Below are 71,716 nucleotides of genomic sequence, written 5' to 3'. Positions count from 1 at the left end.
GCTTCCGTGTAGAGAAGAGGGGCACAGGGAAGGAAAGAGGGGAGCCAGGAAGGGGTGGGGGCACCCATTTGCATGCATTGAGGGCTTTTAACACCCAACGTACCCCCTTCCTAATCATTTCGGGATGAACAGGTGATGAGCCCAAAAGATCCGGAAGAGGCTAACCTTTGGTAATCCCAACACGGGGATTCATGTAGGGTGGGCCGGGTAGGCAACGCATAGTTTGGGCCACCACGGGGGTATAAGAACAACTCCGTTCCATATTAAGCCCATTGATGAGCTGCGAAAAGACATCAATTCATATTGTTTTCAAAGGGCAGGACGGAGCGTCGGGATTTCCTGGCTGCCCGGTGTCACGCGAGCCGACTGCAAGGAAGTTCCGCATATTTCAGGGAATTAAAAAAAAAGACAAATATATTTTTTCGATAACAATAGTTCTGCGGACCGCTTTATCCTAAGAAACAATTGGAATGTTTTTGGTTTTTTTTTGGAATTGGCAATCCAGAGAACCACTTGGCACATAATGTATTGTCACAAACCAGTGGGAATATCCTAAATATATTATTCTGGAACAATGCAGGGAGAGAATTGCGCTGTGAGGCTGTTCCTCCTACGTTTAGAGGCCTTTATTCTATATAAAGAACCCAAAAAGCATGAAGGAAGGAATCCATTATTTTAATACAGTAAAAGGTGTCATTTTTGTAAAATTTAAGAATAACAGTGATATTATATACCGGACCGGACCGGCCATACTGGGGCAAATTCCCATTCGCCGACCGAATGCTACGTGAGCATAGAAAACCCTAATGGGTGCCCAGTCATAACCAGTCGTCGGCTTCACTTACATCATTAGGCAGCCGCCGGCCTTAAAGTGCCGGGGTCCCATCGTTATCCCCAGTCCGCCCCTGATTACATACCGTCGAGGGAAATAGGAAGATTGGGAGATTGATGGGAAACCATAGAATTGGTGTTATTTAGTGGGAAGAAAATGTCTTAAATGTGGCGTTTTATGGATGTATGTTGGTTACGTGATATTCTTGGAAGACCTCGCTGGTACAGCCTAATTTCATTGCATTTCTTGTTTTCTGGTTCTTTGTAAATGTCTGTTTATGAATGCTGGCGTGCGAATAAATTGTGATTTATGACTGCTGGAGTAATATACCTCTATAGCATTATTGGTCCGCGACTTCTCTTTATTGCTCAAACACGGATAACGTATACGTAACTTCATACTAATAGAAAATGTTTGAGGTTGGTTGTATACCAAATACTCTTGACCTGGCAAGCCAAAAACCCCCAACCTTCTTACCCCAAGCAAATTTGTGGGTAAGGCCTGCATTAACCATAAACAAGCCAGAAGGATTGTTTTTCCCTCAGAAATCTCATGGTGCTGCCACAACCACAAGGGATTCTGGGTAGACGCATGCAAATAAGGTCAACAATTTTTGTGGCAGCGCCATGAGATTTCTGAGGGAAAAAAAAGCCTTCTGGCTTGTCTGGTGTCTGTAGATGAGTGTTTAATAATTCTTCTACTACCCCTTAATTTTTAGTGGAAGAGTTTCCATCACTTTTACCCGCCATAACTTATGTAATGGTATTTCTTGGCTACCCCAAGCCTCAAGTATCAGGCTAGTGTTATGATCTCATGCTGATGAGGCCTGTTAAGGATGAAGTTCAGAGTGGCTGTGCTGCAGGTTTGTGGCTGCAGGTTTGTGGCTGCTTCTTGCTACCAGCAGGGCTCTGTAAGGGATTGCTGCGTTTGGCTCCTCATCCATGGCTTCTGGCTGGGCACCTGTTGTAAAGCTGGGCCTAGTAACTCTTCGGGCGGCCTGCATTTTCCTGGCTGGGATGATGAATGGCTAGCAGGGCTTGGAGGAACCCATTGCATACAGCTTTCTGACTTGGATGATTGGTAAAGAAAGCCGGGGTCCTGAGCCTTCTTGGTGTAAAACAAGAAGCGTAAAAAGAGATTGTAAAAAATGGCTGTCCATGAGCACTGGTCTGACTACTGCACCTCTTCCCAAGTTTTGTCCATAAAGTATAAATGTATAAAGTGGATATAGAGGCAAAGGTGATAATTGTTGACCTTATTTGCATGCGCCTACCCAGAATCCTTTGTGGTTGTGGCAGCACCATGAGATTTCTGAGGGATTTCTGGTGTCTGTAGATGAGTGTTTAATAATACAGAAATCCATGAAGATCAATGAAACCTCTTAGAAGACCCAGAAGACCTTCCTGTTGCTCGGTTTAATTTCTTTTGGAGCTCAAAATAATTTACTAACTAACTGTGCATTTCCGAAAAGTTCCATATGCTTCTTAACTTTAATAATCCGAGTTTCAACAAAAAATATTATTTTATCTTGAATTCTTTTCTTATTGTGACTCCTTTTGATTATTCCGGATGTAATTACCTTTGTTATTATTTAAGGAATTTTCCTATAACGCAGGAATGTTCTTCCCTCCGGACTCTCGGATCCCCTTCAGCCTTGGTTTAAGTCTGTTACGTATGGTTTCCTTTACAGGGTATTGCCCCCGTCACGGGCATATTTGTTACCTTTTATGTATCTGTAGGAATTTCAGGGTTGTGTTGGCTTTTGTATCGTTGGCTAGAGAAATCTCCATTCTCTTTACGGATAGAAAGAAATAAGGAAAAAATAAACACGCGACTCCCGTTGATTAAGAAGGTTATAAAACTAGAGGGTGAGAGGCTTCGATGTAATGTAAGGAAGGCTTACTTTACCAAGAGGGTTGTAGATAAATGGAACAGCCTCCCAGCAGAAGTGGTAGAGGGTAATACATGCATGGGATAGGCATCTGGCTCCTGAATATGCTTTTACCGCATAGTCGCATAACTTTTCTTATTTACCCATTTATCATGAAAACATGTTCCAGAAAAGGGTTGCCTCCACATATTATTTCAATTTACTTCCCATTATAAAAAACTTTTTTTATTGGGAACATTTTTCCTTATGGTTAGGAGTGTTCGGAAACACGCGCTTCTACAAATGCTCCAAACCGTTACGTGTCTAATCTTTGCCAAACTTACCCCTAAAGTGTAAAATAAGCATTTTTTTTCTTTCTCTTAAGAAAGAACATTTCCAAACGCATGATTTAGCATTCTCACCGGGAAAGCACATTTATGGGACATAATCAATGATTCTTTTGTTGGAATGTTTATTATTTTGAGACAATCCAGCAATCATATGAACGTTAATACATATGATGCTCTGAGACCCCTTTATATTTTTATGGTGTTCCCCAAAGCCATAGATGAATTCTGAGGAATCCCCCCCCATATGCATTTGCCCCTTTCCCCATCCCCTACATGTTTTTTGTGCAGGAGATGTTTGGCTCGAGCGCTTTGAATGCTGCAGGCGAGGGTCTGCAAGCAGCCAACCAGTGGAAAGAATCTTCAGCCCATGGAACTGCAGCTTCTACCCCTGCTTTTTAAGGAACGCCTGTTAAAGTACTCACAGATGGTGTGCATTCTTATTGTCCTGATTATCAGTTGTTCGGGTCATTTTACCCCCCTACGTCGGAGATCATGTTGGTAAAAGTTGAGTTGTAGAGATTATCAACAGCGATCATCCAAATGCTCATACCTGGGAACTCTCCGGGTTTTCCCGCAACGGAGGAAGCGCCGCTTCTCCAGTTCTCTGGGTCAACACTCCCGAATCCTCGAGGTCACAGGGTCTTGACACGCCTCACTCCCCGCCCATTTCCCCTTTAAATGGGGGTGTTTCCCGCAATGTGCAAGAACACCCCCTGACATCAGCAGGACCGCCCACCGATGTCAGTGGGCAGTCCTGGTCCACAAGGGGAGGCTCCAGGTAGCCCACAAGTTCCCAGGTATGCGAATGCCTTGTGCAAATTTTAAGGAAACTGCCCTCACTTTCTAATCTAAAATTAATAATAATAATAATAATAACAATCTAACAATTATATAAATATATATGAATACTAAGCATATTAAAATTAATATTATTATTAATGATAATACTAAGAATAATAAACTTTAATTCCCGGCATGAAGTGGGATGAGGGGATGAGTGTCTGTTTCTTCCCTCGTGCGTATGAGAATCTCACTCCTTCTCCCCATAACCTGTTGACATCCAGCTCTCTGAAATTCCAAAATTGTAAATAAAACTGCGAAGGAAGATTATCTGCCCTCGGAATCCATTAACCGTCGCTTCACATCTCTGCAACACCTAGCGTTATCTACGAGCGCAAGTACACATTCTTTAAATAAATGAAAAGGCAGACATTTTCGTGATGTATGCAGCGTGGATGGAAGTAACTGATGCACGAACCCTTGTTATTTCCCGAGAACGCAGTGATAAGAGGCGTCAGGAACTTCTTGATAAGGCTATGAGGTCATCTGGTATCGCCCATTTTAAATTAGATTTCACATTTTTACAACAGCAGGTCCAACTGGGAATTAGATCACTTGGGGCCGTATTTCCCGAGGGGAGAGGACGTCACTGGAAGAGCCACCATTTTGGCTGAAGTTTGCGTAGAGATGTGGAGGAAGATAGAAAATAAAAGATGAAAGAGAAAAGATGAAGAACCAGAAGATGCGGAAGTGGTCAGTAGAGAAGGAAGTGATAGAGAGAGTGCATGAGAATGAGAGTGTGAATGAGAACGAGAGTGTGAATGAGAGTGAATGTGTGTACCGGGCAGCGAATTTTGTTCCTGAATTAAACGTTTTCCCAATTTTCGTCCGAACCGAACGTAATTCATCGCCCGAGAACCAATGGGCCAAAAACGAACTGAAAAATTTGGCCGAATGTCTTGCACATATCTGATATATATATTCTATATATCAAACTCTATAAATATGTACAAATAGAGCCAATATTTCATTTATTTGTGATTTTCATTAAAAAAATGACAAATGACCTTTATTAATTTCCATTGTGCGTAAGCTTCTTCCTCTTACTTGGAAAGATATTTGTTGCCACTGGTAATAACATTGGTGAATCTAGACGCCTCGGAGTGCGAATGAGTCATGTGATTAGCGGTTTGCGTCGGGGCGGTGCAGACAAACAGTTAGAAGTTCCCTCGTGTGTATTTTACTAAGAAATCTCTGCCTTTCTCAAGAACCCCAGAAGGATTTAACCGCGAGCAGACAAAAGAGTGCTGAGGTAAGTGAGACGCAGGAGGAAAGACCCTCTGGGATAAGGAGAGACCCGTTTCCTCTCTCAGACTTGTGATCTTGTCAAGGAATAGGAAATGTCACCAATCAACCGTTTAATGGAACCGTAAAACCAGACTAAATATAGGATTAATGGCTTCTGTTGTCAACACTGCTGGAAATGCCATCCGTACCTGCCCTGCGACACAACATACAGCGTACAAACGCGCTCTAGAAAACACAAAAAAATACTCCTTTTGGTTATTGTTTTATATGTAACGCATCTATCTATTTATTTATTTATTTAGAGTTTTACCGGGAAGAATACGTTGGGATTTCTCTCGTTTCCAGGCGGGGAGCCGAGTCCAGAAAGGGTTTTACATGCAGAAAATACAGATTCAATAAAAGTAAACAATATAAAAAAACCAAAAACAATAATAGACATGAACAGAATAAATAGAAATTAGTAATCTAATAACAGGTGCGTTCTGTTTTTAGATGTTGGGAGACACTGTTACAGCGATCATAAATACGCGCAAACATACATAAACGTTCAAAAGTTTGGGGTCACTCTTTTGCAACTATGTTACAGCCAGAAATGTCCTTGTTTTCCATGAAAACAGCCGAGTGACCCCAAACTTTTGAACGGAGTAATATATTTATGGAGTGTGTAATTGTATCTGTGTATGGAAGTCCCAAGTGTCCCTGTTAAGGTTAAGAAGGCACAGTCTCTCTTTAGGACCAAAATATTGGCGTCCTTCTTATGTATCCTTTATGTATCCTAATCGGCCAAGAGTGCACAGCGCCTTTTATTGCACCTGGTCGCCGACCATGGAGGGGGGGAAGCGGCTGGGGGTGCTGCCCCAAAGGTAAATACATCACTGGCTGGGGGGGGGGATTGGGATGACAAATTAAATGATTCTGCTGCTTTTTCCATTGAACCGATAACTGTATAAAAAAAATTGTTACCCCCAAACAGTAATCGCAGCCCAGTCTCTTCATTGTTTATAATTAGCTACCAACAGTTCGGAATTTATCACAGCAGTCCTGACAACAAGATGTCGCAATTAATGACTTGGTCCCAAGCCATCCATCGCATGTAGAAAAAAAAAAAGGAGCGGAACATGGTGAAAACCCAGAACACGTGACATCACAACCCTGCCAGGATAAGGTGGGCAGGAAGATGTATGACATCACATGAGATAAAGCAAACGGAGGATACATTATTCAAAATCTGATCAGACCCATTCAGCCCGTGTTACTTAATCAGTCGCTGGTCTCGTCTTAGATTCAGGAGCCGTATGTCTATCCCATGCATGTTTAATCCCTTCACTGTATTACCCTCTACCACTTCTGCTGGGAGGCTGTTCCACATATCTGCCACACTCTAATCCTCTGACCGTCTTGTTTTGGATTATGACCTTTAGTTCTAACTTTTCATTTCAGGGGCATTAACATTAATGCAGACGTGGAGAACAAATTTAGAGGAAAAAAACGGTAATGTGAAAAAATATATATTATTGTGGCGCGCCGTTTCCGTCCCACCTTAAATGAATGGAAACCGAACGTAAAGAGTCAGACGATGGGCTCCGGGATTTGGGTGAGGACGCTTAATGCAGTAATGATTCCCCCATGTCATCTTGGCCGGCGACCAGATCGAAGCCTTCCTTCGCTCCGAGCTTTTCTTGTTTTCAGTTGCTTAGCATTAGTCACATTTCTTCTTTTTTTTTTTATTAATGACTCGATTGTTTTCGTTCCAGAATCCGAGTTGCGCTCTGTGAACGCCGGGCGGACAAATCTGCCTCATTTGCACCCGAAGTCTGTCCCACCATAAAAAAATCTCTAATAGCATTAAAAAGCGTTCTGCATCAGGACCTGTGTTTTTTTTTGTGTGTTTTTAGTTTCATTTATTTTTTGTTTTGTTTTTTATTTATTTTGTATTTATTTTAGTTTTTTTGTCTTTTCTTATCTGTGCATCCAGACGATTCCATTTATTTCATTGTCTCGATATATTACTTATTGAAAAGCTAATTTTAAATAAACATGTGTTTCCCTGATTTCAAAAGACATCCTTCAACGGAATGACTCGAACGTCTCGTAAAAACTATCTCGAAAATAGGAACATTTCAGACATCCTACTTTTTTTTTTACATAAACAGGAAAATAATAAAAAAAAACAACCAGATATTTACAACAACCAGATAAGGACCAGACAATCTCCCGGAGTCCCAGTTCCGTTGTAATATAGTCTTAAGAATTTTTTTTTTTTTATTGTTATATATTGTATCCAGTAAAAAAAAAATCTGTAAAAAAATTTAACTATATTAAATTATCACAACTTTTTTGTATATACAGTTCTATTACCTTTTTTTAAAAAAATGATTTATTAATTTATTATTAATTGATTGATATAGCGCCATCATATTCTGCAGTGCTGTACAATGGTTAAAGAAGAAGCAGTGAATCATCTAATTTGGATTTATATAAAAAAAGGGGATTGATATAGTTGAAATACCTACATTTAAAAATATGAATTTAAATATTAGTTAATATAATTAATCATCATATAATATGATTTCCTCTACTTCAGTTATATTGGAAATAAAATTATACATTTTAGTGTCAAATTATACCAATATGGACATAATGTTAGGAAATTATAAAATGCGCCACGGACCAATTGAAGTGTTCCAAAATAATGTATAGAAAGTATTTTAAATTGTTTAAATATCATTGGAATTTTTTTTTAAATATCATCAGAATCCCCCCCCCCCACACACACCTGTTTCGCTTGTGCTTTGGGATCTAAATTATACTTAGTAACCTGTCGGTGTCCTTTCCAGCTGAGAACAAATGACATCATACATAAGTATGACATTATAGTTCCTCCTAGCAACAGAATTTCTAGTCACTTTTCTTGGAAGAAATAATGGATTTTTTCCAGTTTTTCCCTTACGTTTGCCCATGAGCCCGAATAAGTAGGAGTAAGTCCTTCGGAAAACAAAGAAGGTCACATGTATGTGAGGGCGTGGCCAGGGCCGGCCCAAGACAAAATGCCGCCTGGGGCGAAGTTTATAATGCTGGCCCCCCCCCCCTTCCTCTCTCTGCCACCCCCCCCCCCATTATCTACCCTTCCTCTTCCCCCCCGTACCTACCTTTCAGCAGTCTTGCGGTGAGTCTCGCTGCCGGCTTGTAATGTTGAGCGACAGAAATGACGTCATATTCCGGTGCTCAATATTACAAGCCGGCACCGAGACCGAGCTAGAGGGCTCGCAGAGGAGAGAGAGAGGGCGCCGAGCGGGTACTGACAACTTGGTAAGATAAAACCACTCGGCGCCCTCTCTCTCTTCTCCGCTTTAAAAAAGCAGAGTGCCACCCCTTCAAAAGTGCCGCCTGGAGCGGTTGCCCCACTAGGCTCCATTGTCGGGCCGGCCCTGGGCGTGGCTTGAGCTGTGGCTAGAAGGCGGGGCTTAACCAGCACAAAATGGTGACCTGTTTAGATGATCAACAAAGTATTTTATAGCAGAAATATTTTTTTTTATGTTTTTTGAACACCCATGATGAGTTTTATCACGATGAAGTTATGAGATTTTCAGCAGTGTCGGCATCTGTGATGTTTCAGTTCATTCTGCATAAAAAATAATCTGTAGTTCTGTAGGAAACGGAGGAACTTCCTTCACTCTCCTGGTTTCCTGCCCTGGCGTTGGCATGGAGTCAAGATACTGAGTTGTGTCTTGGCCGGTGTTCACCTTGGCACCTTCCAGTCGTCAACAACTTCAACTGCAAATCATAGCATCTTCCATGTCGTTGCCTCCTGGCCTCTGGATAAGAGTATAACATTTGGGATCCTCGAGGGTCCCCTGCAGTGAAGATTCTTAGGAGGCGCAGGTGGGATAGACACTGAAGATTCCATTCCAAAAACGTACAGATGGGTTTCAACACTTTATCGATACATACAATAAAACATGTACGATGTAACAGCTTCCCAAACTAATACACAGAATAATATGCTTTTCCATATATCTGTCACGAGGAGATACGGAGCTGGACGAAGACCGGAACATCAATTGCCAAAACGGAGAACTGGAACAGAGTCGCAGGACAAGCCGGATCAAGAACCAAGAGACAGAAGCGTCTAAACTGAAGGCTGGAGGCAGGAACAGAATCACCGGACAAGCCGGGTCAGAACCAGGAATCAAGATTTCAGTAGACAAAATGAAAAACTGGAGCAGAGCCACCAGACAGGTCAGGTCAAAACACCAAAAGTCTAAAACTGGAACAGGCCCCTGGGAATTAGCATAGCTAAATGGGCAGGGAGCATGTATGTGTGTGGGGTGCTTTTGATTGGGGTATGTAAATATGAGGGGCGGGATTCCCTAGGGGATATAGGGTGCCCGCCTGGGTGACCCTTGTTTGCATGCGCCTACCCAGAATCCCTTGTGGTTGTGGCAGCACCATGATATTTCTGAAGGAAAAAACAAGCCTTCTGGCTTGTCTGGTGTCTGTAGATGAGTGTGTAATAATACTTCTACTACCCCCATAATTTAAGTGGAAGGGTTTCTATCACCTTTACCCACCATAACTTATGTAGTGGTATTTCTTGGTTACCCCAAGCCTCAAGTATTATGCATAATCTTATGCTGATGAGTCCCGTTAAGGATGAAGTTTGGAGAGGCTGTGCTGCATGTTAATGGCTGCTTCTTGTTATCAGAGCCTGGGATGAGCTGATTGCCACCAGTAGCTCTTTAGCCATGGCTTCTGGCTGAGCGTCTGTAGTAGAGCTGGGCCTAGTGGCTCTTCAGCCTGGCTGTGTTTTTCTGGCCTTGAAGGGACCCATTGCACATGGCTTTCTGTCTTGGATGAACGGTAAAGAAAGCCGGGGTCCTGAGCCTTCTTGGTGTAAAATAAGAAATGTAAAAAGAGATTGCAAAAAAAAAAAAAAAAAGCTGTCCATGAGTGGTAATCTGGCTACTGCGCCTTCTCCTGAGTTTTGTCTAAAGGCTGTCCTATACAGCAGGCAATTACTTTCAAGAAATCCATGTATAAAGTGGGTACAGAGGTAATAGGTGATTATTATTAAACTTATTTGCATGCACCTACCCAGAATCCCTTGTGGTTGTGGCAGCGCCATGAGATTTCTGTCTGGTGTTATTGGTCTTTACTATGTGAATAAGCATATTGTTAGGATGAAGGGGCATATTCTTGGGGTCTCAGTCTGAATGGGTAAAATTTTAGGGTTTTAGTGTGACTGAGCAAAGCCACAAAGTCTGGAGCGAACTCCTTCACGCCGAGTCATCTGTCTTCAAAGGGGAAAATGCGTGAGGATGCCAAAACTGCCCAGCTGCCCCCTACTTTCACCTCCACCTTTTAAATGCCCATTCACCGTTCTTCCTCCCTGCCACATGGATGGTGTAAAAATATGATAAAAGAGGTAAATGAGGATTTTAAACCCAAGTTATGGGCTATAGGGACACTTGGGGAGGTCTTATCACCATAACAACCAACTGTATTGTCAAATCAGCGGGAATATTCCGTTGTTTGCTATGGTGACCAGACCATTGCCTTCCAACTTTGCACCAGAATCATTCTTTATAGATCAAACAATACGTTGCAGATATTTCTCTCCGTCGAAGACTCCCTTATTATTCTCGGTAGCCTGGTTACCATCCATGAATGTTGGACGATCCATCGCAGAATTGGATATCTTATTAAATCAATACAAGTTTTCTAAATAACAAGGATCCAGCCCAAAAGCTCTAGAAATCACAGCTGATTCCTGGGCTTCTGAGGTGTATTTCAAACTCTGCATGATGAGCGCCATCTGGCCACACCCCCATCACGGTAATCCCAACCTAGCACCGCCCCCTCGGGACCAGTCGCACCAAACTCCGCCCCACTACTGCCAGTGAGAGTGACATTTATGGGGGACCGGCCTTGTTTCCAGGAATGTTCAAAGATGTTTCCTTTCTTCGACTCTACATAGGAATAAAGGGGTGGTAGATAAGGGGAACTACGTCCCAGCAGAAGGAACTTAAACATGCATGGGATAGACATACGGCTCCTGAATCTAAGACAAGACAACGACTGATTAAGGTTTGAGTCTTTACAGCGGGATAAATGGGCAGACGAGACGAAGCGAATGGGGCCAATCTGCCAGGAAATACTAGATTTAGTTTGACACAATCTGGGACCTCATTCATTGTTTATAGAGAAAAAAAAAAGGAAAAGTATTCCCAGCACCAGCATGGAGTATAACGCCTAGAAATGCACTAAGATAACATTAATCGCATTAACTGGATGAGCCGTGAGAATAACTATTTACAAAAACAGGTCAAGAGGACGCTTCCTACTCGCTTGCTGTAAGTTGTAAGAATATCCCAGCAGGAAGGTGTTGTATTTTTATATGCTTTATGGTGAAATGATATATCTCTTTTTGTTATAATAATGGCCAATCCGATCGAAGCAACTGTGAGAAACCTCGGGAAATAATATTACACACAAAGTGGTGAATTCTTATATATATATATATACACATATATACATATATACTTATACTGTATTTTTTATTTATTTATTTATATATATATATATATATATATATATATATATATATACACACATACTTTTTTTTACAGTATATTAGATTTTTGCATTCAGATTCGTACGAATTTACAGAATTTTGGTAACTTTGGCGATTCGGACGAAGCTCTGAAAACAAGGCCAGGCCCGACACGAATCAGAAGAAAAAAAGCAAAATGTTCAGCATTTTCATCAGAAATTTGTGGGCCCACATTCACTCACACTCACTCACTCTCTCACACCCTCTTGCTCGTTCACTCGCTCTCATGCTCTTGAAGTGTTTCCCTACCTTCTCTGCCACCACTTCTGCATCTTCTTCATCCTCTTCTATCTTCTCTTTCCTCTTCTATCTTTAATCTGCTATCTTTGCCCGCATCGCTGCAGGCATAACCCGGAGGGAAGCGGCAAATTCCGCCAAAATGATGGCGCCTGCGGTGACATCCTCTCCCCAGTCATTCAATCCGGAATTGGTTGATGCCAGAGGAAGACCATGCAGGCGACCAATAGGCTCACTCGCACAGCCTTTTTAACTCCTGACGGGAAACCTACAGATTTCTGCTCCCGTTAACCCCTACAATGCTGCGGAGATAACGGGAGCGGAAATCCGTAGGTTCGCCGTCAGAGGTTAACTTGGCCGGCAGAGACCACTGGTCCCCCTGCTATTACAGATAAAGGTCTGTACAAGTGACTTTAGTGGTCGTTTGTACGGACCTTTAACTGTTGTAGCAGGGAGACCAGTGGTCTCTGCGGACCAAGTAGCTGGGAAAGGATTTTAAAAGTCTGTACGAGCGACCCTATTGGTTGCCAGCAGTGGCTCGTCTGGTCGCCAGAGGAGGCCCCTGCAGGCGACCAATAGAGTTGCTCGTACGAACATATAAACTCCTAGCGCCAAAGCTGCTGCGTAGTCCGTAGCGCGTTAACCCCGTATTAACCCCTTCTAAAAAAAAACGAAGAAAAAAACGAACACGAAGAATACATACGAATATCAGTCCTTGCTCTCGTCTCATTTAATATTTTGTCTTACAATTTTTTAGAGGTATATTTTCCAGCACAGGGGATTTAATGTAAATTGTCTTTCTTCTCTTTATTTCCCATGATCCCTCAGCGCAGACGGCATTGGAATCCTCCTGTCAGCCAAAGCAGGAAGTTGGAAGCCGCTTCCTGTTCTCTGCCCGCGTTGTTTTAGCGGACGGCGCATGAGCCTCTGGTGCTAGAGATTGTTTCCAGCAACGCAATTATCACAAATATCTTAGGGTGGATTTAAACCATCTGATGGGACAACAAGATGGCGGCTGCCGCGTAGAGCGCAACAGGAAGTAACGGGTGGGATTAATATTAGCAACGAAAACGGAAAAAACCCATAATTTTTTCAATGCTTTGTAAACAGACCTAAAAATTAGGAATTCAGTGTCAACAAGCAACACTTTACCTTCGAAAATAAATTTCCAATCCTTTGACTACCCCAGAAAAAAAGAAAGAAGGCGTTATATGCATTAAGCAAACCCTGGCACTCAAAGAGTTACCGACGATTATCACACTTCATATAACACAAGTTATGTCCTACATTTCGGCAGTTGTGCTTTTTGTTTACCCCGTTTGTGTTTATTGCAATTATCTGCTTCTCTGATTCTTTTCATTAATTAGTCGTAATTATTTTTTTTTTTCTACCATTAACAAAGTGTAGTTTATGCGCGAATGGCTTAATTGGACAAATTAACCCAATAAATGGGTTTTTAAACATGAAAAAAATATATTTTGCATGTGAACGCCGTGAATAGACGGTGGCTGCAATATAATTCCCTTCTAAACATGAACAACATAACAAATAATGACAGGACTGGCCGAAAATGGGAACCAAAAAAGTCCAATGAAAAAAAGTATAGAATTTTACAAATTACCTATTGAGATCTTCAACAGCATCACCAGAATTTATTCTGTAAATTAATAAAAAAAAAATATATCAACAATTTTTTATACATATTGATTGATTGATTAATTAGTTTTTGTCAGATATACAGCAAAACTGGTCTCCTGGAGTCCAGCGCCAGTTAAAATATTAGATAATAATAATAATAATAATAATAATAAATATGATAAGAAGTTAAGAAGGGAACAATTCTCCAAGGCTGGTAAGGGTCAAGCTATTTTAAATTAAATTGTACAGAGCTTTGTAATTTGTTGGTGTCTAATTAATAAAATAATAATAAAAATAATAATAATTATTATTAATTAAAATTCAATTGGACCAATACGACATATGATCATGACGTATAATAATGTAATAGAATCTCTTATTGGCTTATACAGTTCATCTGGACTCGGCTTCCCAGAGTCATCGGGTCAGTCTCCTCTTTCTCCAGGCAGGAGATCAGGGTTTAGTCTCCCCCACTCCATTTTCTTCCTGCTCCCTATCCAATTAACCCCTTAAGGACAATGGGCGGTCCCATGCATTTTGAGCCCGTACATGTACGGGCTTTGTCATTAAGGGGTTAAACCTGTCTGCAGTTAGCCTTATCTCTATTTGTAGATATACCCCATCGACAGAAAAGGGAGAGCTCCAGGTCGTCTACCCTGGGAAGCTCCTAGCTATGTGGTGGCATTCCATACGTTGTATATATAGTGGCTGCTATATAATAGTTTCTGTAGCGTAATGGGGTTGTCCATTGGGGTTCTCTATCCAAGTAGATCAAACTTGTCCCCTATATACCTCCGTTACCACCGCTAGGGAGGGTTCCCCGCAATAGACGCATGGGCCTTTGATAGGTTGCTCATGCTTAATTCCTTGGCTCTATATAGTCCTGGCACTAGACCGTACTGGCTGGTGGCCACTCGTAACTTGGTTAGTGGCTGCCTACTGTTTTGACCGGGCTCCGCTTGAGTAAAGCAATTCCAGAACATCCAGGAACTTTCAGTTTGTGTGATCTACCTCCTTAAAAGCAATACTTTTTTAGTTAGCTACTTCCTTCCAGATCAAAAACACAATCCCGAATACAACCCACTGCGAAGTGGCACGTTGTCATGATCTCGTTATCAGGGACAAACACATCGGACTGTGCGGAACAAAACTGATTGAGTAGAATCTCTCACTTAACCTATGTCAGGGAAGCTATTGTGCACGGGGACTATCTGCGAGGTCTCGAGAAGCCACTTCCTACAAAACAAATGTAACGGCTAAGAGCAAATCTCACGGGAACCCAGCTATAAACATCAATGGTTAATTATTGGTACTTCCTAAATCAACCTTCCTTGGCACCACATAAAGTAAAAGAAAGTAATAAAACATAGGAAGTACATTGTTTGGCTTTGTCCTGTCCCAATGAGTTTCGGAGAGGCGTTGGTCCGCTGCACAAATCAGTCTCCCTGCGTATTGTTCTCTCTGCGTTGCTTTGAATTGCTCTCATATTGTGGTGTCCCAAATGCCAAGGACGACGCGTGACGTCAAAGATTACAGTTATGAAACATCTCAACTCCTTTAATCACCGTGTATTCTTATGGAGTCCACTTTAGTGAAAAATGGGGGTCAGTGTGGGGATAAATGCCGAACACATAAGACATGTTTTTGTCAACTTATTATTGGTTATATTATTATTAATAATATTATTATAATTAATATTATTGCTGATATTATTATTATTGGTTATATTATCATTATTATTATTTGTAGTAGTAGTGATAGTAGTAGTGATAGTAGTAGTAGTGGTGATAGTAGTAGTAGTGATAGTAGTAGTGGTAGTAGTAGTAGTGATAGTAATAGTGATATTAGTAGTGATAGTAGTAGTGGTGGTAGTAGTAGTAGTTGTAGTGGTAGTATAGTAGTGATAGTAGTAGTGGTATAAGTAGTAGTAAAAGTAGTAGTAGTTGTAGTGATAGTAGCAGTAGTAATAGTAGTAGTGGTGGTGGTGGTGGTAGTAGTAGTGATAGTAGTAGTAGTAGTAGGTGTAATAGTTGTAGTGATATTAGTAGTAGTGATAGTAGTAATAGTGATAGTAGCAGTAGTGGTAGTTGTAGTGATAGCAGTAGCGGTAGTAGTAGTGGTAGTAGTTGTGATAGCAGTGGTGATAGTAGTAGCAGTAGTGATAGTAGTAGTAGTGGTAGTAGAAGTTGTAGTGATAGTAGTAGTAGTGGTAGTTGTAATGATAGCAGTGGTGATAGTAGTGATAGTAGTAGTGGTAGTAGTGATAGTAGTAGTAGTGGTAGTTGTAGTGAAAGCAGTAGTGGTAGAAGTAGTGGTAGTAGTTGTGATAGCAGTAGTGATAGTAGTAGTGGTAGTAGAAGTTGTAGTGATAGTAGTAGTAATGGTAGTTGTAATGATAGCAGTGGTGATAGTAGTAGTGGTAGTAGTTGTAATAGTAGTGATAGTAGTAGTATTAATATTTGGGAACTTTTATTATTGATCTGTCTGAATATTCACACATTTTACATTCTTTTTAGCCCATTCACTTTTATTAAAAATAATTTAAAAAGATGTAAAATTATATATGCATTTAACAAAACCTGCAATGGTCTGTATCAGAATATTCATTAAGATGATTTTCACATTAAATGAGGGATAACATAAAATATTTGGATTAAGAAAAAGCATATGAATGGATTTTTAGTGGCAGTAAAATGTATTCTAGACAAAAATCAAATACAATTGTTGACCAAAAATTTGAATCCATGGTGATTTATAATGTTACAGAAATAGTGATGATTATAAAAAAGCACAACGGCCCATTATTATACATTATTTGGTGGCGGAGCCGTGTTAATGCCGAGAAGTTCCAAGCGAGATGACACGCCATCAAACTAACGAATGTCACGCTCTTCCCGCGTGTCTGAAAATATTTAGCTTGTATCATGATCATTACTACACACATGACATAGCCGCGTTCTCTGAACATTTATACAAAGCGTGTGCGGAATATGAAAAGTACACCTGCTCTGATGTGGGGTAACAGAAGGTCACACAGTAGCAGTTAAATCATTTGGTAGCGTCCATCACCGTTGGCAAAGCCAGACAACATTCCTGACAATGATGAAAAAATGGTCGTTCTTCTGAGCGAGGCGGTGGTTTCATAAAATGCTAGAGTCTGCCCGTGGAAGGTCTCTGGAAGAACATTTTTTTTGTAGAAAAGACAGAGAAAAATATTGAATCTCATACCCAGAAAAAAATTGCTTATAAGTCATATTTAGCCTTAAAGGTTCCAGATGTCCTCCACAATGAGCGATCATCATGTCAGGTCAGGTCATAGAAATAAATCTATACGCTGATGTTGGTGCCAAGTGGCCCCGGTTCCATTGTGACTGATCGATTTAGTACTTTGCCCTAAAATATTTTTTTGTCTACAAACAGATGTGGTTGAGTTGCATTGATGAAAACGACCATGGCCGCCATCTTGAAGACCAACAGTTCTTGGATGTGGCCCTTTCAATATGAAGCCCATTAACAAGCCCGTGGCCTCAACAAAGTACATAGGTATGGTTCCAAGGCCAGACTGGGGACGGTGAGGCAACTCTGGCACTTTAAGGCCAGCAGCCGCCTGATGACATAAATGCGCCTGACAGCTGGATATGACTGCACCTCTTGTGCTGCCCCGGGTAGTGCTGATCTTTAGCTGGGTAGTTGGCATCCCAGTTTATTTTAGCAGCAGCCTGGGATATCAACCGCAACATACTGGGAGCAAACTCCTAAACTGGGAGTCTTATCTATGATCACGGCAGAGGAGAATAGGACGGAGTCGGCTCCAGACTGTGTGACCCGGAGAATCTGCCCCGAGACCCTGGGATTGGGGCCAAAACCCTGAGACTCCGGGTCAAACCCTGATTGCTCTCAGGTATATATATATATATGTATATATATATATATGTATATTCCAAAAGAATACTAATTATCGATTTTTACATCACAATAAAATAAACAGGGTTTCCAGGCTTTACAGGAATCGTTCACAGAAGTCACGGCTTGGCCTTAATTGTTAAATATCATTTTATCGTTCATTTCAGCCCAAGTTTCTCCTAAGCCTTAAGACAAAACCTTAGAGCGCATTGTATGTAACTTCCTCCGGTTAGCCGTGAAAGTCACAGTTGGGTGCCACATTGTTTAGCCAATAATAAGAGATCCGAGCCGGATTATTCATACATAGGAAGTTTCCGTGCGGAGCCCCCCGCTGCGAGGGGTCGTCGTAGTTTATATAACCTGCTCCGCGATGGAGTCCTGAAAAAGTCAATTAAGGTTCCTTATCTTGTGCTGCAGACTCGCAGGCATCGTAACGTCTTCTCCTCCACCTGCGCGACGGCTGAAAGATCGGAACACGGGCTGTATATTACTTCGAAAATCAAACATTTAACGATCGGGGCTTCTTGCCACATTTTTTATAGGTAGGTTATCAAAAGAATGTAACTGTGTTTATGTTTAAAAATATTTTTTTATGCAATCTGAGGGTTAAAAGGGTCAAATGGATAAAAAGGTCAAAAAAAGAAAGAAAAGGGTTGTGCGTGTTTATAGAAAATAACGGGATTAAGGTAATAAACCCCATCGGATGCTGCATGAGAAGGTGACAGCGATACCCGATACATTTTATTATTTGTTTTGTTATTAGTATGTTATTTAAAAAAATATGTATTTTATAATCCGTATTTTTTTTTTCTTTCTCAGAGGGGAGACCAAGATATTTGCCCGCGTCCGAGGGGTAAATAAGCGGACCGAGGCGGCACATGATTGGAGAAACGCTCTCCCTACGCCAATGGTTGGAGCGGAAGAAGGAAGAATGTTTCTTGGATGGAGTCTTGAGATTTTGTTTACCGCAAAATTAGGCAAAAAAGCAAAATCTTCGAGAAACGATGAATAGAAGTTGAGGCGTCTTGTCTGTTTCTGCAGTCACACTTTGCCGCGGGTCTCTGGCATTGCGAGAGTTAACATAGCTGCGAACTTCCCAGGTTAGGCTACCGGGCGCTCTCCTTCTGGGGTGTAGCTTTCTCAAGGGGCGGGGTAGAGGTGTGTTGGGGTGGGGCATGTGGGTGTGGCCAGCCTCAGACCGCTTTTATTACACAGAAACATAAAAATTGATGGCAGATCGGACCCTTTTGGCCCTAATTCGCCCGTTTTTCCTGCTGTAAAGACTCAAACCTTAGTCAGTCGTCGGTCTCGTCTTAGATTCAGGAGCCGTATGTCTATCCCATGCATGTTTAATACCCCTCACTGTATTACCCTCTACCACTTCTGCCGGGAGGCTGTTCCACTTATCTACCACCCTCTCAGCAAAGTAAAATAAGCCAGCACTTCGGTTCTCTCGACCTGAGGAGACTGTAAGCGTGAGGAAGAGTCAGGGAGAGTCCCTTCCTAAGAGTAAATAGGTCTGATGGCAGCCCAGCCTTCCATATAGAAGTCTACTTATTATGCCCGGTAAGCGTTTGGAAGGATTTTTCCTGTACGATTCCTGTATATATCAGTAAATAATAATCGCGCAGGAAGCTGCCGGTCTGCAAGGTACCAGGAAAGGCAGCCGACAGATTTTCAGGGAGAGGAAACATATTCCATGACAATTGTTGCCATAATAAAAGCGGCGGCTGAGTGAATTACGGAGGGATTGGGCCCGGAAAGCAAAGTTTAAGGTTCCTTTTTTTTTTTTTCTGTTATGCAATTTTTATGAAATCTGAAAATATATAATATATAAATGATGTGATAAATAGTAACAGTTTAACAAAAATAGCAAGAAATAATAAAGAAATAAATAATAAAATTGAGAATACGCGCTCATTTCATTCTATAGAATAGCGATTCTGATGATGTCATCCAAAAAATGATTCTGCCGCACTCAATGTGGGGCTTAATGTTTTGATCCATACATTGTAGTAAAGAGCAAATTAAGGTTTGTTTTTAAGTTTGGTTTTATATTTCCATATTAAATATGCAGAAATTAGGATTTTTGTGCCAAAAATGTGGGAAATGTTTGATTCGTCGCCATAACTTTACAGGTTTGTTGATTTTTTTGTTTTTAATTCAGTGGGAGCTCCTATTCATTTATTTCTTTTTTTAACCAAACTGCTGATTTCAGAATATCTGGCGGATTAACCCCTTGAATTATTTGCTTCTCGGACAAGAAACTCATCTGGATTTTACGAGCAACGTGAATGATCCGACGCGGCCTTTTGAGCCAGAAACGCCATGTGGCTTCTCCCAAAACTGTTTTTGATATACATTGGAGGGCCGGGGCAGCCGCAAACATCAAAAGGAATCATCACAAACAACACGATGCGTACATTTGGTACAAAACGTTCTTTTAAGGCTTCATCGGGACACAAGGGGTTCATTTACATGATAAGCAGACAAAGCGAGTCAGTAAGAGTCCGGGACGTCATGTGGGCTCCTGTTATTCGCGGCCGGGCTCCTGAAGGTAACGTCCTCAAATGCTTCCTGATGGGGGGGGGTCCTTTGGGTGACTTAAAGGATGGGTTCTGTGCCGTTCCAGTCGATGCCGGCGCCTTTCCATCTAGAAGAGAACACCATTTATCGTTAAAATTATTTCTTCATTTAATAGCAGAGGGCAATTGGGGTTTTTGTAGCGTAATAAGAGCTTTGGGGGATACTTTCACGAGGGGGGGGGGTTCCCGGTTAGTTCTCATATTAACACATAACGTTCCCCGCAGACGGACTCCGGGCGCTAAGAGTTAAATTTTGTGACAAGCGTTACATACATATATATATATACACACGAACGTTCCGGGCTTTATGGATAACCCAACGAGGACACGATGAAAAAAAACGTCTGAATGATTATTTATTGATTTATTTATTGATTCATATAGCGCCGTCATATTCCGCAGCGCCGTACAACGTATGGCTGATGTCAACTGCGACCTTTACGGGGTACCCTGCAGCAGAATATGTGTGTGAAGGTCATGCCGCTCCACAAGAATATTACTTGGACCAAATAAAACCAACAAAGCCTGGAAACTCGCTTTAAGCAGGACTCGTCCGACATGATGAAGAGGAGCAGCCTCAGGATACGCAGAACGTGACCCTCTGTGACCCCCGGACTTTTACACGCACGCTACGAGCGGCATCACGTTCTTCGCAAGCCCCTCTGTGACCAACGACCATACCCGGGAACCCTCTGAACTGCGCTGACCCCAAGACTCTTTATATATTAACCCCTTAATGGCCCGTCATGTAGATTCTATGTAGCGACTCATCAACTGCGTTCCCCCAAATGGCTCTAATACCGGCCCTCGTGGAAACCTCGACTTCCTTATTTAAAAATAGTAATAATTGAGTCACCTGCATTCAAGCAGGGCTATCACCCATAGCATACTGGGAACAAAAGCACTAAGTAGGAGTCTAAGGCATCAGCACAGAGTATGAAGGAGTCAGCGACGGACTGCGTGGCCCTGAGAATCTGCCCCTTCGCCCGGAGATCGGGGCAAAAACCTTAAGAGTTCCCAGGTATGCCCCCCCTCTCAGTAGAATCCAATAAAAATAATTCTGCTTCTAGTACTGACAGTTATGCATCCTCTTTGGAGGAAACACGATGTATTTGAGACCGCTGAGGCGCGTGTGAGTGACAGGATGACTTTTCTGCGCATGAAGTACACATCAGCTGTTTCCACTCTCGTGTTCTTTTTGGCAGGAACATCATGGCCGATATTGCGCTCGCTTCGGCTTTTTCTTAACATCTGCATCCCCTTAGCTGTACGTTTGGCTTTTTGGGTTTTTTTTATTCTCTCTGTACAAGGATTTCCAGATAACTTGAGAAATGTTTATGTTTGGGCCAAAATATGCAATTAATGGATAACTTGGGAAAAAGAGAATGCACCGTTTCATGGTTCTCTATCCGCTCACCGCGCCCGGCTGGCCGTTCTCCATAACGACTTCTTCCTGCTCCCAATAGCTTAACGGCTACCAAGAGCAAGAAGTCTGTCTATTAGAGAAGGTATTTGGAGAGAGAAAACATTTGCTGTCCTACAGAAGGAATTTTAAGCGCAGCTCGCTGTATGGGTTACAAGTAACCACGGGGCTGGGACCTCCTGCCCTAGACCAACTACTTCAAGACCTAGAATGGCGGCTCATGGTGCGGGAGGCCCCTCTGATGCTAGACCGGGGCAGATCGTCCCTACTGGGACTACTGATGAGGCTCCCTGGTGCGCCAGCGCTCAACGACCTGTTACAAGACTGAGCTCCTCGACCCACCCATATACACGATGGAGGACTGCGCCAAGCGGCGTGTCGGAATCCAACATGGTGCCCCGGGGCTCAGTAGAAAGGACGGTGGCCGCAGAGCTCGGTCCTGAGGAAGCTCACCTGGGCCAGGCCTAGGAAAGCACCCAACGTCTCTGCCGTTACACGTTTGATTACTTAAGGCCCCCCGCAGTATTGTGTTTCAGTATTGTGGTTGGCTCACAGAAATGTTTTTAGATATGTGGTTGGCACCTGGGGGCCACTTTGCCAACCACATATACGTTGAAAGGGTTAATGGGCGTTATCCGTGGTACTCTATATATATATAGAGAGAGAGAGAGGCTATGTGGGTTATGTTATCAAAATACGTTTACCACCCCATCGGCACGAATAAATAAACGGGGTAAGAAACACGATATCGGGTAATAACAGAAGGCTGTAAAAAAAAAAAGGTTAATTTGGGGATTTCTCATTGTTAACGCAATGACTTACTTTGTCCTAATGCAGCATTCAAGCGGTGGGATGAGATCATTCTCAGGGTCCTCGCTGTAAGCGTCGGCCGTGTCTGAAAAGGGGCAAAATATGTTAAGATTGTGCATTTATTTGACGTATTTTTAGTGCCTCGGGAGGTAAAATCCCTTAAATGCCCCGGTACTGCGTGACGGCCGGGGTGTCAGAGCTTCCGAGAGGCAGGGAAAAGCACAGAAAGCGTAAGCCGGTGTCGCCAGAGATCATTTCATGAAATATGTTTAAGGAATAAGCTTCGCCGGGGACCTGGTATTAAAGGGGCATTAAAGGGGAAACTGCCCCCATTACATCGCATTCATTGTGGCGCGTGTAACGGTTCGGAGGAATTTAGATTATTGTAATTAACGGATTATTTCAGATGATATCTGTAGTGAACGGCGGGAGGATTCATTTCCTAAACTGCCCTCCTCTCCCTCTCCTCAACCCCACGATTTGGCATCTAAAGGCTTTTTCGTGGACAGCATGCACAGCCTGGAACAGTGAAGATAGCGAGGGATATTTAACAAAGTACAGGGGAGAAGTTTATATGGAAGGAGGAGAAATGTTACAACAAGAGACCATAATGTAAGACTAGAGGGTCAGAGGCTAAAGAATGTTTACTTTGCTGAGAGGGGGGTAGATAAGTCGAGCAGCCTCCCAGCAGAAGTGGTATAAGTTAATACAGTGAGGGTATTAAACATGCATGGGATAGACATACGGCTCCTGAAGCTAAGATGAGACCAACGACTGATTAAGGTTTGAGTCTTTACAGCAGGAGGTAGACTGGAAGGGCCAAATGGGGCCGATCTGTCGGCAATTTTTAGTTCTATTAACATGGGACTCTTAATTTTGTTCTCTACGCTGAGAAGTTTATAGCCGAGCTCTCTCCGAGCCATCTCCCTGGATATTACTACTAAAGCACAAAGATTTCCCTTGTGTCACAGTCCAGAACGCAACATTTCAGAGAGAAGCCCTGACATCTCCGACCTTTAAAACAAACAAACAAACAAAAAACTCAAGAGTTTTAAAAAATATAGCGTTTTCTATTTTGACCATACCAAACACGCTTGTATGGGGCCCTTTTTGTAAACGCTTCGGTCTGCTCTACTATTCAAGACACACTAAGTTCTTATCATACTGTCTTGGGCTAAATAATGGAATGCCTCGGTCTTAATCACCCAGCCGGACTCTTGTGTTAATTGAAGTCTATGGGGAATGGGACTTCTTTAGCATTGCCGTAAAGAGTCAGCTCAGTGTGCGGCCTCCAGATAAAGGTTATTGGAAGATGGGGAACGGAACTCGGCTCCCTTCAGCACTCCGCCGGTTACCGTACACAGCACTCTGCTTAAAACCCCATGTATTCCAGTACTTGAAAGGTGCTCACAGAAATCTAAGCTGAGTGTGATAGGTGTCACCCACCGACTGTCAGCCGTATTTCTTCTTGTTGGTTTGCGAGTCCGTCATAATAGTAAAGGTCAAACCGTCTTTCAATTCTCCAATCGTTCATTAACTCTTTCCGCAAGCAAAACAGGACGCTGAAGTGACTTTCACTGCAAACCACCCAGATGGGGTACCTCGGCGTCTTCAGGTAGGAGCCAACCTAGAAACAAAAAAAAAAACAGAACTTTACCTGAAGCAACAGTAACAAAACATATAGAAATTACACTACCGGTCACAAGTTTGGGGTCCCTGAGCTGTTTTCATGGGAAAAAAAGGACATTTCTGGCTGTAACAATTTGCAAAGGGGTTTCTTACCATCAATTAGCCTTTTAAACTTAAACTTGGATCAGCAAACACAACGTGCCATTGGAACCCAGGAGCGATGGGAATGATAAAGGGCCACTGGAACACAGGAGTGATGGGAGTGATAAAGGGCCATTGGAGCACAGGAGTGATGGGAGTGATAAAGGGTCATTGGAACACAGGAGTGATGGGAGTGATAAAGGGCCATTGGGACACAGGAGTGATGGGAGTGATAAAGGGTCATTGGAACACAGGAGTGATGGGAGTGATAAAGGGCCCTTGGAACACAGGAGTGATGGGAGTGATAAAGGGCCATTGGAACACAGGAGTGATGGGAGTGATAAAGGGCCATTGGAGCACAGGAGTGATGGGAGTGATAAAGGGTCATTGGAACACAGGAGTGATGGGAGTGATAAAGGGCCATTGGGACACAGGAGTGATGGGAGTGATAAAGGGTCATTGGAACACAGGAGTGATGGGAGTGATAAAGGGCCCTTGGAACACAGGAGTGATGGGAGTGATAAAGGGTCATTGGAACACAGGAGTGATGGGAGTGATAAAGGGCCATTGGGACACAGGAGTGATGGGAGTGATAAAGGGTCATTGGAACACAGGAGTGATGGGAGTGATAAAGGGCCCTTGGAACACAGGAGTGATGGGAGTGATAAAGGGCCATTGGAACACAGGAGTGATGGGAGTGATAAAGGGCCTCTGTACGCCTATCAAGAGATTCCATTAAAAACTCCAGCTACAATAATCATTAACCCTGTCTGCGCTGGATTTCTGATCTATTTAATGTTATTTTAATAGAAAAAAAATCTGCTTTTCTTTTCTAAACAAGGAAATTTCAGAGTGACCCCAAACTTTTGGACGGTCGTGTAGGTATCCGGGGTGGACGTCTGTTCGTCGCGCCACCTCCTGAGGTACAGACCGAATGGTGCGTATTGTAACATTTTGTGTAACGGATACCGGGGGGGGATTTTTTTTTTCTTTTTTTGCTGCAATTTCCCTTGCCGGGCATCTAATCTGAATCAGAAAAGTAAGTAATATCGCCCGGTAACATCCTAAATCCTCTCTCCCTTTTCATGTTAGATTGCCTGCGTCTGGACAGTAGATGCAGATGGTTGATGCATATTGCTTTCCGCTCCCCGCTTACATTCCTGCATTCTTAAAAACGGCAGAATTTCCTTACCAGGGATTTCCAAACCGACTCGATGACCTCAGGGCTCCGAAAAAAAGGTCATTTTTAGTTTACGAGAAAGAAAACTACGAACGCCAGCATAAAACAAACATTTTATATTATTATACAAAGAACATCTTTGGGGTTAAGCCTTACGGTTCTACGGGGGCTCGAAAAGAAGAACAGGTAGCGGAATCGCGTCATCCTTTGAAGATTATCAATAATACTTTATATAGTGAGGGGATTAAACATGCGCGGGATAGACATTTTTAGATTAGAAATAAAAAAAATATTTAAAAATATATATAAATATTTCCCTGATTTCTTGTTTTTACCCAGTTGTAGTTTTTGCCCCCATAATATGTTATCTTCTTATCATACTGCCTGTGGGGAGAAATAGAATGGCTCAGTCTTAATCACTGAGCCGGACTCTCTGACTCATGAAAGTCTATGGAGGGGCGGACTTCATTAGCATTGCCGTAAAGCATCGGCTCAGTGTGGTGTCCACGCTTATGTTTATATATTTGCATGGGGCGTCTCCTATTAAATATACATATAAATACAATAATAATAATTATTTTTACTCAAATAAAAACTAGCTACATAAACCCTTCTTAGATTCTAAAAACCCTTTCTGGATTGCAGCGCCTATCCCCCGCTGTATCATCGCTCCGGAACATGTTATGTCCTGTTCACCCGTTGTACAGCGCTGCGGAACGTGGTGGAGCTATATAAATCAGTAAATAATATTAACGACCGCCGAAGCTCGTTCCGCGTGCCAGCCGCCTCCTGCTGCTGCGGTCGGTGAACGCCGACACCTTCATACATCAGACGAGGTAGGTGTGAATGGAGAGAACCCCCCCCGAGGCTGCACCGTCCCACCCACCGTTACGTATAAACAAAATTCCAAAACGTTCACACATTTTCTTGCAATTTCATTTGAAAAATGGACATTTGATCGTTATCTACAGAAAAGTGCGTGCTCGTGGGGGCCGATAGGGTCAATTTAAGGAATGGATTTCTTATATGTGGTAAATATAAGATCGGTGAATAATAATGTTTAAACTAATTCCAGAAAATATACTTTTTAAAAATATATATAGTATATTTGGAAATATATATTAATGATATATAATATTATAAATTACAGAAAATATACTTTTTAAAACAAAATATTTATATATTATATTTAAAAAATATATTAATATATAATAATATTATTAATAACAATAAATTACAGAAAATATACTTTGTTCAAAAAAAATAAAAATAATAATAATAAAAAATATATATATATATACTCACGTCCATGGATTGTATACATAAAAGTATAAAAATTAAATGTGTTTCTGTATAATTTTTGGATCCCAAGCAATGCCCTAAATGTCGGTACGTAGTTTTAGACAAGAAGCCAATAAATTAACTAAACTTGTCTACGAAACGAGAAATTAGAAAAATGTCCGAATCTTATCATTTGCACTCCTAAAAAACCGAAGATAAACGCGTTTAAGATAAAAAGATCCTAATTCCTATCTCTATTCTTGTAAAACTTTGGCAAGAACTAAACTCTCAAGTCTTATTGCTGAATATAAAGTAAAAGCTGAAGCCCACACTGAACGATAGCGAGCTTCACGCGGCTCGTGGCCATTAACCCCAAAGTGACTTCAGGGCTCCTAATACATTTACGCTGCGGTGTCCCGGCCACAAACCCCGACGTGAAACCCCGACGTGAAACGCGCCCGACGAATTCACTCGTTCTGAACCTAAGCGGCGCAGGACCAGAAACCATAAAGTCTGATCTTTTACTAAACACTAAAAGTAGACCGTCTCTTTATAAGAATGCCGTCTCTTTATAAGAATGCCGTCTCTTTATAAGAATGCCGTCTCTTTATAAGAATGCCGTCTCTTTATAAGAATGTCGTCTCTTTATAAGAATGTCGTCTCTTTATAAGAATGCCGTCTCTTTATAAGAATGCCGTCTCTTTATAAGAATGCCGTCTCTTTATAAGAACAAACAATCGATTATAGGCTGCAGCCCAATCACTTTAAATCAGCGGCAACAAATTTTAGACTATGGAGGAGGAGGGCAGCTTTGCCAGCAGGGCTGCAGCTTCTAAGTCAGGTTTGTTTTCCCTTTTTCTTTTATTTTTGAAGAAGAAATACCTAAGTACTGGCAGAGGGTTGGGTTTACTTGTAGATTAACTTTAATGGGGAGGAATAATCATGCAAAGGGTAAGATGGCTGCCGCCATGATCTACAAGGCTTTGGCAATGCAAGACAATGAGCCCCAAATGAAAAGTTTTTTCCCCTTTAATCCAAATTCCTAAAAAGCCACTTTTCACGGCTTAATAAGTAAATGTTTGTTTTTCCGAGAGCGGATTATTTGCTTGTTTTTGGAAAGGGGCGAGCCGCTGGGATCCAAATAAAACACGCGGCCTGGAAAAGCGATCGCTCACATTTGGCTTTCACTTCCTATAATATCCTTCATTCGCTCTGCGCCGATCACCCCGCGAATGTTTTTATAACGATGTTGTTATCCAGAAGGAAAAAAAAATGTAAAAAATGGTTAAAATAAACTGATTGCGTGCTTCTGAAAGAATTTAATGTCGGGTAATATGTGCCCCCCCCCACAATTAGCAACATCCTGCCATGTAACAATATGAGAAAGAAAATATATTGGGGAGGAATAATCACGCAGATGCTGAGAAGAGGAAGTAGATCTGGCTTCACGAATGCAACCAGGTATTTTTTTTCAGGGACCAATGAAGCATCCGTGTTTAGCGTTACGACTCCTTGCCTTAGAGCTAAACGTGCCATGTTTTATTTGTTTACTCCCCTGGTGGCGGCAGTACTGCTAGGTCTGCTGCACGCGCATGCACGGGTATTGGGAGCACCTTGCAGTCTCCCATAGCGCTTCAAGGACTGATCCATGCAACGATCTCTCTGTGCCATCGACACACATGCCTACCAGAGGTTACAAGGGGTTAACGTGCCATCAGTCGGGCGTCACATAGCCTGTATCTCCACTAAATTCCGAGTGTGGGTGAACTGGAAAAAAAATCTAAATCGTTTACTCACTATTGCCGGCTCACTCACACTCAGCTGAAGCAGAGTCAAGTCGAAAAGAAGCAAGCAACTAGTGGAATTATTAACACTTTATTTACATTATACTCAGAGGATGCAATACCTCCTCCAGCCACTAGTGGCCTCTGCTGCACACTAATACATAAACACGCTTCTGTGCCACCAGCAGCCACTTTCAATCCATTGCCATGATTTTTTCTTTGTGTGTCATTTCCCCGCCGTAACAGGGGAGCCCCGCAAGCGGTTTTTTTGTGACCTCAAGGAAGACCGGTCACTTAAGTAATCCTTAACTCGACCCACTTGTCTTTTTTTTTTTTTTTTTAAATGGCCACAATATACATAAGAAAAAAATACCTGAAGATTATTATTTTTAGGGCGCGTTTCTTAAATTATTTTTTGTGCTAATCTACACCTCATGTAACGAGATCTCAGAAGAAAACCCTCTTTATTAGACCTTTAAGATCTTACTGGTTCATCTCCAAGAATTGCTTGATTTCTTTTAAAATTACAATGGATTTTCCAAACCCCGTTCATTTGTTAGATATTAATTCTGGCCGCTGATTTTAACCCTTTTGCTTACATGCTTCTTATTCAGGGCTTAGAATTTCCATTACATTTATCCAGGTTATAAATATCTGAAGGCAAACAATTGACACAAACCAGGTATAAAAAAAAATAAAAATCTAAAGAAATGTTGCCAATAATTTCATGTTTTAGGTCAAACGCAACTTTGATCTGAATAATTTGCCACAATAACGAGACATTAAAACAGAGGGCCTACCTCGCACGCGCCGTAATGCTCGAAGAGGGACAGGAAGCCGATGTCACTTCGACCGGCGACTCCTTTGAGAAGAGTGACGTTCCCGTTACCGGAGTCGAGTTCCATCACGTCGTTGAACACATTGGACACGGCTCGGCCTCCGAGGATAAGGTTTACAAGCTCCTGTAATAAACAAGGACATTCAACACGTTTATTATTATTATATAATTATTATTATTATTGCTATTATATTATTATAGTATTACTATTATTATATTGTTATTATTAATATATTATTACTATTATATTAATTATATTATTGTTATTATATTATTATTATTATTATGAATATTAATAATTAGATATAAATTTATATATTTGGGAGAACGAAGTTTTGTGAACATTCCGAAACTAAGTAAGAACCTTCCGCTTCCTTCCCCCTCAACCGCCTAACAGCTCGCAAGCGCAGTGCCCTCTTCTCCTACTGTACCAGTCTGTCTTAATGGGAGAGATAAGGTAATGGGGAGGAATAATTGTTCACATCCTGAAATAAAAGTTAAGATGGCTGCTCCCATGATATACACATAAGGTGGGTCTCAAATACTTTACCGCTTCGCAACCTTACTGGGTTTCTCCCGCTTTAACGAACATAAAAAGTAAAAAAAAGTTAAAAAGAATATAAAAAAATGAAATAAAAAATTAGTAAATAATTAAATGGACTGCAGTGATGTCATTATGACATCATTAGGCGGTACCAGTCAGATCTTTGTGTTATATTTGGAACCTCATAGTTTCTTATACTTTAAGGAAACCTAGAATATTAAAACAGCCGGACTGTCGCCTTTCCGCGAGTCTCTAAATTACGATGTTTATGAACAAACCATATTTTTGGAATAACTGAGGTATTGTGTGACTGCAGACTGAAGCACAAATCGTTACAGAGCGCTGCCGGCCGGCGTCTGCTGATATCGCGTGACGCGCCTTTCATGTCCTCAATGCTCTGTTGTGTTGAAAGTGCATCTTGTGTTCTTTTCATTAAAGTTATCAGATTGTGAGCTCCGTTACTAATCCACAGGGGTCTGTGCGCCAACGCGTTCTTTATCCGGGTCACCGTGGGACAGGGGGGGCAGCGGACGCGATGATGCAATAAGATGACATCTTACGCCGAGAACAAAACATTAACAAAGGATACAACATGAAGACAACACTAAGGGTCTCCACCTGGGTATGTAGGGTTCATCTAGACCCCCCACTACCTGGAGCCCTCTCTTGTTTGCTGGTCCTGCCGACGTTGGTGGGCGTGGCTGGAGGGGAAATGGGTGGAGAGTGGGGCGTGTCAGAATACCGGGACCCAGAGTGGTGATGGAGTCAGGTGGCTCCTTTCTGGGAACTGGAGCCTAGTGGACCTTTTGTGGACTATGGGACCTAGTGGGCCCCCCCATTGTGAGGATGGCACGGGCCTATCTTTAGGTTTTTTGATGGCGGCCCTTGGCCTGTATCTGCCTTTACAACCAAAACTACATCCAGTCTTGTGGATTTGCTTCATCGGATGTTTTACACAGAGGTCATCATACTTCACTGAGGATCTCAAATGAGAATTTTTTCATAATACCCAATTTTACGTCATTTACATAGAGTTGGATGAGATTACGGCTACAATAGTCATTTACATCATTAACCCCGTCTGTGCTGGATTTCTCAGCCATTTCATGTTATTTTACTGATCAAAATCGACCTTTCTTTCAAAACCAAGGAAATGTCTAAGTGACCCCAAACTTTTGGACTGTAGCATGCTTCATAATTACTATGGCTCTGTGATAATACTGGTTGTACAGTATTAATTGCCGAGTATTAATTGAGATTTAAAGGCATTCTACATTTGCTATTTTCCCCCATTTAATTCTACAAACCTAGACTCTAGAATCCTTAACCCTGTTATCCCTGCTGTAAAGACCCAAATCTTAATCAGTCGTTGGTCTCATCTTAGATTCATGAGCCGTATGTCTATCCCATGCATGTTTAAATCCCCTCTACCTCTTCTGCTGGGAGGCTGTTCCACTTAGCCACTTAACATTAGGGTCACTTTAAAAGAACCCTATATTTAAAAATGTTTTATTATAATTTATGTAATATATACACGAACGTAAATGACGGTAAAAAACACCATATTCCGTGTAAGCCAAATATTGTTTTCCGAAGCTCAGTAGCCCTCATTTATTGATGCAGATTAAGAAGATTAGCGCTCAAGCCTCGGATTCAGACCGGTGCATTTCGCTTAATTGAATAACCTTTCTCCGAAACACGCGGGTGAAAGGTCTCATTTCTCGTCCCTGCGCACGTGTGCTGACCTTCGCGGGGAGGAAAGAAATGAAGCCAGGCCGGTCCAGCTTCCCCCAGCAGCTCTGCCAAGATCCCAAGTCTTTGTTCGGCCCGGGTGGACGGCTCTGATCTCACGATTATCACATGGTAAGTTAAATCACATGTGTATGTTTGTCTCTCCTCTGCCAAGCCACGTAGCCGTCTCCAGATGACCGCGTGATACGCGGTGTATATCGTTCACTAGTGAAATGACTTATACCCTGTACGGCCAAAGCACCCCCTCTTGTTTCAGCTGCACCCATTGCCGACAGGTGGATAAAACATCAGCTCCGCCACGAAGTGGTAGACCTCGGAGCGGAGTCGCCACATAACCTGTACAAATCTCCCGTCCTCTGTGGCATCTCTCACTACAGACGACCCCCCCCTGGAAGCAACATCAGCGCAAGCGCTGCGTGTCGGGAGCTTCGTGAAATGGGTTTCCACGGCCGAGCAGCTGCACACAAGCTGAAGATCACTGTGCACAATGCCAAGCGTCGGCTGGAGTGGGGTAAAGCCACCGGCGCCGGACTCTGGAGCGATCATTATCGGGAAGTATAACGGGCGAGTCTGGGTTTGGTGGATGCCGGGAGAAAGTTACCTACCGGAACGTATAGTGCTGACTGTAAAGTTTGATGGAGGAGGGATGACGGACTGGGGATGTTTTTTAGGGTTTGGGCCCTTTAGGTCCCGTGAAGAGTAACGTAACCTGCGCAGAGCCTTGACCTCAACCCCCTCCAACACCTTTGGGGTGAACTGGAACACCAATAGTTCGTCATTAGTGCCTGACCTGACACATGGTCTGTTTGCTCAATGGGCAGTCCCTTTACTGAATAAATGTCATTATAAGAAAATAAATCGCAAGATATGAAAGGGGGAAAAACAGAACAGGAAGACCGGAAACGTGCCAGCTTATGTCATGGGGCAGAGTATGTGAAGAGAGAGAGAGAGAAAAGAGAGAGAAAAGAGAAAGCGAGAGAGAAAAGAGAAAGCGAGAGAGAGAAAAAAGAGAAAGCGAGAGAGAGAGAGAGAGAGAGAAAAGAGAAAGCGAGAGAGAGAAAAAAGAGAAAGCGAGAGAGAGAGAAAAAGAAAAGAGAGAGAGAGAAAAAGAAAAGAGAGAGAGAGAGAAAGAGAGAGAAAGAGAGAGAGAAAAGAGGGAGAGAGAGAGAGAGAGAGAGAGAGAGAGAGAAAAGAGAGAGAAAGAAAAGAGAGAGAGAGAGAGAGAGAGAGAGAGAGAAGAGAGAGAAGAGAGAGATAAAAGAGAGAGAGAGAAAAAAGAGAAAGCGAGAGAGAGAGAAAAGAGAAAGCGAGAGAGAGAAAGGGATATAAAGAAAGGGCGAGACAGAAAGGGGGAAAGAGAGAGGTTGAGAGAGATTACTTACTTGTGTACAATATGAATGAGCACCAATTAAGCAATTTGTGGGAACATCAAAATCCTTCTGAACCCTGCAAAAAGATTTAAAGCGGGGAGATAAGTTTGGAATATATCACGCCGGGGGCCACGTTGTTTATCAGCGGGAATCTGCATTAGGAATAGGTGAAGATGATAAGAGATCCGGGAAGTCAGGAAGTTACGAGCCGCTCGCAGGGAGTGGGTTTCCTGGCAGCAAATTAACCCGAAGTCATATCAACCCCGGGGGCTGTCTGGATTATTACTTACATCGAAAACCCCGCAGCCAAGTCCCAGAGAGAATCACTAAACGGACAATAAACTCGGGATTCCGGGGCTAAGAGGCGACGCAGGGACAGTTTAATGTCGCCGGCACCAATACTATAGATGGATTGGAAAAGGAAAGGGCTGCGCGATCATTTAAAGGGACCAAGGCATTAAAGTGCGTGAGATGGCCGGAGCGTCGCTTTAAATTAGGCAGAAGTCTTACGTTCCAACTTCATACAAGAATCTGCATGCGGTAAAACGCGTTGGGATTCTCTACAGTGTTATATAATATAGCCAATATGACCCTGAAAATTTTAACTCTTACAGTAGCCGCAAATAGCATGTACGCTAGGCGTGTACGCTGCGTGTGAGAATAAGGCCCCCCGCGATCCCACCGGACTGATCCGCCGTCAGTAAAACAGACATGTGCACTCGGCTCAACCCCGGGCTTCTGGGACACGTTCCGGCCGGCATTAGGAAAGGCTTCCGTGATTTATTTAAAGCTTCCGTCTTTTCCTGCCGTATGGATCACATAGAATACACACCGCGGGGTCACTTCGGGACACGAACGCAATCGGGGAGCCAAGGTTTCAAGAGGAAGGTTAATGACAATGGGCTGGAAGGGTCTTCTGAACAAAAATCTAGTTTTGCCCCCCTTAAAAGACACAAGATCTCCTTCCCTGCATCCCTGTCTCCAGTCCTGACAATTAAATCTTGAGGCTTTACGTGTAAAAGAGACAAAAGGAAGCCGGCGCTTATTATCGTAGTAACGTATGGAATTATGAGATGGGCCATTCCACCGGTTGCTACGGTGACAAGGCCACTTTGCATACTATAAGGTTTTATTAGGCATTTACCTAATATTGGCATTTATCCGGGTATAATATGTCGCTATTGTTGGCTTTAACAGATTTTCACTTCTTTACCCTTTACACGCGGACATCTGTACCCCCCCACAGGTCCATTGGTATGGCCCATGGAAAAGCCCCTGATGGGCTGAAAACAAGGGTAAATAAGGGCAACGGAGAACATGAGAAAATGAAAGAGGGTATTTTTAGAATCATTTTATTCTGACTTCAAAGGGAACTTCTGTAAAGGAACGCCTCAATCACAAGACGTCCGCGGGGGGGGGGAGTCTGTCCCGAGCTCGGGGGTCTAGGGGTAAAATCCTATGCCCGCCGTTAAGCGTTTAAAGGTAAACACGCCAAAGCGATTAGAATCTGTTTGACAGATTGGATGCCTGCGACAAAAGGAGGATGTACTAATTGCATGTTTGGCCATAAACAATGTGGGAATGCGGAATCGCGAGCTCCGCGCATGCATCTGCATATCAGATCATCATTAATAACGGAAGCCACAATCAAGGGGTCACTAGTTTACGCCGTTAACTGCTCGCTGGCCAGAGCAACACTGGGGCGATTGTTCTGCTCAGCGTCTTGGGATCTCCCGGGTGACGGCGTGGAATGGAACGGTCCAGCGAGCAAAGAATTTACAGCCAAATACACGAGGAGCTCGGCCATAAAAACAGCCATAGAAACTCAGGAGGCGGGCGACAAATTTGAAACATCTTACGTTTGTTAAAGGGACAGTTTAATGTAGTATATATATATATAAAAAATGGGAAAAAAAACTATAAAATAAACAGGCACCTGAACTAGCAGCTGCAGCCCCGATGCTGCAGCTGCCATGCTTCTACATGGTTGGATGATTCCAGCCTCTGACCAGCTGTTTGAAGCAGCCAATCGGCAGCAATAAAGTTCAACTCTTCCTACGCATGCTGGAGCTAAGCGGAGGGGGGTACATCACACTTAATCAGCAATTTAACAATACAAGAGAGAGATTAGATTTAATGTTGAGAAGTGCAAAGTTATGCATTTGGGGGAAGGAAATAAATGTGCAAAATATACATTAAATGGGGTTTTGCTGGGGGAACGATTAAACGAGAAAGATTTAGGAATAATTTTAGGTAAACAGCACTCAGTGTCAGGCAGCTGCTGCTAGGGCCCGTGTTCTGATGGCCCTTTATCACTCCCATCACTCCTGTGTTCCAACGGCCCTTTATCACTCCCATCACTCCTGTGTTCCAATGGCACGTTGTGTTCGCTGATCCAAGTTTAAGTTTAAAAGGCTAATTGATCGTTAGAAACCCTTTTGCAATTATTTTATGATAAATGTCCTTGTTTACCCCAAACTAGTGTGTATATCTGCGTGTGGGTAAATATATATATAAAATTGGATACATCTTTTGGCACGCTGTGTGTGTCGTGGCTTTAAACAAAGCATTTCTTCCCTTTAAATGGTTAATGCCGAGCGTCGCATTCCTCTATCTATTTGGTAGATAAATATAATTCCATCGCAAGTTAAGATTCATTCAGTTTTCCCAATCTCGCGGTTGCCAATCCTTGGCATATTTCAGATTACGGCGTCCTCTGAACTTGCCCTAAAGCACTAATATCTTGTTATTACACAAAGTCAAATAAACAGCGAGTACTTTTGAGCTGAGTTTTGTGCCAAAAGGTAATGTGAAGATCATTCATTTTCTGGGGAGGATAAGCATGTTTTTCTTGTTGGAACAGAATATAGAACACGGATAAAGAGTAAACGATTGCTTAAATCATTTCCCAACGCGAGATGGGCAGCCGCCACGTCCCGGCCGTGTTATCCATGAAACCAGCCGCTGTCGGCCCTCTATCAGAATCTGATTATAAGACATCGATGCGTCTCTAATTTAAAGTTTATTGCTTTATGGGCGAAGTTGTCGTTTGGATAAAATGATTCAGGAGCAAAGTTTGAAAAGTGGTCTTATCACCATAGCAACGCACAGAATGCTCCTGATGACTAAACTGGTTGCCGGGGTGACAAGTCAACAGATTGCTGGGGTAGGCTAAGGGCAAAGGTTTGCGTTTCATTAAAAGCTTCCAACACTCCGAACCAGGATACCTTAATTTGGGGGCGTGGCTATAGGTAGGCGGGGCAGGGCTACAGGTAGTGAAGTGGAAGATTAGGCTATGATGTCATACCCTGGCACACGGCTTTGAGTGACCTTTCATTGAGTTGTGGTTCAATCTATGTCAGGGGTGTCCAACCTGCGGCCCTCCAGCTGCTGCAGGACTACATCTCCCATCCTCCTCAGCCAGCCCCTTAGCTGAAAGAGCATTATGGGAGATGTAGTCCTGCAGCAGCTGGAGGGCCGCAGGGTGGACTCCCCTTGATCTATGTTATAGCTCATTGGACTGGTCATGGGAGACCAGAGGATCCCCCCAAAACAGCCCCTGATGTCCACTGGCTGCAAAGGTGGGACGAACTGCTAAATGTTGACACTGCAGAGGGGCAAATAGCGGTAATTGTATCATAATGGGAGCAGGACTGGCGTATGTTTTGCTTTACTGAGAGGGTGGTAGATAAATGGAACAGCCTCCCAGCAGAAGTGGTAGTGTGTAATACAGTGGGGGTATTAAACATGCATGGGATAGACATACGGCTCCTGAATCTAAGACGAGACCAACGACTGATTAAGGTTTGAGTCTTTACAGCAGGAGAAACGGACGACTAGACGGGGGCCAAATGGGGCCGATCTGCCGTCAGGTTCTTTGTTTAAACTGCATTCCTTGCTTTATTGAACGCCAAATACCATCACTCTCAGCCGTTAGGCTTTCAGTGTCCACGCTCTGGGACGGAGAGGCTCCACGTAACAGATCTGTGATCTGCAGAAGGTGGGGTTGAGTTTAGCGGATCCAGTACGGTCCGACTGTCTCACTACTGACATAGAATGCAGTGGAACGGTCCAATCAGCAGAAACATTCCACTGGTTGCTATGGTAATAAGCACACTTTTCCTCCCCCAGGTCTCTTTGCATCTAACAAAAAGCCATGAATAACAACAAGAATAAAACTAAAATAAAGAATTATCAGACATAATTCTTTATTTTTTAATAATTCTTATTTTATTAGACATAATAAGGAATTATTAAAAATAAAATAAAGAATTATTAGACATAAAATAAGAATTAAAAAATAAAAATTAAAATGTATTTAATTTAAATTTTACATATTTGAAGTCCTGAATTTTATTTCAAAGATACCGGGAAGCTCCCCGCCGCTGCCGCCGCCGCCGTGTTGTAACAGTTAATCAGAGCGCTTGTTTCATCACAATCGCTCGCTGGCTTTGTCGTTTTTGGATGATTCATTCTTACGATTAGAAGCTGGCTGGAATTTTAATAAACAGCGAAGACCTCCCAGACTAGTGGAAAAATGATAAATCCCGGCAAAATCCAAATGTCCTGCCCTGACTTTTCATGCTCTGCCAGAAGTATGCCAGCTATGTAAACAGATCGCTCAATGGCCGTACCAGCGGCACCCGGGGCCGAACGTGTGGATCCGAGAAAATATCCTTGACAGGGGTGAAAATACCCCTCTAGCGCGCAGCGATACCATCAGGTTACATGGCGGGCTGTATCTACCCTCTTACTCAGTGCTCCAATGATTCTTGACACTGATTGGCTGCTTGGAGCAGGCAATCGGCAGCAGGAAAGCGCTCTCATTCAAATCAATGAGAGCGTTTTCTGTGAGTGTGCACGGGGTCCGAACAAACCCCCTTCTGCCCTGTTCACCAAGCCAGCGCCGGAGCTGATTAGAGTATATCACATGCAGGGAGAAATAACTAGTGGGGGATGGGTAAATGAATATGGGGGATTCTGCAGACCCCTCATGCATTTGCAAAGGGGACAACAAGGAAATTTAAAGGGACCACGCAGCTATCATATGCAAGTGCATTAAATTGTGCTGCAAAAATGCTCCATCATGATGTGTAATTCATTGCAATGAAAGGGTTACAATTCTAAAAGGAGGAGTCTTAATGAAAAATAATAATAAAAAAAAAATATGCTATATAGAAATGTAACGTATTATTCAAAAAACTCCCTTTATCTGCAGACCTGGAGCCGCCGTTGCTGTCAGTCATGTGATATTTTTGGGTGACTTTCCTGGCTCAAACACCACACTGAGCTGATGCTTTATGGCGATGCTAATGAAGTCCGTCCCTCCATAGACTTTCATTAGTCAGAGTCCATCTGGGTGATTAAGACTGAGCCATTCTATTGCCACAAGGCAGTACAATTAAGGGCTTAGTATGTTTGTTGAGTATACTAGGATAGGATAACAGAGCTTAAAAATGTAAAAGTATCACATATACTAACCAAAATCATTTTGTTATGTAACAATTGTATATTAATTATGTTTCTCTTCTCTCTCTCTCTCTCTCTCTCTCTCTCATTTTCTCTGCTCTCTCTCATGCTCTCCTCTTTTCCCTCACTCTCTCTCATTTCCTCCTCCCCTCTCTATCTTGCTCTTATTCACTATTCTGGGTACTTTCACCATGCCGGACAGAAGGTGCATTATAAAGGTGTAAATGAAATGAAAATATTTATACTCACAGCTCGATAGATCTTGAAAGGACGACAGAGACGGTAAGCAGGATACAGCCGAACGGCCCAAACTCAAACTGCAAAAAGAGATTTGTTAGAAATCCAACCAAAAAAAGCCAATTTGATTAGAAATTCTGCACTTTCGCTTGTTGAAGTTCGTAAGCAGTTTGCCGGTTTGGGTTTGTAATGTTTCGATGTCGGGTTTATTAGGTTACATTGGAAATGAGATGAAATATTGACACAAAGAGATAAAAATGGCCAATTCTGGAAAATGGAAATAAATAAATAATAATTAATATAAATTTGAATCAAGTCACGTGATAAAAAAAACCCAAAAAACAGGGAAAATGTTTTGATAAATGAAGAATATTGCCGCATAAATCCCGGTACGTGACAAGAATGCAGACTTTTCACAATAAGGATATCTGGAACTCGGTTAGCAGATTTTCAAGGAATCTCCTCACATTCATTATACATTATACAGGGCCGCCTCAGCTCTTCTTGCAGGAGGAACTCACTGGGGTCGGCCCGTCGTAAAGCATAAAGTACATGAAATATCGCTGAATCGGATACAATCAGAAACATTCATGCCGAAAAACCGATAAAGAAACTAAAACCTAATTCCAGTGCTATGATCACATATAATGTTTAACTCAGATCTTATTAAAACAACATAAAATACTAAAATGTTAAGAGGCATGTAAAGCGCATCCTCTTATTAGCCCTAAAATAAGCAAGAATTGAAATGAAAAGACCCCAATAAAAATAAAACCATGCATTATATATATATATACACATACAGGAACAGCTCTGATCCATGAAGGTAAATCCCAGGGCACCAGATATTTCTAATTAATCATGAAAAGCATGAATGAAGATGTTGGCAATAATAATAAAGAATTAACTGGAAATAAAGAACATTTACCTGGCTAACATTTTGTTGCAGGAAGTCCAAGAGATCTTCATATTTTTGTATCCTGTATACAATGATCTGTGAAGAGTGAGAGGTGGGCACGTGAACGGAGAAAAGTGCAGTTCTAGCAACAGGATAACTCATAAATACAAAATATAATAATAATTATATATATATATATATATACACATACATATATACATACATACACATATATGTATGATTCCATAGATAAGAAATACCCAGGCTGTTCATTGGACATGAAGCGTCATGGGCCCTAGGGGACCTTTGGGCATAATGTGTTCTTGCAGATGCTGCCAATGGACTTTGTTACAAAGTGGCGTCATTCGGGGACAACATCTTTAACGTGGGGCAGCAGTCACAGGAACCAGCGTTTCAGATGCTCCAGATTTCTTACTTCTTCTTAAAACTGCATTCATTTTGTCTCAATAAACAAGAAGATTTATCCAAAAGGGTGTTTTCTCTTTTTATGTAGAAAATCTCTTAAAAGGTTTATTGTGTTTTTCAGGTTTTTGCCAATTCACTGCAGGTTTTGAGATGTTTTTAGACATTATATTTGCAAATATTGGGCTGTCCTCTCTAAACAGCTCTGCAATGATGTCATAGCCTGATGTCATGATGTATAGACAAAGAGGCAGATACTATGGTGACCATACTAGCCGAGTGCAAACCTCCACAATCCAACAGCATGCTCTACCCCCAGTACCCTTCTCCTGTGGGTGAGGATCTACCCCCCGTAGGGTTAGGCACCGGGAGGAAGGCTTGCTCTATTTTGTTTTATGCACTTCGTATCTCCTCTCCAGCTATAATCCCATAAATGTTCCTATAGGTACTTGGACACAGAAGACTAATGTAAAGGGGAATCATCTGTAAAACGATAATAACGGTGAACGTATGAAGATGACGCAAAGCACCTTACACTTTCCAATACTCCGTCTGCCTTGTATCTTCCAGCCGGACTAAACTGTTGCCTCCCAGACGACCTAAAATAATAAAGTGCGTTAATAATCTGGAAAATCCCCCCAAAACCCCATCAGCGATACAAAGGAACACCGGATTAGGAAAAGCACCGTGGAGCAAATAACGCGGACGCCTATGGTTTGGACGGTCAATGCGGTCTACACAGGGAGATGGCCCTGAATGAAGCCGCTACAAACCCAAAGAAAAAAGGCATTATAAGGTAAATTTACGTTTTCAGCCCCTGAAGAGGCCTGCAAACATCTAGATGTTGACTTACAATGCCACGTGCGCGTCTCTTCGGTCTCCCGCTCGCCATAAGATGTCGGCTACTGCTTTGCACAGGCAGAAGGTCCGCTGCGTGTCTGACGGCTGCAGAGTTCTACCCAAAGGGAACAACAAATACTTAGAAAGCCCAATCACCCCGTCCCCATCAGTAGCTGCACCCAACAGTCACAGTCCAAAGAAACCCCTCATAATCCAACCCAGAGGGATGCTGCCCACTCGCAGCACAGTGCAGAGGTCACATCAGACCCCCCGTTAGATATTATGCATAACCTTCTATTAAAGCTGCATGCGCTCCTCCGATCAGCCACGTTCTCCTGCGCTTCCACTAACAACCACAGAAGCCACGGCCATCTTTAACGCGGGGCAAAAAGGGGCAGAAGCTGAACGTTAAGACTTACATTAGGGGTAGAGGGCAGCTGCCCACCAGGGAAATGCTAAAGGCTATGATGGGGGGGGCAACTGTCAACAGAGCTCCCCACCAGAGGCTTCTCCTTAGTGGTCCGCAGACCACCTGATGTCGCAGATTCCCGGGAAGGCTTGCCAAAGGTCCTATTATTACCAACGACGAACCAGCCAGCGGCTCTTAATCCAGGCCCTGAATAATAAAGTGGAGTATGGGGCATGGATACCCCCATTTTACCAAAAGATACCCCCATTTTACCAAAAGATACCCCCATCTCCTAAGTGTGTCCCTCCCACATACCCGGAGGGAGGAATCCCTGGTGGAGAGCTCTTTGCCGGTAGCTGCAATTTATTTTTTAATATTAATACTATTATTATGTTTTATTATTATTATTTATTTATTATTATTGTACATATTCATTTTGGGGTCATAGTTACACTTTTGAGTAAAACTTTATTTGTACCTTGAGTCACCTTCCTTCCCGAAGAGGAGGTTTTTCAAAAAACAACCCTGCACGGCAGCCAAGACTCCACAAGGGCCACCCTAAGAAACAAAACAACGACCCGGACAGTTATATCGTGTAATAATGCAAAATAAAACGAATAATTACCGTGAAACCGAAGCAGAACGGACTCAAATATCCATTAAAACCTGATTGTGGGGGCCGGCCCGACCCTTTAACATGCGCGGCCGCTTGAAGTCGCCAAACCCACCTTTTTTTGCACGAAGCCGTACTTCAGCTGATTTTTGTTGCTGAACGTAAAGCTTTGGATTTTCCATTCTTCGCTGAAACATCGGAGGCCGGAACCAAACAGGAGGTTTTTCAACTCCTGCAAAACATTCAATGAGCCGACGAATCCACAGAATATAAAATACGATGAAAGACCTCGCTATGTCAGCACCAGGCTAGAATAGATCTTTAACCCTTCCCCCGCCAAGGCTTTTTGGTACCGCTTTTGGTTTTTTTTGCCATTTTTACCACGTTTTGGTTTAATCGAGATTCCCCTTTTTCCGTGTTTGATGAGCTCACACAATTAGACATCCTTTCTCACAGGAAAAATACGGCTTTCATTTCAAATGGAGAGTGCGTCACATGACCTTCCGGTACTCAGTCATAGAAGCGCACAGTGGCATATGGGGGGTTAAAAGGCATTTCTGGAGGGAGAGTGGCATATGGGGGGGCATTTCTGGGGGGGCAAATGGCATATAGGGGGGGTATAAGACATATCATGGGGCAGAGTGTCAAGCCTGGGGCAGGGGGCAGGCTGGGAAATAAAAACAAAAAAACATTTTTCTCAATCGTAGTTTTTATTAAATATGAAAAAATAGTTTACATGAATTAATATTTCCTAGTAAAACTTTTTTCATATAGGGTAGTCTTAAATTTTTCTTTTTTTCCTAAATTAATCTTCAAATTTTGGGTTTTCTTATAATCGAGCAAATACGGTATATCTTTTATGGTCTAGGATACATCTATCCCCTAAATAGTACCCTATTGGTTAATATTTTAATACTGCTTTAAGGGGTTTGGGGGAAGTGAATGAGGGGTTGTTATTTTTTATTATTATTATCAGCGCAATATAAATCTTATGTATGCTAGTGATGTCACAATGACATCACTGAGTTAAATGCATTTTGTTTTTTTACTTTATTCTTCTTTTCTATTTGTATTTCATTAACTATGTAATAGCTCCTCATCGTACGCGGTCACTCCAAGCGAGCCGAGAATACGTCTTACCGCTGCCAGGGTCCAGCTAATCGCTTTCCCCTCCACTTGGATTTTACTCCTTGGGAATACTGAAATCTTGGCAATTTCCGCAGTAACCAAATCATCTTCGACATCATCTGAAAGGAGAGATTTCACCCCGTTATTAAACAAAAAACGTATGAAGAGCACAAAAAATACCCCTTAAATCTTATAATTTTATAATAATACGCTCTTCTTAAACATTTTAATGCATTACATTTTACCCGTAGGGTTTGGGCACACAGATATAAATCATACATACCACATGTAATCCCACAATGCACCAGTCACGTTCCCAACACGCAATGTCCATGAGCAGGTATTACAACGGGGGTCCTGAGCAGCTGCTTAATCTTTTATATTAGCCCCCCCACCCCCGATATATTTCTTAAGGTTTTATGATGGATTTCAGATCCCCATTATGATGATTTTTTTTTAATTATTATTATTATTATTGTTTGGGACTAAATACAGCTTTTAGCCCGCAGGGCACATGAGTAGCCAGCAGGGTGGCCGCGTCGGCCATGTTCTCCAGGACGTGTATAATTTTTACATATTGCTGACCAGCCCAGATACAATGCTGCCCTGCAGTATGGAGGATGCATATCTGACTAAATGGTTCCCTTCCATGAGTCTCTACATCCCCCATACTGCAGGGCAGCATTTTTTACATTTCCAACAGAATAAGAAAAATCTCACGGGGCATCAAAGTTTACTGTTCTGTTGCAGCTCTGGCGCTGCAGCTTCTCCCTAAGAGAAGTAACTTGCCTTATCTTTCGGCAGGCTTAAAAGAATGCATTTCAAAAAACTACTCGCAAAGTACTTTAATCTCCACTCTTTTTGTTCGGGAGGCCCACTGATTTTGAATTAAAGAACAGAAATGTTCCCAGATCAAAAAAGAAATCTAAATGGCACAAACTTTTAGGAGCAACGTAAAAAAAAGTGCTAAATTCACTGAAGTAGATGGAATAATTTCATTTTTTATTACCTAGCTTCAGATCTTCTCCGCGGTTATCATCTTCGTGTGAAACGGATATCGGCGTCCGCCTGTAGAAATAAAAAATAAGTTATTTCATAAAGCATTTCGATCGCATTAAAATCCCACCACAAACGCTCTACGGGCGGAAAGGCCACCAAAAAAAAATAAAAAACCGTAGCTGCAATGTAATGCTCGGGAGACGCGTCGGCTCTCAAGGCCGCCTATTGTTTGTCGAGGGCTCTTTGTAACGTTCTCCGGGCGATATTTAGCGTTCCCACCCCTGTAGCGCTGCGTGATTGATGCGCGCTTTCCATTCGGAACGTACATCTCATGCTATGTGGAAATCTCACATCGCGGGCGCCGCGCCCAAACCCATATCTTTCGCTTCCACGTCTTCCTTTCCCTCACTCAGCGACAGATATGCAGTCTCTCCGTAACCTCGAAGGTTTTAAAGGAGCCGCTTCTGAAGACGTGATCCGGAGCCCCGGCTCCGCGTGCTACGGAAAGGGTCGTTATGTTTGCTTGGTTGCTATGGCGACAAAACCGCCGATATAAAACACCAGAAGCGATCCTTATAGAAAACCATTGCAGAATCCTTTCTATACATAAGGAGAGCTTCAGCTAGCATGTGAACACAAGTACATAGAACCTGCCGGCGGGTCGGCCCCATCCGGCCCCCCGTCTATTCGCCCGTTTCTCCTGCATCGAAGACTCAAATCTTAATCAGTCGTTGGTCTCGTCTTAGATTCAGGAGCCGTATGTCTACCCCGTGCATGTTTAATACCCTCACTGTATTACCCTCTACCACTTCTGCTGGGAGGATGTTCTACTTATCTACCACCCTCTCAGTAAAGTAAAACGTCTCTCCCGTCCCCCCTCTCTCTCTTCTCTCCCCCCATGCCGGACATACCGAGATCGCTGACGTCTCACAATAAGCACAGCCTTCTAAGCCTCGCAAACGAACCAATAAACGCTGAAAGACTAAAGAGAAACGCTCTAATGTTATAATCATAAAGTCGATTTAGTCCACGTTTTACATCATCTTTCCTTCTTGGAGCTGATCTCAAGTTACATCGGGCCAGGCCTCAGACTTACAGCATATGGCCTTTCTTTTCTCTGTATAACAGCTATGCCGCTTTAGATGTTACCGTTCGGCTCGGTGGACGGCGTGGCCGATGACGCAGCGCACGCACGGACGTGTCTCTCAGGAACTTGGCCACCGTGCCTGACGTCAGAAACGCAAACCCATTTATATAAATATTTTCATTTTAGGATTAAACGTTGCGAGCGTGAGACACGGCGGCATTTTGCTGTAATGGAGCAGAATCGTTAGAAGGTTGTCATGGAAACGCAGAGATGGTTTTAATGCATTTGTTTGGAGCGAAGACTTCTTGGCGCAGACAATAAGCGGAGGAAGAGGCCATCGAGGAGCAGCAGGTCACGATCTACCATCCGCAGACACAATAATGGCGGTTATTAACCCTTCCTGATGTGTCTGGCGTCCATTAACCCATTAAAAACAATGCATTGTGATCCCATGCATTAAGCGGTTAACTGCAACGAACCCGAAACAGGTCCCCGAACGGACGCTTCTATTCATTCAAGGTTCAGGCGGCATAACGCGACATTCTCTTCCTACCAGACACTCTCCCGCCTTAGAAAGAAAGCTACTTCTCAGCAATATGGTTACTTATTTTCCTGGCCGCTGCATTTTTTTTTTTTTTGAGCAGGGATCCGTTTGGGGTCCTTATAGACATCAGGAATCTCTCATAACCAGATGAAACTCCTTATGATGTCATGGTGACATCACCGGGGCCCATACATGCTTATGTGGACGTTCACCCGCCACTCGCTTCCGTGTCTCCTTCTCCGCAGCTCCGCTTCTTCTTGTCTCTTCTCGTTCTTCTGTCTTCATCCGCTTCTCCTCGGTATTCGCTCCTCCAGGAGCACTTCAGCAAACGGGTAGAGACCCTCTCTCCCCTGATTGGAGGAACACTCTCTCCCCTGATTGGAGGAACAGAGGAGAGGTCCCCCCGATTCTGACAGATGCCATTTTTTTCTTTATTCTTATGCGTGATGGATGTAAAGAACGGTCCATTTGATGTAGTGTGGAGCAGAGATAACAGAAGGGTCTTATAACGGAAACATAATCTATATTCTGCCCCCACATCGTGTATTTGTCATAAGGGTCCGTGTTAAAGTACAGTCACCCCCTTTAGTAGAGTAAAGTCTGGTGATTGGCGTATTAGAGGCCCGTGTACATAGGAGGCGCGTGAACGCGGAGTCTGCGTGGGTTCCCAGGTTATTTCTGGCACGGAGTTTGTGAATATGGAACATTTACATCCTGATCTGACAGTAAAAAAAAAGTAATTACGAGCTTCAATGTCAATTGTTCCTGCGACGCCGACAATCCCCCCGTGTTATTGCCCCTTCCTTACACGTCCGGCGCTGTCTTCCTGCCCAAATCTAATGAGAGGAAGCAAAAGACAGAACAAACTGTCCTGTATCCATAACGTCCCTTTAAACCCCACTCACAGGCAACAAACACATGTGATAAGTGACATGCGATAAGTGACATGCGATAAGTGACATGCGATCAAAACAACTGAATACATAGAAAGTTACAATCTGACGGCAGATCACGAGTTCAGAAAAGACTCAAACCTTAATCAGTCGTTGGTCTCGTCTTAGATTCAGGAGCCAAATGTCTATCCTGCGCATGTTTAATCCCCCTCACTGTATTACCCTCTACCACTTAAGAAGAGACAATAAATGCCTTTAATAGATACCTTTAAATAGGGGCCAGAGAATATATAACATGGGGCGTTTGTCATATACAGAACAGGAGCTGAGGACCCTGCCCCGTGAGCTTACAATCCACTTTTCTATGAAGTTCATAGAGAGAACGGTGGGCTGCTGGGGGCCCCGGTGACATGAAAGGCCTTCAGTCCTTGGCCCCCGGTGGGACTGTGCCCATTGTTTACGGTGTGCGTTTGAAGCCAGGACTGCCGTGGCAAAGCCCCGGGCGGCTGCCGGTGAGAGCAGTAATTCCCAGGCCCGAGGCAGAGCGTGCTGCAGGGGCGACGGGCTTATTCTCCGAGGGGCCGGCCGCTCTATTCTTGCACCGCTTCCCGTCGGCCAACATGTTGGCGTCGGCTCCGCGTAGAAGCACGTGCTTGGCTTTATTGAGGCTGCCAGCCACGAGGATGTGGAGCCGGCGCATGGGGAGGAAGAAGGCAGGGAAGCAGTAAATGTCCCAATTCTTTATTATTCTCAGTCCATGATTTGGGTTATTTAAGGACCCCTCTTATAGACCCTTCCCTTAATTGCATGCGACCCCCCAGAGATAACAAAGAAGAAATAATTTAAGGGAAGGTGCACACAAAACTAGCCCCCCCCAGGAAGGACGTCTTACATAAGAACCAATTTGGTGCAATCTCTCAGACCACTTTGACGGTTGCCATAGTGACTGCTCATTATAAGGGGGACCCACGGGTTCTGAACATACTTAGCCTCAAATAAAGTTCTATAACAAGAAGTTTTTAAGCCTCAGTGCCCTCAATAAATGGCATTTTGATAACTTCTACTCTGTCTTGGGTGAGAACACCTGAAATCGAGACTATAAAGAGTAACCCCGAGTTTGGCGCTTCCACTTACACGTGACCTCCCTTCCGTGGTGCAAAGAGAAGCCGCGACGTTCCCCTTACTGATGAAGCCCAGGAAGGGCCGCAACGTACGTCTGCTCCATTGCTGGGAACTCTCCGGAGGGTCCCTCTTCAAGGGAAGTGGCTTACAGAAGGGGTGTGGCTAGCTGCATACAGGCGCAGGGCTAGTCCCAGATAAGCTTAAGTGGGTGGGAAGTGGGTGTGGCCAAACACTGTGCCCCGGAGAAAGAGGAGACTGACCCAGAGACCTGGAGAAGCAGAGCTTCGCCCAGAGACTCCAGGTCAAACCTGGAGAGTTGGCAGATATGAATATATCCCAGCATGCACCTGGCATCCTCTTCGTAAGCAGACGATTTTTTATTTTTTTTTATAACTTCTGTTTGAAGGGGAACTGACGTCTCCGCAGATTTTGAGCATAACTTAATCCATTTATCAACCCTTCCTATTGCACGTAACCAAGATTTGTGGCAAAAAGGTGGCAGAGACAGCATTAACCAATCAATTTCCTGTCCTTTCATCCTAATCAATCTTACTGAGCCACAACAATATGCGAGAAGTAACATAACGGGGAGGAATAATCACGCACATCTTGTAAACAGGATGTTCACATGGTAAACACAAAAGGCAGGTTTGTATTACATACAGACATAGAATCATTCCTCCGTCCCGTCTTGGATTCAGGAGCCATATTGCTACACCTTGCATGTTTAAATCCCCTCTGCTAAGAGGCCATTCCACTTATCTACCACCCTTAGTAAAGTATAACTAATTTACATTAAATCTAAACCTCTCACACTCTAGTTTTACATTATATTTCTAATAAATATATATATTGCTTAAAATTTACCCCATTATATTTAGCGTGCATAACTATGAATTTTATAAGATCCCGTTTAAACCTGTAAGTCAGGCCAGCGCTGCGGTCTGTAATATCCCGATTACTCTGCTCGCTCTTTATAGAGTAACACATCTGTTCAGTAGCTTTACAAATGTGGATCTGTGCCAAGCTTGTTAGCACAGAATGGACCCAGAATGGTAAAATCTTCCAAAACCCCCCTAATCTTGTGATTTGTGGCTTTTATTACTGGAGCCGACGTGTAAAACCAGCTGATTTGGGGAATTCGTGGAAACGTCATCGGAGCGGCAGCAATCTGTGAGTAAGTGCTGCCACCTGGTGGACATCCTTAACAAGTTCCCCGCGGTTAAAGGAGAACTCCCATGATTCTTTGCTAGCCTTTAGTTATTGTCCTATGGCTGTAAGAAATATATACACACACTACTGTTCAAAATTTGGGGGCGTTTTCTCCTTGGTCAGGTGTCCACATACTTTTGGCCATATTTATATTTTCTTAAGATGATGAAATAAAGATTATTTTATACAATTAGAAGTCCCTTTTTTGTTTGTTTTTAGAATATTTCAGTTTGACAGTTTTTTTTTTGTTTTTTTTTAAATGCATACCATGAGAAACTGACCTGTCTGATGTCGGGTTATTTTCATTCTTCTTTGGTCGAGAACGTTTCTCGCCTCCAGACGGGAATTTGAAGCTCTCCCTTTCGTTCGCGCACGCTTGGCGCTCTGTTAAGGTCGTCCCGTTTCTCTGTCTTTCCGGCTTACCGATAGACGCGTTCTTCAGGCTGTCGGCGGCCGTTGCTGTCGAGAGCAGCTTCGCAGAGAACTCTTTCCCGAGCTGCAGAGCCGAGTTTGCGGAAGCAAGACTGGGTTCTGTTCTCCTTCCGAGAAGCTCGTTAATTTGGACGTCGGTTTTGGAACCAATTGAGGCGGTCATCGGCACAGATCTTCTTTGCCCTCTTTTCTTCAACACGTCCTAAAAGGCAACATATTATTGGATATAAAATATCACCAAACGCAAGCGTCAGGAAAATAAACTTAGACCTAACAACTACCTCTTGTGAGCTGGCGACGGGTCCAGACATCATCCCTCGGACCACCCTGCTTGATTTTGGCCTCTGTGTCTCCGGCGTGGAATTCTTCACATCCAGAATGGACCCCGGGCTCCTGGGAACCTCCGGCTTGGTTTCCTCAACATGATTTATTTCTCCTTCAGAAGGCGAGTAGCGGCTTTTTGGGTCCGTCTCGGATTTCGTACTCTTTGGACGCGACGCCTTGGACTGATCAGGTTTATAAACGGTTACGCTCTTCTCACCCCTGCAGGAAGACAAACGGTGATCATCCGTTACTTTATACCCAACTCGGAAAAGAAAACTCCGGTGCTACTCTGTGGGCCGGCTCACGGTTCCACCACTTCACTGATCAAAAAGCCAAAAGTCCAAAGAGATTATTAACACCAGCATTTATCTCCTGGACAGGCATGTTTTACAGTAAATAACCCCAAAACAATCCGCACTATAATCATATTACACACGTCCCTGTGTATACAGTACCGCTCAAAAGTTTGGGGTCACTTAGAGATTTCCTTGTTTGCGAAAGAAAACCATTTTTTTCTATTAAAATAAAATGAAATGGATCAGAACTCCTGCGCAGACGGGGTTAATGTTGTAAATGACTACTGTAGCTGGAAACAGCTGATTTGTAATGGAATCTCTTCATAGGCGTACAGAGGCCCTTTATCACTCCCATCACTCCTGTGTTCCAATGGCCCTTTATCACTCCCATCACTCCTGTGTTCCAATGGCCCTTTATCACTCCCATCACTCCTGGGTTCCAACGGCCCTTTATCACTCCCATCACTCCTGTGTTCCAATGGCCCTTTATCACTCCCATCACTCCTGTGTTCCAATGGCCCTTTATCACTCCCATCACTCCTGGGTTCCAATGGCCCTTTATCACTCCCATCACTCCTGGGTTCCAATGGCCCTTTATCACTCCCATCACTCCTGCGCTCTAATGGCCCTTTATCACTCCCATCACTCCTGGGTTCCAATGGCCCTTTATCACTCCCATCACTCCTGCGCTCTAATGGCCCTTTATCCATTGTGTTCGCTGATCCAAGTTTAAGTTTAAAAGGCGAATTCATGGTTAGAAACCCTTTTGTAATTATTTTACAGCCAGAAAAGTGACCCCAAACTTTTGAACGTTACATAAAGCCAACAGATGTGCACAGCAGTCTCCCGGGGGGCAGGAAGGATAGAAGTTAGGAGCAAGACATAAAAATTTGGGATCCAGTTTACATTTTCTTTAGCAGCCATAAGAGGTAAAATAAGACAGCATGATGCCAGATCTCAGAATTTAGACGCCGTGGCTACCTGGCGCCCGGGATTTGTCCAGCCCCGCATTACACAGAAAGACGGATAAATTCATTTCCAAAAAATTCACCGTCAATAGATGGTGGTCCTGAAACATGGATATTTCAATGAGATTTCCCTTCTCCCCTGCATTAACAATACATGACCCAGGGCTGGCGCATCGCTTTCTGCAGGAGACTGACCTCTGCTCTAATCTCCACCTTTCACGCTCATACAAAACACTTCTCCAGACGCTCCTCCCCGTCCACCCGCTCCTCACACGGGCCGAAATCTGCCGGAAGTCCCGCGCAGGTGAATTCTGTCCGAGCCAAAAATGAGGCTCGGTTTGGAATGTTTTTGGTTTTTTTCGCCCCAACCAGTTACTGGAAGCGAAGAATACCTGCGATTCTCGGTCTTGCTGGAGTCGGACACGGCTGAGCTCCCCCCGAAGTCGTCGTCGGACACATCGTAGACGTCTAGCGCCGTGCTAGCGGGGTCTTTGGGCCGATGGCTCCTGATAAACATCTGCGGCGGCTCCGCGTTTTGCTCCGTGGCCCTTCGCTGTGGTTTGGTTCTTCCGGAATCTTCCAGGAAATGTTTCGTTAGAATCTCCAGCAGCGTCTTTAAGGGTTTTTCTGTCAGCTGCAGAAACACAGACATATTCGCTCTGAGATGTGACAGGCGTTACCCTTCTGCCCCTGCGCAGCCCACTAAGCACTTTGTGAGAACCGGAACATGCATTCTTTAATTGGACAACAATTTTTGCACCCTGGGAAAGTGCCCCCCCCCATTAAATCTACGGGAGCGCTTTCTGCGTATGCGTGTAGGAGGGCCTCGTTAACCATTCTAAAAATAATATATTAAACAGTGAAGCGGCTTCTTTAAGTAGAAAAATTGCCTAAAACAACGAATATATATAAATCTTTAAATGACCGGCCGCTTCATCAAAGATTATACTTCCTGTGAAGTGACTTTTGGTACTTTTGTTATTTTTAGATGCATAACCCCTACAGGTGCCTTTATTTCAATAATCAGGCCCGATCCAGGCAGCTTTTGTCTTTTAGTTCACTGATAGGGTAGTAGATAAGTGGAACAGCCTCCCAGCAGAAGTGGTAGAGGGTAATACAGTGAGGGGATTAAACATGCATGGGATAGGCATACGGCTCCTGAATCTAAGACGAGACCAACCACTGATTAACGTTTGAGTCTTGATGGCAGGAGAAACGGGCGACTAGACGGGGGCCGGATGGGGCCGATCTGCCAGCGGATTCTATGTTGTATTAGTTTATTGATTTCATTAATCTTTCTTCTTGAGGGGTTAAAATAATTTTAGGTGACCTTAGTAAGTACGGTTGTTAAAGCATTTGCCCGTTTCTATGGTTACCTTGTTCTCTTGGTACAGAGAGTCCAAGTGTAGCGCAGCCCGCAGCGCGTTCCGGTTACTGATGCTCTGCGGAGTCCGGGGCAGCTCTTCCTCCAGCACCGCGACGCTCTTTCTTAACCCCTGATGGAAACAAAAATGGCGGAGAAGAATCACGCGGCGGGTCACGCCAATAAATATCCATTTATCAGTAAATAAAGCATAAACGCCGTAAGACGGTTCTAGCCGGCAGCGCTGGTTCCCGTAATCTGCATATTTGCCAACACGTGATGTTTTTAGGCACACGCGTGATCGGCAGGACAAGGGGGACTTGGAACGATCCATTTATGTGGATTTTGTAAACAGGAAAAAAAAGGTCCACTTTTACAGTAAAGTTTATGATTACATTACAAGACCTGGGACTATTTCTCATATACCCTGTATATATATATATATATACATACATACACACACACATATATACATATATAAATACCGTATATACACACATATATATATATATATATATATATATATATATATACATACATACACAAATGTTTTATATAAACACATACAGTATATATTTATATACACACACACATATATACCGTATATATTTACATATACACGCACACATATATACATTTACATATACACGCACCCATTTCTACCGTATATACACGCAGACACACATACAGTATATATTTATTTATACACAGACACATATGTACCGTATATATTTATATACATATATATATAATCTAACGTTTCCATAGTTTAGGGCACGTGTCGCAGTCCCACCGACTCCGTCCATCTCCTCACAACCGGAATGCGCTAATAAAACAGCCAGCTGCCTGACCCCAAGAGCTCGCCCTCTACCCGCATCTCCCAGGCCCGCAAACAGCGGGAGCCCCCCGAGCGGCGCCCACCTTCCTGTTCAGGAACTCCCGCACCAAAGAGGAGGCCACGGCTTCCACCAGACTGTTATCCATCCTTCCCGTGCCCGGTCAGGGTGACCGCATGCCGCCGGCTCCTGCTCAAACTCCACAGGGAGCCGCAAACGTCTCAGCCAGGCCGGGGTACCTGTTTCGCCCCGGTTGCTAGGGGAGCGCCGTTCCCATAGCAACAAGGCTCCCTGCTTCTAATGCCTTGGCGCGGTGAATGCGTAACTTTCCAGCAGAGGCTGCATTACGACTCCCGACATGCTCCGCGAACCAGAGGCATGCTGGGAGATGTAGTTCAGCAGTGTAGGCAGAGACCAACAATAGTAATAACATGAATAATAATATTCATAATAGCAATAATAGTTAAAATAATAATAGGACTATATTATTTATTATTCCGTTAATATTATTAATATTGTAGCATTTAAAAACACTTGAAAAATGAAACGTCATATTTTTATGAAATGCAACATTTCAAGAAGCACTTTATTCCTGCGCAAAAAACGCGAGGGTCACTTTTGTTTCTGTTTTGAGAGTTCCCTAATTTTAGGACTCGTACCCAAATTGTTACACGATGCCCTACATATTATATGCCCTGTCTACCCATTGTACAACGCTGTGGAATATGATGGTGCTATATGTATCAACCAATAATATTTGACTTTTCTGAGCGCCAATAGAGAATGCTTTAATTTTAAAATGTTTTTGAAGTATTTTCTGCGCTGCACAAATCACTAAAACATAATAATAAAAATAATAATCATAATGCCCCTTTAATAAAAAATAGACGGAGTTAGAACATACCACATACAGTGTGTATTAGCAGCACCTAAGGGGTTACGTTATTCGTTGAACTTCACACTCATGCCTGGCCCTTGCGGACGGGTCTCACAAAACGCACACCTGTCCATCTCGGCCATTTCCGGGAAAGAATTGGAGACTTTTGTCAAGAGAGCCCACGAGGCTTCAGCTGCGTTACTGCACCCGGCACTAGATGAGTGTAGAGCGACATTAACCACAGACACGTATAGAACACGAACACGTATAGAGCGCGTATAGAACACTTAAATCTCCGTACCTGGGGACGCTCAGGGGTTTTGCCCCAGTCTCAGGGTGAAGGGGCAGATTCTGTGGGTCACGCAGCCTGGATCTGACTCCTTCCTATTCTCGCCGCTGGGATCATATATAAGACTCGGCACTGGTGCTTTTGCTCCCAGTATGTTATGGCTGATACCCCTGCTTGAATTCTGGTGACTCTGTTAAATGTATCTTTAAATAAATCAAGGTGTCCATGAGGGCCAGTATATAAACCCATTTGGGTGACTGCACTCACCCATGACATCATCACCGTGTTTCTCGATTCATGGTAAGAATACTATATAAAGAATGTCAAAATACAGACAAAACAGCAACTGAGATAAAACCGGTCTGACTGCAGCGTTCACACCAACAGGTTTTATTTGATAATCGGTACAATTCACAAACAGATACTTTAAGAAATCAGAAATCCTGTGAAAAATAAAACAAAAACTGGGAAGTCGGTTCTATAAAAAAAAAAAAAAAAAAAAAAAAAAAAAAAAAAAAAAAAAAAAAAAAATACAAAATGGAACGGTTCAGCTTGGAGCGAATGGGGGTTTATTTTAAATCCCGGACCCCCACCTGTTCAAACACTCGAATCTAACCCCGTTAAAATCATTTTAAGATTAGATTGTCATAAAGAACAGAGGAGGCAGGAGATTCTAAATAACCCCGGAGTCCTGCTACAGTCCGCAAGACTAGATACCCAGCGTATAAAAGAGTTCCACGCACATTAGAGATTACATTTATAATAATAATAATAATAATAGTCCCTTTAACACTGCGTTTTACCAGAATATGCATAGAATACAAAAATAGTGAACGGCTTCACACAATGGCTTTTCCCAAAGTATCACTTAAATAAAGCAAATAAGAATAGGAAATACTCTGATATGAATATATGCATAGTAATACCACCGCGCGGTGCCGGCATGCCCCGGCATGTTCATGGTTCATATATCAGCCGCCTGATAGATTGTAAGCTCGCGGGATCAGGGTTGCTTACTCCTTCTGTACAGGAATGTCTTAACATTGGGACTTTTGACTAATGAAGTATCCGAATCTGCTAGCGCTCTATGAAAAAGGTAACGTAACTTCATAATGCATTATGGAGGGTCTTTCCTATACAATGAGAGATTTCTTGGAAGTAATTTTACTGATTGGACTATACATTATGCAGGGCCAGCGCAGCCCCTTCTGCAAGAGAAACTCTGAAGGAGCGGCCCTTCATAACGTACAACGAAGTCCGGAAATTCAAACTGCAACCTGAAAATTCCCGCTTTAGTGACTAAACCCTAGAAACCCCCCGCCAGGCACCATGTCCATGTGGCTCTGTGCGTGTAGCCCACCCGGGATCAGTTATTACAGCCCTACCCCGAGATTACTTGATGTAATGATAGCTGGATGTAACCCATCACTTGCAGGGGTAACTAGGAGTCCGCTAGAGAGGTAGCTGCCTACGGGCAGGATAGCGGCTCGTCCTAAGTCTTCACTAATGGAAAAATCCGCGTCTCTCTGGGATTGGTGCCGGCAGCCACCAGGGCTCTATTCACCTTCATGTCCTACACCTTTCCAGGATGTCCCTAAAGGAAAAGCCAGTTGTGCAAGACCACCGCTGGTGACATCACTGCCCCTCGGAGCACAAGATCCAAGCCTAGCGCTCTTTAGAATTGGTGACTTATTAGGAAACTTGCTGTTGAAATTCTGGCACAATCGTTGTTGCAGTCATTGGGTTGAATAATTACCGTATTGGCTCGAATATAGGCCGCACTTTTTTCCCCCACTTTAAGTCTTTAAAGTGGGGGTGCGGCCTATATTCGCGGTCTAGCGCCCGATGTCCCAGGCGCCGGGCAGGCAGCGGGGTTAGGATACAGATCCCCCGCAGAGGTGCAGGGGACCCGTATCCTACTCACCGATACGCTCAGACAGCCTCCCCTGCCAGCACTTTCCACGGGGGGGGGGGGGGCGTTCCGTCCGGCACGGGAGATTGTCTAAGCGCATCGTGCAGACGTTACCGGCAGCAGCGATGCACGTGAACAGCCGCCGCTGCCAGCACGTCTGCCCGATGTGCTTTAACAATCTCCCTTGCTGGGAATTCCCACGGGGGGAGTCCCGGCAAGGGAGATTGTTAAAGCACATCGTGCAGATGTCCCGGCAGCGGAGGTTGTTTACCCGCATCGCCGCAGCCGGTGACCGTCCGCACGATACGTTTTACCTCTGTCCCCAAGACTTACCAGAGCAGACTCCCAGTAAATGCATTTAATGCGATACATTCCCTGACATAACCAAACGCATCAGAAAGGAGAAATATCATTGTATCTATAGCTGGTGATTCATATATATTTATATACGATACATTTATATGATATATTTAATACAGTAATGACACATAGCGGGAAACAAATATCAATGTCGTTCAGATTAAACCTAAAAACATTTATTGCAGAACAGGAGGATTTTTTAATATATTTTTTTTAATTTCCTAAATGACCTCTGTCAAGAAAGCTCAGATCTGAACCGTTATTCGGTTTGAGTTCAGACCATCATGGAGAGCAGCGGATCCGGGAAACCACAAAAAAAAAATAAGAAATCCCTCTCGCCTTTTTACAGTACAACGAAAGGAAAGGAGTAAACAAAACTCGCATACAATACCGGAATTCATCCACAATGTGCCAAATGAAAGGGTTAAAATAAATTGGAGTTAAAACAAAGATTTAAATGTGCATACAATAAAAATAAAGTTTTTCCTCTTTCAACTAAAAATGTAAAATACTGTGCTGGTCTGAAGAGTGGTAAATAACCTAATATTTAATACTGGATTTTTTTTAATGCACAATAAGTAAAATGAAAGGGTTAAAATTGGAGATAAAACAAAGATTTAAATGTAAATAAAAAAAAAATTAAAAAAAAACCCTCAAAAACATATGCCTGTCCCATAGCCTCAATATATGTCATTGTTTTACCAGTATACGGTTAACCCCTTAATGACAAAGCTTGTACATGTACAGGCTCAAAATGCATTGTTTTCAATGGGTTTAGGGGACCGCCCATTGTCCTTAAGGGGTTAAAGTAGTTTGTAGATTAGGATGTCAGATTCGGGGGGGCTATTAGATGGTCAAATGTTTCCAGAACGTACCCCCCCAAAACAAATAAGTCATTTGCTCACATAGCTTGCGGCCGGACACAACCCATCCACCGGCCCCACGCTGAAGCGGCAGATCAGGTAAATAGGGGGCAGACCGATGGCCAGGGGGCCGCCAAGAATGCTGCAAACTCCCAAACCTCTCAGCATTTAACATTCTGGGGTCAAGGTAGACGGGCAACACTTTGGTTTTGAGGGCCGTGAAACCGATGAGGGTTGAGCCTCTCGACACACCGACCATAACGAAGGTCGAGGAAACAAAATATCCTCCAAGACCAAAGCTGTTCGCTGGAAAAGTAACGGTTAACAGAGTGACGTTTAACAAATGTCTAGGATTCCAGATATGGTTTTGCTTTCTCTAACCCTTCCCTCAGAAACTTAACATAAGTGGAGGTGGACAAGTCCTCCAGACCATCAGAAAAGCTAAACATGGCGCTCTCCACCTCATCAGGCCTCATGGAAGTGATATCCAGGAAATAATTGGCATTAATATGGTGGACGACGGTCCCGTTGGGAAGACACACCATCATCTCCACGGGGAAGTTATATTTCTCTAAATGGAGAGACGCAAACGTCGCGTGCGATTCGTTGTCTTTGCTATTTTGAAGCTCTTCTAGTTCCTTCACTAGCGACCAACTACTTACGAAGCTCTCGTTGAGCAACGCGAGGACGGGCAAACTCTCCAAGACGGTCTCTCGGAGAGTTCGCCCCGAACCTCAGCAAGACTGATCGTCCAACGCGCCCCACAGCAGGACCGAGTGCACGAGTTTCTTCTCTGCGGAAGCTCGCTCAAAAGCCTCCGTGAACGGGAGGTACGATACCCTCTTAAACGGGTACAGGGTCACCTCCAGGATTTTGGCAGCCTCTTGCCAAGAGATCTCGGACTGCCAATTTATATCCTCGAACACAAACTCTATGGGCTCTCCTTCGGCGTTCCTGCTCTCGATTGCCTCCCCGTTCTCGTCGTAGATCAGAGACGGGATGGACGGACCCGAGGCTTCTAACTCCATCAACGGAAGGTACCCGATGTCCACCTCCATGTTGCTGCTTTCGCTGGCTCCGTACAGCCATTCCATGTCGACGTTCAGACTGCGGTTATTGGGGACGAAGAGTTTGAGGTACCTCACGTGAGAAGCGTCTTTCGAAATCACGACGTTGCCGGTAAACTGGCCGGGAGAGAACCAGAAAGGGAAGTTGGGAGGTTCGTTTAGCTGGAACTCGGCGTGGATCCGGAACACGACATCGTAATAAAAATCGCTGATCGCCCGAATGCACGCCACGGAACCTTGCGGGGCAAAGCGGGTCTTTACGAACGGACGCGGGTGAAACATTGATAGCAGCTTATGGATGATAACTTCTTTCCCTTTAGGGGCCGGAGGGTAGACTCTGTTGTTGGGAAGGTACCCCGTGAATATATTTAACTCGCTGGGAATGATCCACCAGGGGTTCCCCAAATCCAATTTGTTTTTGGGTGGAAGGAAAGCTTTAAATTGCCTGGCAAAGAACACACTGTTGGGTATTGCTGGCGAGGTCCAGTTCCTCAGCCCGGAGAGAGCGCTCTGAGTGATGCCTAGAAACCCATCCTTGCTCTTGGTCATGGTCTCCATGAGCAGAGGCTGGAAACGCGCCTCCACGGACAGAGTCTCGCCACTGGGATCCAGCGTCTCCTCCTCTTCGTAGTCGGAGGTCGGAGACACTCCGGTCAGCTTCTCCGATATCGGCTTGAACTCTTCGGGACTGAGGAACAAATCCTTATCGGAGTCCAGCGAGGAGAAGAGAAAGAGACCTTCGCTGCCAAGCGCCCTCAGGGCCACCTCTTGCTTCTTCACCGCCTCGCCGTCGCGGTAAACCTTTACGCCAAGCAGAACGCCAATCAACAGCAACACAATCGCTCCTTTTTTAAGGCATTTATACCAAAACCGGTCGCTTTCTTTTTCCTTGCCTTCTTCTTCAGCCATGTTTTCTTGTGACGTCTCATTTTTCACCTCTTTTCTCCTTTTCCGGAGATCAGCTGACATCTCTAGAAAACATATATTTAGAGGTTTAGCAAACAGACAACTTCCTTGGTTAATCAAAACTATTACTGCAAATAAAAAAACTGTACTTATTTTTCACCCATAGAGATTTAAGTAAAATATTTTGTATTTAAATACACCGTATCGTCCCGGTACCTAAAATTTGCCCTGGCATTTACCGTATTTGCTGGATTATAAAAGACGACCCCTCAAAATGTGAATATTAATTTAGAGGGGGGGGGAAGCCTGAATATAAGACTAGCCTTTAGGGGAAAAAAGTTACCAGTAAATATTAATGCAAACTATTTTTTTTCATATTTAATAAAAACTATGCTTGAGAAAATGCATTTTTTGTTTTTATTTCCTTTTAATCTGCCAAGCCGCCCCCCCCCCAGTTATGCACATCTGCCCCCCATTTTCTCTGGGAAAAAAAGTCTTATATTCCAGCAAATACGGTATTCCAAACACCCATCAAAATTAATAAAATGAAACAAAATTGAAATAATTTAACTTTTGGGGTTTAAAAACAGAACATTATATTCTTAGTTTCTCAATTCAACAATAGCATCAACTCCCATAACGGCCAGCCAGCCATATACAGGGGCTTCCTTCCAGGTTTACAAAGGATTCCAATAATAAATAAAAATAATAATAATAAATGAGGGGACTTCTTTGGAGTTTTGGCTGAGCGTTATGAGCTTTAATTCCACATCTAATTAACTTGTTGGATAATTTTGCTTGGAGAAATATTCTCAAGTAACGAAACACGCGGACCCCCTCCGGCCGTAATTCCCAAAGTTCCGTGTTAATTAGAAAAACGCTGAATGTATTACCTGTTAATTGTTACTGAAAACAGAAGTGCACTAAATAAAGCGACAATTAAAATTCACGCGCTGAGCCCTGGAACCAACGCCATCAACTCGATTAGCAATTAGATGAAATAATCAGCGTCATCCGGAAACATGACGGCGACGACTCTCTCCGATACGCAGACCCCGGGTTTGGAGGGTCAGCTGACCCGTCTCCGCCATGTAAAGCAGCTCTTCGTTCAGCCGGAGCTTCCCTGTTATTTAACGATTAAGTCGCCATATTTTATATATTGGGCCCTTTTTGGAACCCTGATCTCACGCGCCCCGACCTCCCCGGGAGGGACCAGCAGGCCACAGCTAGCCATCCGGCAAACACCCCGTAGGTAGATGGCCAATGGTGCTGCGCAGCCGCGTGCTGTTGAGCCAGCCGGGGCCGCTTTTCTTACCCAGGGCCACAAAAGGTACTGTGGCAGCCATTGTAACCCCTTCACTGCCAAAGAAAACGAATACATACAGAGTTTCTCAGCAGAAGGAATAATCAGAGCTCTTATCCGCTTAATGCTTCGCCAGCGACTTCTTCCGGCTCCCTGCATCCTCAGAAAGAATTTCACAGAGGGGGGGGGTATTTCTCTGTCATAAAATGAGGCCAATCCGAGCGCCACCAACACTCAGAAACATCCCCTCGGGCATCACCAAGGGGTGAATTTATTTACGGACGTTCTCATCTGTGTAATTATCACGCAAAGAGAGAGTCGAGAGGCAAGAGAGAGAGAGAGAGAGAATCGAGAGAGAGAGAGAGAGAGTCGAGAGAGAGAGAGAGAGAGAGAGAGAGAGGCGAGAGAGGCGAGAGAGTCGAGAGGCAAGAGAGAGAGAGAGTCGAGAGGCAAGAGAGAGAGAGAGAGTCGAGAGGCAAGAGAGAGAGAGAGTCGAGAGGTAAGAGAGAGAGAGAGAGAGAGAGAGAGAGAGAGTCGAGAGAGAGAGAGAGAGTCGAGAGAGAGAGAGAGAGAGGCGAGAGAGGCGAGAGAGTCGAGAGAGAGAGAGTCGAGAGGCAAGAGAGAGAGAGAGTCGAGAGGCAAGAGAGAGAGAGAGTCGAGAGGTAAGAGAGAGAGAGAGAGAGTCGAGAGGCAAGAGAGAGAGAGAGTCGAGAGGTAAGAGAGAGAGAGAGTCGAGAGGCAAGAGAGAGAGAGAGTCGAGAGGTAAGAGAGAGAGAGAGAGAGAGTCGAGAGGCAAGAGAGAGAGAGAGTCGAGAGGTAAGAGAGAGAGAGAGAGAGAGTCGAGAGGCAAGAGAGAGAGAGAGAGTCGAGAGTCGAGAGAGAAAGAGAGTCGAGAGGCAAGAGAGAGGCGAGAGGGTGAAAGTGGAAACTTGCAGGGGTCTCATCTATTCTCCGTCCCTAAACACTCTAGCGCGCACATTCCCGCAGACCCAGGGAACCCCTGCTACATCTCTACTACACCTTTACCCAACGGCGGCACTTCCTGCGTCGTCCAAAGTTCACCTGCAACATCCAAATGGCTAAAAACCGCTGGTCTAAATAATAAAATAATCCCTCGTTCAGTGACTGAACGCATCACACTAGCGGTAATTATTTTATTATGTGCGCTGAGCCAGACCATAATAACGCCGATCTATTTGGGGATGAAGATGATTAATATATTAAAGTATTTTCCGCCGTTGGTTTTTGGCCTCCCGGGGAAGGCGATGTTCTCCTGCAGCGATCGGGACGGATAGCGAGGATATCAAGCCCCGATTACACAGAAAAAGCCAATTAAGTTCTCCTTTGGCCCCCAGCAGCCACGCGTCCGGCATTCAAACAGCCGCAGGCTCTGCTTTCTGAAGCCGCCTCAGTCTAAATGATAAATGGAACAGCCGCCCAGCAGAAGCGGTGAAAGCCAGCACAGCGAGGGAATTTAAACATGCTTGGGACAGACATAAAGCTCTCCCCGCTACGGGGCTGGGGACTGATAGGGGTTTTAGTCTTTACATCAGAAAAACAGGCAGACTGGACGGGGGCCGGATAGGGCCGTTCTGCCAGCAGGTTCTATGTTATCCTTTTCACATCTAAATGCATTTAAGGAGTCATTGGAATCCCTCCATACATCTCCCCCTCCCCCATCACTGGTATCATATGCACTAAAGAGCCTCTGGGGGCGGAGCTTTAGCACGGGAACAGTGTTACTGAAGGGTTAATTCTGGATGTCCTCACACCTTCCAAACCGAAAGGGACCGATGTGGTTTCTACTCTATGACTTCACTATACATTATGAGGGGCAGGTTCCTCCAGTATGGGGGGGGGGCTGAGCTGGCCCTGCAAAATGTATAGTTCAATAGGTTATCCATACATTATACAGGGCCCGCCAAGCAGACGCTCCCTGGGGTCTGCTGCCTTCTTACCCCCACTGAATCAGGGGAGAGCTGGGGGCCCGCAGCCCAGGGGCCAAATCTATCTAAGCGGCCCAGTAATAAAGAGGTTTACAGGAAGAATGCATACACATAATGGGTAAAATCAGAGCACCCCGGGGGGGGGCGGCAATTAACCCTCCCCCTCACACCTGGATGAAAATCAGGAAACTCAATAGTGGGGAGGAATAATCATGTAAACAACAAGAACAGGAAGCTAGGACAGCTGCTCACATGGTGCGCGGACCGGGTGGGTTCTAACACACGTTTAGTGAATAAAGAAATGATAGACCAGTAATCATAACATTAAACGGTGGTATTTTCTAAGATTTTAGGAAGCGGGGAAGGCATCTGTCCACAAAAGGGTTAAACACCGAAACGATAAAAACAATAACTTTTGCGGCTAGTGTGGCTAATAACTCTCACCCCCAAGCAACGGACCTGTAGTTCTTTGCCCCTAAACGTCTGCTGTTGGGCTAAACCTTCCCTAGGATTTAAAATAAAATTAAAAAAATGTTGCCATGGAAACAGTCAATAGCTTTTATTGGGCTGGCATAGAAAAAGATGTAACATTACAGAAGCTTTCTATCTGAAGAAGAGACCTCGGAGGTGTCCAAGAAAAGCTTTTTAACTAAACGGAAGACGCGCGGCGAATACTCTCTCCGTTCCGGCACCGGCGCTCACGTGGTTAATCCTTGCACTTTTTCAGCCTTTTGAGAATAAATTTCCACCCCAAATGGCTCCAAGTTAAAATTCATCAGATTCGGAAGACTGAAATTTACTCTGAGATTCTCTCTTTCGAGGGGGGGGGGTATAGAAAGGGATAATTAAAACCCTGACCAACCCCTGGCACATAAAGTGTTAAAACTGCAACCAAGGACTCAAAGAAATAAGACGTCCCATGGCAGAAAAATACCTGCCATCTGACACAGAACCTGCTGGCAGATCGGCCCCATCAAGACTCAAACCCTTAATCAGTCTCGTCTTAGATTCAGGAGCCGTGTGTCTATCCCATGCATGTTTACATCCCCTCACTGTATTACCCTCTACCACTTCTGCTGGGAAGCCGTTCCACTTATCTGCCACCCTCTCAGTAAAGTAAAACTTCCTTCCATCCCATCTCAGCCCCTGACTCTCTATTGTTAAATTATGGTCTCTTGTAACATTTGCCTTACTTTAAAATAGCCTCCCCTCCTGTACTTTGTTAAATCCCTTCATGTACTTAAATGTCCCCCCCGCCGGACATATTGCGTCCCCTTAGTCTCCCCCGATAATCCTTATCCGGTAAACCGTTCACCACTTTAGTCGTCCTGAACTATTTCTTTACATTCTTATAACGGGAAGACACGCCGCACCCCGGTAACCCGCCAACTACACACCGAGCATCTTACCTCACACACACCACGGCCGGACTGAGGGCTCTGCAGCCTTAACACAGGACCTAACCATCCGCCCCAGACACACGGGGGGAACTTCCGAGGGGCACGTACTGCCTCACACAACTCACTCTGTGATTGCTGCGATTACCGGCGTATCGATTGGAAACCCTATTTCTGCCAATAGAAAAACAGAAATAAGGAAGGGGGGATGGAAAGACCCCCCCTGTTCCTGAGTAGAATGGTATGGCCGAAGACGGCCTCCTCACAGCTCGGAGTTTAGCGGTTCCGCTGGGTTAACCCCTGCCGCGCCGGCCTGAGATGCAGAATCTGACCGGGAGGGCGAAAGCTGTTCAGGAATCCCGTAACTCCGTAACGTGGCAGCGCTGCCGGGATGCGGATCATTAATAGAGTAGTAGGAGTGCATATTTTGCTTTCAGCAATGACTAATAAGTGTGTGTGTGTGGGGGGGCGTTCATCACAGTATACGCTGATGGGAAGTCCTCATTCTTCCATAGCTGCTCAGTGCCCTGGCTTTCTAAAGACAGTCCCTAGATTTGTTCGTGTGTCAGCATCTAACTTGGAAAATGTATTATCTCCAGCATCAGAAGTCTTGGGGTACTAACCTAAAGACACGGCCTCCTGCCCCTTCCTCGCAATGGGGCCACCCGGGCCCCGTCCCAGACAGTGTCTGAGCCACCAGAGCCAGTGAGAGGGCCTGTGGCAGATCAGGGCCCCCAGCCCCATGTATCAGTTCTAGTTGGACACCCTGACGGCAGCGCTGATCACTGACAGGGGTGGTCCCCGGGGAGGACTAACTAGAAACCCACATTCAGACCAAGCTCTCCGTGTAACTATATATAAAGTCAGGCGTTGGTCATTGGGTTTAACACCCTGTGTACCCCATCTGAACATCTGGTTCACGTCTGCCCCGCCCCCCAAGCTCAGGACCAGCTCCCTGGGGCAATAAATCTATGTTTTAACCATTTGTTCGCCTGTTGCCTTTGATCTGCCGTTTCACTGAGTTACCCGACGGGCTGCAAGCAGGACTCCGCACCTCCACACCGTGACAGCACGGTGCCGGTACACAGACCTCCCAAGTGCCCCAAGTTTGAAGGAACAGTCCCTATTTTCTTCCGCTGATGTCAGTATTTTCCAAGATCTCGGAATGTTTTCTGTATGAATGATGTACGAAACACAAAATCTGCCCGGCAGATCGGCCCCATCCGGCCCCCATCTAGTCGCCCGTTTCTCCTGCTGTACCGACTCAAACCTTAATCAGTCGTTGGTCTCGTCTTAGATTCAGGAGCCGTATGGCGCTACATAGGGGTCTTTCCTGACACTGAGCCCGGTACGTGCGGGGGGGGGGGGGTGTATATAGTATATATGATACGCCGGGTAACGTCCTTCCTATTCTCCCCGCTGGGATCATATATAAGACTCCCAGTCGGTGCTTTTGCTCCCAGTGTGTTACGGTTGATATCCCTGCTTGAAATCAGGTAACTTAGCTAAATGTACCATTAAATAATGACAGGGTTTCCACGAGGGCCGGTATTAGAGCCGTTAGAGAGGGTGAGTCGGGCTCTTTTAGGATTGCTCTGCAAGTTACTATGTTGCATCAAGTCGTTTTAATGTCTGTGCCCGCTGGGGTTTGCTAATCGGTTCTGTTCCTTTAAGTTAACCATCGAGTGTCAGGAAGGGCTTCGTTAGCTACATGGTGTGATTTAACACCAACTGATATCACATGAAAGTTTTCTTCTTTTGCCCCATAATATAAAGTTTTCAGGCAGCTGCATATCAGCCGTTTGTATGATTCTCGCTCTGTTATCTGACCCCCGATCTACTAAACCCCCCGACTCCTTATCACGCTGCCTGTGGGAAACAACAGAATGGCTCAGTCTTAATCACGCAGCAGGACTCTCTGAGTCACGGACCCATCAATAAAGCACCGGGGCGAGCGGTGAGTCACGTGATTTTATTGTCGCCCCGTCTTTGGGTAATTAGTATTATTTCCGGGACTGAGTTTCCAGGAAATCCTTGGCTTCGTTAATCTTGGCTGCTAAGTACGGAGATCCACCTATAGATCAAGTAAAAAAAAATAGATAAAATAAACGTGGAGCTCGCTATAAACAAGAGATAACAGCCAACGAGTTCCAGGAGTACAGAAAGAGAGCTTGGGACCTCAGAGCTCGCCGCTCGCCTCTGAAAAGGAGACTTCTGAGGCCCCAATACCATGCGACTCGCTTGCAATCACGGTGTTCCCATATACCGAGGCCGGCACGAAACACTTACCTTTATCCGGGTGATTCAACAACATAATGCGTCGGTGGGCTTCTCGGATCTTCGCTTTATTGGCTGTCGGACTAGACGGAAAGAAAACCAGCGTAAGATCCAGACACGACGCGTAACCGTATATAATATACAAGAGGCTTAGAGGGAATGGAATGAAGCTGCCTCCCAGCAGAAGTGGTAGAGGGTAATACAGCGAGGGTATTAAACATGCATGGGATAGACATACGGCTCCTGAATCTAAGACGAGACCAACGACTGATTAAGGTTTGAGTCTTTACAGCAGGAGAAACGGGCAACTAGACGGGGGCCGGATGGGGCCGATCAGCCGGCGGGTTCTGTGTTACTATGCAGGTCTTTGTTCTGTGATTTGATGGCACAAATACGAGGTTTGGGAAAGTGACAGATCTGCTATGTTTTGCTCGTGTTAGTATTACATCATCACATGTTAAAGAGGATGCAGAAGAAAGGCGAAGAAAGTCACGGCGAAGGTCACAGCGGCTGCAGCAGTTCTGTATGTTAATGATACAAAGTCTTAGCTTCCCTCTCGGGGAACGAGGTCAGAACACATGAAGCGGATAATGAAAGCGGACATGAAATCGATGCTCGGCCCCGTCCTCTGGCAGAAAGGGGACCCCGTCAATAGCGATGAATAAACAGCGACAGCCGACCGTTATATACGCAGCTCTATAGAATACATTAAATATAATTTAAAGGGGCAGCGACGGCTCAACCGAGCAAACAGCATCATTCCTGCGATCATTCCCTGCTCCTGATAAGATGCCCCTTATACCCTCCAACCCCAGCAGTCAGCCCCCCGGGTATATTACAGACAGACGCGCGGAATAGAATGGCTCTTGGACGCGTCGGAGAGACGGGAGAAACAAACGCTTTTCCGGGAGACTCGAGAGCTCTGTAAACTACCCCTCATCTTAATGGCGCTCTGGAAATAACGCATAAAACTTAATATATGTGTGAACGGGGGGTTGCGTTCCTAGAGAAAATGCCGGAGGGACCTAGGGGGCGGGGAAGGGGGGGCAAATGCGTGCCGGGGGGGGGTAATTTGGCAGAATGCTTTTGCAGAGAGGACAGCTATTTTCTTCTACGTCATGAAGGTTTAAAAGGGGTTAAGAGAAAGTATTGAAACCCAGCTCTGCCCGTGCTGCTGATCACAGATTTCTACACAGAATAAGGCGAGTGGACTAACGTAACGTATATATAAAACCTATAGAATATATGAGATAACATACAGGCTGCTCTGCGCGGGGTTTCCTTATTATAACCGGAATATAATTTAGCTTACCTGACGCCCAAGACTAACGCGGCTTCTCTTTTGGTCATTTTGGGCTCAAATCCTCCTTTGTAATAACCGCTGAATGCCTTTGGGAAAGGAAAAAAAAAAGGTTATGTTAAAATACCAAAATAATGCAACTAATTTAGTATACAGTACAGATGCATATATAATTTATAAAAATACTTCGGGGGTCCGGGAAGAGTTCTCTCTGCCAGTTTCTAAAAGATAGCCCCTCTCATTAAAAAGCAGACATATACACTGCATGCCAATCAAGATACAGTAACAGCAGAACCCCCCCCCCCCGGACCCACCGCACATTATATAGCGATCATTGCACATTTAAAAAAAATATATGAAAACATCTCGTACCGACTTGGGCAGAGTCTGAAGAGCTTGCTTCACCTGGGGCTCCATATGTTTGAAGGCCTGAAAAGCATAACGCCCTGAGAACACAAAACAATAAAGAATATATGAATATATGCCTCGTTCTCTGCTTACTCCATGTTACTTAAGAGTTCCACTAAGCTATTCCCGAAACCAAGCCATAGGTATTTAAAGCAAAAGTCACTTTATTAAACCCGCACTTACTTCCCTGTCTCATAATCACTCGTTTTTTGTAAACGTTGAATAAAAAATAAAACACTAGAATGTCGGCCAAATGTTATCCACACATTCAAACGTTTGGGGCCCACCACTTCTGTGTTCCAATGGCCCTTTATCACTCCCATCACTCCTGTGTGCCAACGGCCCTTTATCACTCCTGTGTTCCAGTGGCCCTTTATCACTCCCATCACTCCTGTGTTCCAATGGCCCTTTATCACTCCCATCACTCCTGTGTTCCAATGGCCCTTTATCACTCCCATCACTCCTGTGTTCCAACGGCCCTTTATCACTCCCATCACTCCTGGGTTCCAATGGCCCTTTATCACTCCCATCACTCCTGGGTTCCAATGGCCCTTTATCACTCCCATCACTCCTGTGTTCCAATGGCCCTTTATCACTCCCATCACTCCTGGGTTCCAATGGCCCTTTATCACTCCCATCACTCCTGTGTTCCAATGGCCCTTTATCACTCCCATCACTCCTGGGTTCCAATGGCCCTTTATCACTCCCATCACTCCTGTGTTCCAATGGCCCTTTATCACTCCCATCACTCCTGGGTTCCAATGGCACGTTGCGTTCGCTGATCCGAGTTTAAGTTTAAAATGATAATTGATGGTTAGAAAACCCTTTTGTAATTATGTTACAGCCAGAAATGCCCTAGTTTTCCCATGAAAAAAAGCTCAGTGACCCCAAACTTGAATGCGTATCCACTGCTTACTTTAAGATTTAGACGTGGACTTATTTACCGTCCTGATAAAACGTAGGGAATTTGGGAAAACTGACAGATTCTATTTAAGAGAATGCGTTTACTTGCACTCTGTGACCGCCAGTTACATCCCTGCACAATTAATCGTATACTTACTATGTACTTTATTGCGCAGCGTACAACCTTTTCTCCTAACACTCTCAGCCAGCATCCTAATCAAGCCATCTGAATGACAAACAGATCAACCCGACTCGATCGACTCATCCCCATCCAAGCCGTCCTCCCCTCACCCAGCGAATAGATTGCAAGCTCACAAGAGCAGCGCCCTCTTCTCCTTCCGTACCGGTTTATTATCGCGCACGATTCATAAATCATTTCACCGGCTCACTGACCGTAACAGCGCTATGGAATCTGACGGCGCTATATATAAATGTAATAATACTTTTAATATATAGTTGCGTTTAGTGAGGCCGCGGACTGTCCCTTTAACACGATCCATTCAGAGAAATAAAATAACTACACAGTTTAATACCGAGCCACAAACCTGCAAATCCCGCAACGGCTATGGTCAGGCCGGCAGCTATCATGGTACTAGCCTGCAACGGAAAGCAGAGAAAGCGGGTGAATCCTTTAACACGGGCAATAAATATATATATAAAATAACCACCTGACCAAAGCTTATAGCGCTGCGTGATCGCTTATATATGCATTCTTTAAAAAGATTTTGCAAAAAATACTTACAAACTACTTACAATCTAGTAGAAGCTGCAGCTCCAGAACTGCAGCTGCCTGTTTTCTCCACAGTGTGATGATTTTTTGCCACTGATTGGCAGCTTGAAGCAGCCAATCAGCATCAGGAAAGCTCATCCACACATGTCCTGAACAGACCCCCACCTGTAGCGTTTGCAGAGCCAGTGCTGGAGCTCACTGGCAGGAAGCATCCCATATAAATCTATATGGGGGGGTAAATCTATATGGGGGGTTCTGCAGCATCCTTCTATGCGGGGGGCACCTTGAACATTTAAAGGGACCTCAGCTACCATGTGCATTCATGTGCATTTGATGACTGGAGTGACCCTTTAAGGAAGCAACTGTCTCTTCTCACAGTCTATAAACCGGAAATAAAAGCAGCAAAACAACTGGATGTTTGTTTGGTTGTTTGTTTGCTGCAGCTGTGCAAAAACGTATTAACCTCTTGAGTGCCAGAGGAGAGTTAGCCATCCCAACCCCTCCTTCCCTCCAACTGGAACCAAAGCTTTAACCTTAACTGGTGCTGAAGCTCTTGGGGTTCATTAACCCCGTGAATGTTCCCCCTCCCCCACGCACTGTGCCTTTAAATGTAGCACTTACCATGGTTTTTAACCCGTTTGGTGTAGGACACGGAGCTGCTCCTACACTAAGCACCGCATTGCATGAAAGCCCAGAACCCACGCGCGTGGGGTGAGTGTTATGTGACCCCACTGCTAGGGGAAGGTCACTTCCGGCACACTGGGCACAGCACACAGGTGCGAGGCCACGCCCACCGCGAGGGGCAGCGTGTCTAGCCTCTCCAAGCGATTGGTTGATTCCCCACCACAGGGGGAGCGGTGTGAGGTTTTTTTTTGTAATAGCTTTATTGTTCCTAATTCGAACAAAGTTATGATGGAGTCAGAAATATTCCCCAAAGTTTAGGTGACTTGTCTGCCGACCACCTAATGGTTCAAATGGTCAAAGAGATGAAGTGGCTTTATTATATGGGGCGTGGTTAGAGGCGCGGCTTAGGGGCATGAAACTTTTGCGACTTTTTCTGTGACTTTTGGACATAGTTATGGCAATATTTTAGCTATTTTTTAAGGGAAATAGATGTAGCCGTAATCACCCCGAGAGAAAATGGAGTCTTTAGTCAAAGCTGAAATTATCCGGCCAACACAGAAAAAGATATAAAGTGACATAAACTCGCAAGACCTCTGAAGTCTCTTCCTCAGATGAAATTACAATTGCTGTAGTAACTTATAATGCGGAATGATATAACGTTTATTCAAAACATCTCGGAATCATAGGAATTCCTTTTGTATCAGTTTGTGTTAATGTGTGTTATGTTAAATCGTGTGTGTTTACTGCCTCCTATTGTAACAGCGCTACAGAATCTGCGGGCGCTATATAAATTAATGTAATGTAAAGTGTAGATTGCCCCCTTTATCTTAACCCCCCCAATACGTGGGCTATATGACTTTCACGTATGAAGAATAACAATTTGAGCTGATTTATGATATGACGGGTCCCATTGTACAGCGCTGCGGAATATGATGGCGCTATATATATATATAAAACAATAAATAATAATAATATACTGACATTTAATCAGGAACCTATATGATCAGTACACCCAATGGCCACTAGATGGCGCCACATGTCAATACTACTGTGCATATAATACATATTTTTATTATTCTTGAAGCATATGTTTTTTTGCATTTTAACCATTTTATCACATTATTTACTATACATAAAAGAGGAAAGGTGTGGGGTTACGCTAAAATGAGAATCATTATTTAGCAAACATCCCCAAAAGCTATACCCTTAGTGAAGACAGGGGTAAGGTTATTCATACTGGGGGGAAAAATAAGCAAAATAGGCACAAATAGTAATATAATGATGGCAAATGGAAATGGGATTGTTTACATGGAAAATAATAGAAAAATATAATATATTTTTCTTTCTCCAGCAATCATGATTTAAAAGGCACTGAAGAGCGAAAGAGGTCCTAAAGAATTAGTCATGATCCTAATAGATTGTAAGCTCACAAGAGCAGATCCCAGTGCCAGTGTGTTTCAAAGTGTATTAACGTTATTGTCAATTTTGTTTAGTATCAGCTTTATGTGTGCTGCTAATTTTCAGTCTTCCTTATGGTAGCAGCGCTACGGACTCTGCTGGCGATATAAAATAAATATCGATATGATCTGTGCC

At 43.9% G+C, this 71,716-nt stretch overlaps 3 protein-coding genes across 6 annotated transcripts; all 3 read right to left on the bottom strand.

Moving 5' to 3' along the window:
• Positions 1–19,951: 19,951 nt before the first annotated feature.
• Positions 19,952–53,167, bottom strand: MINDY4 (MINDY lysine 48 deubiquitinase 4). Its single transcript, XM_053467945.1, has 18 exons — positions 53,047–53,167; positions 52,139–52,258; positions 51,155–51,396; positions 49,456–49,717; positions 49,024–49,376; positions 43,895–43,953; positions 42,898–43,004; positions 41,873–41,989; positions 41,623–41,702; positions 40,749–40,850; positions 40,431–40,494; positions 39,503–39,568; positions 38,587–38,654; positions 32,881–32,944; positions 29,165–29,326; positions 23,796–23,976; positions 22,362–22,434; positions 19,952–20,184 (listed from the first exon to the last, which is right to left on the bottom strand). Exons 1-18 carry the CDS (start codon positions 53,107–53,109, stop codon positions 20,136–20,138), a joined length of 2,232 nt encoding a protein of 743 aa, XP_053323920.1. The 5' UTR covers positions 53,110–53,167; the 3' UTR covers positions 19,952–20,135.
• A 4,039-nt stretch (positions 53,168–57,206) lies between these two features.
• SELENON (selenoprotein N) lies at positions 57,207–64,035 on the bottom strand. 3 transcript variants are annotated; one of them, XM_053467946.1, is made up of 2 exons: positions 63,894–64,035; positions 57,207–59,300 (listed from the first exon to the last, which is right to left on the bottom strand). In XM_053467946.1, the coding sequence occupies exon 2, from the start codon at positions 59,296–59,298 to the stop codon at positions 57,610–57,612; it is 1,689 nt and encodes a 562-aa protein (XP_053323921.1). In that variant the 5' UTR covers positions 59,299–59,300; positions 63,894–64,035; the 3' UTR covers positions 57,207–57,609. The 3 variants fall into 3 exon arrangements, with proteins under 3 accessions (XP_053323921.1, XP_053323922.1, XP_053323923.1); XM_053467947.1 differs by lacking the exon at positions 63,894–64,035 and adding an exon at positions 62,929–62,992; XM_053467948.1 differs by lacking the exon at positions 63,894–64,035 and adding an exon at positions 61,559–61,607.
• Positions 64,036–65,838: 1,803 nt separating this feature from the next.
• Positions 65,839–70,417, bottom strand: DNAJC19 (DnaJ heat shock protein family (Hsp40) member C19). Of its 2 annotated transcripts, none has more exons than XM_053467953.1 (6): positions 70,121–70,417; positions 69,315–69,366; positions 67,831–67,904; positions 67,471–67,547; positions 66,171–66,241; positions 65,839–65,955 (listed from the first exon to the last, which is right to left on the bottom strand). In XM_053467953.1, the coding sequence occupies exons 1-6, from the start codon at positions 70,121–70,123 to the stop codon at positions 65,885–65,887; spliced, it is 348 nt and encodes a 115-aa protein (XP_053323928.1). In that variant the 5' UTR covers positions 70,124–70,417; the 3' UTR covers positions 65,839–65,884. The 2 variants fall into 2 exon arrangements, with proteins under 2 accessions (XP_053323928.1, XP_053323927.1); XM_053467952.1 differs by having other exon boundaries at positions 69,315–69,361; positions 70,117–70,260.
• Positions 70,418–71,716: the final 1,299 nt, after the last annotated feature.

Source organism: Spea bombifrons, chromosome 5 (genome assembly GCF_027358695.1).
Source record: "Spea bombifrons isolate aSpeBom1 chromosome 5, aSpeBom1.2.pri, whole genome shotgun sequence".
Lineage (NCBI taxonomy): Eukaryota > Metazoa > Chordata > Amphibia > Anura > Pelobatidae > Spea > Spea bombifrons.
Note: the sequence above shows the minus strand (reverse complement) of the source record. Positions and strands in the feature narration are given on the sequence as shown.

What these genes read in the sequence shown, in the direction of transcription:
- MINDY4 (XM_053467945.1), bottom strand. Translation starts at nt 53,109, where the DNA reads ATGGATAACAGTCTGGTGGAAGCCGTGGCCTCCTCTTTGGTGCGGGAG. An exon ending in AGCAAGACCGAGAATCGCAG is followed by an intron (nt 49,718 to 51,154) that starts GTATTCTTCGCT and finishes GTCTTCCTGCAG; the next exon opens with GGGTGAGAAGAGCGTAACCG. An exon ending in AATAACCCGACATCAGACAG is followed by an intron (nt 43,954 to 49,023) that starts GTCAGTTTCTCA and finishes TTATTTCTACAG; the next exon opens with GCGGACGCCGATATCCGTTT.
- DNAJC19 (XM_053467953.1), bottom strand. An exon ending in TTCAGACTCTGCCCAAGTCG is followed by an intron (nt 67,548 to 67,830) that starts GTACGAGATGTT and finishes CCTTTCCCAAAG; the next exon opens with GCATTCAGCGGTTATTACAA. An exon ending in GTTGAATCACCCGGATAAAG is followed by an intron (nt 65,956 to 66,170) that starts GTAAGTGTTTCG and finishes CTTGATCTATAG; the next exon opens with GTGGATCTCCGTACTTAGCA.